Below are 65,053 nucleotides of genomic sequence, written 5' to 3'. Positions count from 1 at the left end.
TTCCAATTATGCTTTTCTTCTTAAATTCATCAATTTCTTTAAATTCTTCTTACCAACCATGACTATGACCACATTATCCCTGTGGCAGGGTCATAATACCGCGTATCTGCTTGCGGTGGACTGCGAATCATCTGGCAGCCAAGTCCTTTGGAACCGCTGGTCTAACTGGCGGTTTTGTCGCTGGTCTATCTGGCGACAAGTCGCTGGTCTCACTGGCGACATAAATCCTCAGGACAGTCAATTGCCAACGTATATGCCCCCATTGGCGGGGTCCTCAACACAGTCAAGTTGTCAATTTCATATTGTCTTCCAATTCATATATTATTTTCAGATAATAAAATTAATTGATATTCGAGTCAAATTAATTATAACATTCTTTGAGATCATATATAATAATTGCTCAGCAAATAACATCAATCATAAATAATTTTCTACAATTAACTTTCATCATAAATAATTTCAACAATTATTTCAATAAATAATTTCAATCACAAGCATGCATAAATTTATTTAATTCATAATTTATCAGATAAATTCAGTAAAAGTAAAACACTACTTACCTCGAACGCATTCCAATAAATCCATAAAATTCTATAAATTTTCTTCCAAAAATTCTGTTCGTAGATCATATCGCGATATCCCATGATCAAACATCCACAATCCTATACAGAATCAATTTGAATAATTAGAAAGAATATGAATACTATATTTCAACGGTTTAGATTGGGTCCGATCATCTAATTTCATCTAATCAAAATCTAATTAGGACCTAAACGATCCAAAGTTTGACTATCAGATCAAATCGGATTCGAAGTGATAGGACCAAGGTTTCTTCATCGATTTCATAAAATCAAGTGGAGAGAGAAAATCAGAGGAGAGAGAATTCATGAGGTACAATTCGAATTGATCAGGTGACACAATCCAACATTACGATGGGTCCAATATCTCGATTGGTGAAATCAATGTGATCAAATCAAGTCATGGCTAGATCAGAATCATGGATGATCAATCTAAAGATTCATGGTCTGATTAGGGTGGGTGCCAATAGTTGTCTGACAATCATGGATCAGGGTTCTTCATTAGAATCAGATCAGACTTATTAAAAGAAATTTCTTCATTCACTAACCTTTTTTTAGAGAGAGAATCAATCAAGAGAGAGAATATTTTAGAGAGAGAAATTCTAGAGAGAGAAAATTCTAGAGAGAGAAACTCATCTTGAATTCTTTAGACAATATGATTCAATAAATTCGATCGTCAGATCAAATCATGCTAAGATTATCATGTGGACAATTCAATAAGATCATGAGAAATAAAATCTAAAAATACTTGATCTGATCAAAGTGGATGTCGGTGTACCGTCCGACGATCACGGATCAAAATCCATCACGAGGATCATTTAAATTCATCATCATTCTTTTCAAAATTCTAAAAATCTTAGGGAGAGAAATAATCTAGAGAGAGAATTCTAGAGAGAGAAAGTAGAGAGAGAAAGTCTGATTCTAGAGAGAGAAAGTCAGGGTTCAGACTGAAGTGAAGAGAGAGAAGAGAGAGAAACTCTCTCTCTCATCAATTTCAATTTTTATTTATTTATTTATTTATTTATTTACTTACTTATTTGTTCATATATATATATATATATATATATTATATATATATATATATATATATATATATATATATTTTATTATTATTATTATTATTTTTTTCTTATCTTTTCTTTTCTTTTCTTTTCTTTTTTCTTTTCTTTTTCTTTTTTTCTCTTTTTCCTTCTTTCTCTTTCTTTTTCTTCTTTTTCTTCTTTTCTTCTTTTTTTTTTTTTCCTGGTTCTTCCCACGCCGGAACAGAGGACCGGCGTGGCCCATGTTTTGCCGGGCCGTTCAGGCCACGGCCACCGCGGCGGAGGCCGGCGGCGGATGGGAACCACTCCCTCGATCACGGAGGAGCGGGGCCGGCGATCAATTCCGATCGCCGGTGCCGAAAAATCCAATGAAAAAGGCCCAAAAATAGGGCGTCTTTCCCGATCGAAAGATCGGCGACACTCGTCACCGGCAGCCGCGCACAGAAGCATGGGAGGAAGGGGAAGAAGGAAGGGAAGAAGAAGGAGACTTACCTCAGCCTCTGGAGACCTCGCCGGCGAGCAATTACGGCGAGAATCGAACGGTGTCCGCGGCTCTAATTCGAGGAAATCGGAGAGAAAGAGAGAGGGAGGAAGCCAATGATCGGTCTCAAGAGGGAGGATCTTCTTATAGAGCACCCTAGGACTCCGAGGGGTCCTAGGAGTCCTATTTTGCCCGAGAATCGCCGGAGAAGACTCCTACCGAGAGTCTTCTTCCCGGTTGCTCTGTTTTTTTTCTATTTTTTTTTTTTTTGGGGGCTTTGATCGACTGGCTGGGCTGGGCTTGGTTGGGCTATCACATTCTTCACCCCTAAAAAGAAATTTCGTCCTCAAAATTTTTCTTGCTTGAGTCCTCATACTTTCTTACTTGAATCTCATCCACAAATATTCTAATTCTTGATATAAATTCATTCTTAAATCATTTCATAAGAAAAAATTGGTACATCAAATATCTATCTGAAACGGAACCATTCATTTTCTTATTTATCAAGATCCACGTCTCAAAGATTTTCAATGTTTCAAGATTTCGAAATTATGATCTTATTTTCTGTAAAAATTAACATTCAATATCTCATGACTCAAATTAAAATCAAATCTATCTCTTGTGAATAGAAGAAGATCAATGTCTCTATTCTTGCATAAGAACTTCATTCATCATTTATTTTATTTCAAAATATTAACCACTCTTAATTTTAATCCATCATAAGATAGAAAAACATACTTCTATGAATCATTGACGATATCCCAATCAATCAAATTTAAAAATATTTTCTCTTATTCATACTTTCAAAGGTTGAAGATTTATCATTTCAATCTCATTCTCGAACTTTTGATATTTTATTTCTCGATGCAACTTCATCATTAAGTCATTTCATAATGAAAATCAATAACTCAAAAATTTGATCTAAATCAAAACTATATTTTTCTTATAATCAAAATCAATGTCTCTATTCTAAGTAAGTATATCAATTTGCTTTATCTAAACATTCACTACTCTTAATTAATCGATTCATTATCAAATTAATTTATAAATAACTCCAATCTATCTTTTGTAGAACAATCATCAATATCAATAGATAACCTCAATCTTTTCCATTCAGTCAGAGAAATAATAATGATCAAAAGAGTTCTAACTTCAAATTTCATTATACCCTGGAGATAATTATTTGAGTATAATAATCTAAGATCGAAATCATCATTCGATAAACAATCTCAAATTCTTCCTAATAACTAAAGAATTATAAAATTTAATTCTATGATAGAAAAAAATTTATCTCTAAATATTCTAAATCTAAAATCAAAAATCAAATGTCCACTCATCCTAGAATTAGGATGTTAATTATTTTTGTAGCATAGTAGGTGGAAGCACTACTTTTAAAAATCACATTAGGATATCTAAGATAATTCAAAATTTTAAAATATTATTCTTTCTAATATCAATAAATTTCTTGTATCAAACCATATCATTTATCATAATTTTTTTGACTCAAAGAATCAACATTCCTGACTTACTCAAAGTAATCCAGATTACCATGCTTCCGCTGCGCACTCTGATCTAACAATCAAAATTTTTTAGCTTCACCAAAAAATTTTGATCAAATTATTTCTTTATCTTATTAATAGAAAAGATCTAAAATTTTAAATTTCAATTGAATTCAAAGATTAACTTTCGATTCTCATTCATAATTTTACTGATGTACAATAATTTTGATTAACCCTTGAGTCCAATATCATATTTAAAACCATCATATAGATTTACTAAAATCAATATGAATCAAATCTTAATTCTTATATCAATTCAATTCGATAATTTTCAAACCAAAAATCCTTATAAGTCAAATCATAAATAAAAAAAAAATCCTTCGATGCTCCACCAAATTTGGACATAATCAGAATATATAAGAATTTCAAATCATTAATTTTTTTTTCTAAAATTTCTATCATCAGGATCTTCAATATCTATCAAATATCCTTTCATAACAATTATACAAGCTTCAAAAAAATCAAATCTCCATTTAATAGTAGATTCAATTAGGGACCTCGTTAACAAAAGCAAAGGAACTCCATATCAATTTCTAAATCCCAAATTTCTAAATTATAAAATTCACATGGATCCCTTAGTCTGAAATAAATATAAATCAGATCTTTTATCTTAATCTGAAGATATCAATTTTTTATTAACAACCTCAACATTAATATCAGAAAATCTCTTGATTAACTTAGATACGAAGTCTTTAAATTAAAATTTCATATACATCATGTAGTCTCCAAGAGACATAATAAGATCCATTATTTAGATCTAAGGATGATGATTAAAGCTTCCAGTATGATGAATATCCTATAATCTCAAAATCAATTTCATCAATAAGACATAGGTTTTTTTTTTGCAATATCCTCAAATATGTATTTCATCATAATATGCCACTTTATATATAATCCACATACCAAATTTAATTTCGATAAATATTCCAATCAAGCATCATAAAAGATTTTTCTTAGCCCATTCTGGAATAATATTTTATTATCAAATCTTTATCTTGTTAATAATAGTCAACTTCTCAACTAGAAGTAATATCATAGTATTATTCTCACATCGAATTTGAACTTACGATTCACTTGAATAACCAATAATCAAATTAATAACCATAATGCACAATAAAATTTTATGTCAATCCTTTTGTGATTACTTTCGATCAAGATCTAACTAATCATATTATGATCTATAGATCATCCATCATATTTCAAACTCCATATGTCATAATCTCTTATGATCCTTTTATACATAATCTTAATGTTTAATCAAAATTTATAAATATTTCTCCCACTACAATCATCAAAGATCTACACTATAATGTCCCTGGTGTCTATCCACTTACACCCATTCTATATCTGATTCTATGTTTCATAATTCATCCACTTATGCTCTGATACCATATTAATTGTCATGCCCCCGACCCGAGATTGTGAGTCGAGGGTCATGGCAACCGCCGCATACTTATAGAATACTTTTTCCATAAGCATGCAAGGCATCTCATCATGATATCTTCACAAATAGTTAAATATTTTTTTTTTCTTCATTCAATAATCAAACCTTGGTTCAAATAACAAATCAAAACTAAGTGTTCAAAAGAAAGTAACTGTCTCACAAGTCAATACTAAAACAAAACTAAAGGTCTTGAATCAATTCTGAGAAAATCCTAAATCAATGAGTTAACTCCATCTCTAATCGCTCTCCCAACCGAAATCCCGCATCATGCTAATTTTCTGGATCTGTAAGAAAAATATAAAACTTATCATGAGCTAAATAGCCCAGTAAGCAGTGTATACCTTTAACTGAATAATCAGGCAAATAATACCATGCATAACAAATCAATATGTAATTTCATGAAACCATATTCATACTGTCAATCATATATAAAAGTCAAGTCGTCATAATTTCCAATTATGCTTTTCTTCTTAAATTCATCAATTTCTTAAATTCTTCTTACCAACCATGACTATGACCACATTATCCCTGTGGCAGGGTCATAATACCGCGTATCTGCTTGCGGTGGGCTGCGAATCATCTGGCAGCCAAGTCCTTTGGAACCGCTGGTCTAACTGGCGGTTTTGTCGCTGGTCTATCTGGCGACAAGTCGCTGGTCTCACTGGCGACATAAATCCTCAGGACAGTCAATTGCCAACGTATATGCCCCCATTGGCGGGGTCCTCAATACAGTCAAGTTGTCAATTTCATATTGTCTTCCAATTCATATATTATTTTCAAGATAATAAAATTAATTGATATTCGAGTCAAATTAATTATAACATTCTTTGAGATCATATATAATAATTGCTCAGCAAATAACATCAATCATAAATAATTTTCTACAATTAACTTTCATCATAAATAATTCCAACAATTATTTTAATAAATAATTTCAATCACAAGCATGCATAAATTTATTTAATTCATAATTTACCAGATAAATTCAGTAAAAGTAAAACACTACTTACCTCGAACGCATTCCAATAAATCCATAAAATTCTATAAATTTTCTTCCAAAAATTTTGTTCGTAGATCATATCGCGATATCCCATGATCAAACATCCACAATCCTATACAGAATCAATTTGAATAATTAGAAAGAATACGAATACTATATTTCAACGGTTTAGATTGGGTCCGATCATCTAATTTCATCTAATCAAAATCTAATTAGGACCTAAACGATCCAAAGTTTGACCATCAGATCAAATCGGATTCGAAGTGATAGGACCAAGGTTTCTTCATCGATTTCATAAAATCAAGTGGAGAGAGAAAATCAGAGGAGAGAGAATTCATGAGGTACAATTCGAATTGATCAGGTGACACAATCCAACATTACGATGGGTCCAATATCTCGATTGATGAAATCAATGTGATCAAATCAAGTCATGGCTAGATCGGAATCATGGATGATCAAATCTAAAGATTCATGGTCTGATTAGGGTGGGTGCCAATACGTTGTCTGACAATCATGGATCAGGGTTCTTCATTAGAATCAGATCAGACTTATTAAAAAAAATTTCTTCATTCACTAATTTTTTTTAGAGAGAGAATCAATCAAGAGAGAGAATATTTTAGAGAGAGAAAATTCTAGAGAGAGAAAATTCTAGAGAGAGAAAACTCATCTTGAATTCTTTAGACAATATGATTCAACAAATTCGATCGATCAGATCAAATCATGCTAAGATTATCATGTGGACAATTCAATAAGATCATGAGAAATAAAATCTAAAAATACTTGATCTGATCAAAGTGGATGTCGGTGTACCGTCCGACGATCACGGATCAAAAATTCATCACGAGGATCATTTAAATTCATCATCATTCTTCTCAAAATTTTAAAAATCTTAGGAGAGAGAAATAATCTAGAGAGAGAATTCTAGAGAGAGAAAGTAGAGAGAGAAAGTCTGATTCTAGAGAGAGAAAGTCAGGGTTCAGACTGAAGTGAAGAGAGAGAAGAGAGAGAAACTCTCTCTCTCATCAATTTCAATTTTTATTTATTTATTTACTTACTTATTTGTTCATATATATATATATATATATATATAAATATATATATATATATATATATTTATTATTATTATTTTCTTTTTTTTCTTTTCTTTTCTTTTCTTTTCTTCTTTTTTTTTTCTTTTCTTTTTCTTTTTTCTCTTTTTCCTTCTTTCTCTTTTCTTTTTCTTCTTTTTCTTCTTTTCTTCTTTTTTTTTTTCCTGGTTCTTCCCACGCCGGAACAGAGGACCGGCGTGGCCCATGTTTTGCAGAGCCGTTCAGGCCACGGCCGCCGCGGCGGAGGCCGGCGGCGGACGGGAACCACTCCCCCGGTCACGGAGGAGCGGGGCCGGCGATCAATTCCGATCGCCGGTGCCGGAAAATCCAATGAAAAAGGCCCAAAAACAGGGCGTCTTTCCTGATCGAAAGATCGGCGACACTCGTCACCGGCAGCCGCGCACAGAAGCATGGGAGGAAGGGGAAGAAGGAAGGGAAGAAGAAGGAGACTTACCTCAGCCTCTGGAGACCTCGCCGGCGAGCAATTACGGCGAGAATCGAACGGTGTCCGCGGCTCTAATTCGAAGAAATCGGAGAGAAAGAGAGAGGGAGGAAGCCAATGATCGGTCTCAAGAGGGAGAGGATCTTCTTATAGAGCACCCTAGGACTCCGAGGGATCCTAGGAGTCCTATTTTGCCCGGGAATCGCCGGAGAAGAAGACTCCTACCGGGAGTCTTCTTCCCGGTTGCTCTGTTTTTTTTTTCTATTTTTTTTTTTTTTTGGGCTTTGATCGACTGGCTGGGCTGGGCTTGGTTGGGCTATCACAACAACTGTATGATAAATGATAAAAAATATATATAAAAAAAATTTAATCTAAAATTATTCAATAAAATTTTTTTTAATGCTTTAGTTAGAAAAAGAGAACAATCAGAAAGCTAAAAATCAGAACGAAAATTTTTGATAAAAAATCTTACCAAATCTTCCATTGCCTACCGATATTTATAAAATAGATAATATCGTTACTGTATAACTCTCATCTCTGAATATTCGGAATATAAGAGTTATGACATTTAGTGGATGATTATCTCATTAACTGCTATTAAGATCGAATAATGGATCGCTCATGAACGACTATCGCACTTCACATTCGTTTGTAGTTAATGCCCATGTCGAATAACCATCATCGATTTTTGAATTACGAGATTCAAGTAGTTGGCATGGCATTGAGAAAATAGTCGGCTATATACCGAATATCACCAGTTAATCGTAAGTTGCATGTCAAATCATGTCGGTCAAATACCAACTTGATCAGATCCGTTGCCTTTAGTTGGTGGTCAAGTCCCGTCGATCTTAATCGGTCGGATGCCCATTAGGTCCAGACTCATCGATCCAAATCGGATTGAATCATAGTAACTAATCCGGTGCGGAGACAAAAAAGAGTCAATCATTACGCACTTAGTCGGTTGAGAAGTGAGAAAAAGAATTAGTCGGCTAAGTGATAAGGATCTACCCCAACAAGGGGTATCAATATGCCTCACCAACTGTTGCAAAATGCAGATGGCCCGTGATACATATGAAGTGGATCTCTTCAATTAGTGCGCTGCCAAGCAAGAGGATCTGGATTGTTAGATGCTGATGCAAAACAATAGAGGCAGCAACACATCTAAAGTAGACCTGCCAAATAATTGTGGCCTTCTGCTTCATCGGCATCTGACAAGCTTTCCCGCTGACTATCCTTTTTGGTTTGTAGAAGGGGAGGTGCATCAAACTCACGGTGCAGTCTATTTGGAGGCCCTCGCCTTTGGTCGCACTTTGTTAGGACTTGTGATACCTCTTTAATTGAAGGCCTGTCTGAAGGCGTTTTTCGTGTGCAGAATAGCCCTAGCATGAAGACTACCTCCATCTCATCCAAGTAAAGCAGGGGATTTTGAATCTCCTCGTCTATGATATCAATCACCCTGCCACCCTCCTGGTCGCGGTGCCATGCCCAATCAGCCAGGCATCCATGCTCGCCCCCATCATTGGCTCCCCTTCCTGTTACCAGCTCCAAAAGAACCACTCCAAAACTGAATACATCCACTTTCTCGTCGACCTTCCTCAGATATCCGCACTCTGCAACCAAAACAAGCATTAATTACTCGTGCACACCATCATCATACGTTGGTTGGTTGGTTGGTTAGAAACAATCAAAGTACAACCTAAGATTACCTGGAGCCATATATCCGAAAGAGCCTGCTATAGTTGAGACACTTTCGGGCTCGCCGACTTTAACCAGCATCCGAGCCAGACCAAAATCTGCAATCTTGGCACCAAATTCTGAATTCAATAGTATGTTGCTGGACTTCACATCTCGATGCATGATCGGTGGAGAGCAATCGTGATGCATGTAGCTGAGCCCCCGTGCCGCTCCGATGGCAATCCCCAGCCTCGTTGGCCAATCCAATGGATTAGAACGGCCCGAACCAGTATCTCTTCTCTGCGCCTTGTGCAGCCACTGATCCAGGCTCCCGTTCTCCATGTACTCGTACACCAGCAACTTGGAGTCGCCTTTTGTGATGCAGCACAAAAGCTTCACAATATTGGCATGCCGAATGGAACCCAGGATTTCCACTTCCGCCTGGAACTCCTTTTCCAGCTTGGAGTCGAGTTTTCTGCTATTCCAAATCTTTTTAACGGCCACGATCTCCCCGGCACGATCGCCGGGAACGATCCGATAGACCTTTCCCGATCCACCGCTCCCGATGGAGTTGCTTTCGGTGAGCCCGCGGACGATGTCGTGCTCCGTGAAATCTAGAGCGTGGAACGACGTGAGGTTCCAAAAGGCGAGATCGTCACCGTCCATCCTCCTTCGGCGGTGTTCCATCACCATCAGGAAACCGATCGCGACCGTGGCGAGGAAGAAGACCGTACCAAGGAGCAGGAGGACGACGAGTCCCCTTGAGAGCTTATTCGAGCCGCCCGATTGGTATACACACGTGGGGAGATTCTTGATGGAGTTGGTGGACGAGCAGAGGCCGGGATTTGCTAGAAAACTAAGCTCGTCGGCTTGGTTCTGAAGCGAGCTCGGAATCTCGCCAGAAAGTTGGTTGGAGGAGAGGTTGAGGAAGGTGAGCTCGAGGTTGCCGATAGCCGGCGGGATCGTGCCGAAGAGCTGGTTGCCGGACAGGTCGAGGGATGTCAGACTCGGGAGGTATCCTAGCGCTGCCGGGATCTCGCCGGAGAGCCGGTTGTCTCTGAGGTCAAGAGTGGCGAGGGACGTCAACATCGAGACCGCCGACGGGATCAAGCCCGAGATCTGGTTACCACCAAGAGAGAGGATCTGGAGCCGGGACATGCCCGCTAGTGTCGCCGAGAACTCGCCGGAGAACAAATTGTTGCCCGCCTTGAACACCAACAGATTCTTCGCCAACGACGGAATCTTGCCGGAGAATCTATTGTTTTCCATCTCTAACCGTGTTAGATTGCACGGGAGCTCGTCAGGAAGAGTGCCGGAAAGGGAGTTGTCGTGGATGATGACGGTGGTCAGGTAAGTAGCCGACCAGATTCCAGAGGGGAAGTCGCCGGAGAATCCATTCCTGTAGAGCTGAATGTTATTTAGCGTCGAGCAATCCCCGAGAGAGGCTGGCACCTGACCGGTGAACTTGTTGTCGAAGACGTTCACCGAGGTCAGATTCATGCCGGCGCAGAGATGCTGGGGCAGCTCGCCGGAGATTCTGTTCCACTGGACTTCAAGATTCCTCAGCCCGGAGTGCTTCCCCAATTCTGACGGCAAAACTCCCGTGAGACTGTTGTTAAAGAGCCGGAGGTCATACAAGTTGGGCAGCAGTCCGATGCTGGCTGGGATCTCTCCAGATAAGCCATTGTAGTACATAAATAGAATAGAGAGATTTTTGAGCTTTCCGATATCCTCTGGTATGGACCCTGTCAGCTGGTTTATGGAGACGTCAAGCTCGACCAAGCCCAGGGCTCCGATCGTCCCATTGATCTCGCCGGAGAATTTGTTTGCAAATAGATACAGGTACTCTAGCTTCTCCAATTTCCAGATCCAGCCGGGAATTGTCCCATTCAGAGAATTCCACGCCAAGTCCAAATGCTCGAGCTCCGTCAATGTCCCCAGGGAATGGGGGATTTCACCAAAAAGATTCATTTTTGTCATCCAGAGGAAGCATAATCTCGTTAGATTGCCAAATTCTTGAGGAATTCTCGCAGGGGCGAAGGGATTATACGCGAGGGTGAGGGTCTCCAGAGTACGGAGGTTGCCCATCTCCGCTGGAAACGAGCCGTTGAAGAGATTGCTGTCCAGCCACAGTGACTGGATGGCCGGAAACCGGGCGATGGAGGCGGGAATGTTGCCGCTGAAATTATTAACAGAGAGGCAAAGATAGGTGAGACGGGGCGACAGTCGGTCGATGTCGGTGGGGAGTTCACCGACGAAGTGGTTCTGAGAGATGTCCAAGTGCATGAGATTGGAGCATTTGTAGAGAGCGGTGGGGAAGGGTCCGGTGAGATTGTTGCAAGAGAGATCGAGATAAGAGAGGTTTTTGAGGTCACAAACGGCCGGAGGAATCGGTTCTGCCAGTCCTTGATATCCAAGGGATATCTCAGTAACGAAGCCATCGGCGCAGCGGATTCCAGGCCAGTTGCAATAATTGGCGGCAGAGTTATTCCAGGAGCTGAGATTGGAAGGGTTTCCCCAGTCGGCCTTTATCTTAAGGAGAGTTCGTTTCTCGTCTTCCTGGGATGTACTTTGGGACGTGGATCTTGGAAGGAGAGAGGAGGAAAGGAGGAGGAAGGGAAGTACGTGGAGGAGAAGGGGGATGGAGTGAGGAGTGGGGGTGCATGGACAGCTGGACTTCGCCGCCATTGATGTTCCCACTTTGGGGTTGCCTGAAAAACAACCGGTTGTCGGTGCTTTATATAGAGCCCGGGTTCCCTGCCGTACTCGCGACGCACCGCACGTTGCGGTGCATCGCGCGTACCGTCCATCACATGATGGATGGTCGGTGATCTTTATATAGTGGTTCGTGGAAGTGAAAGTAGCGGTAATTATGACGGGGATTGGTGGGGGGTAAAAAGGGTTTTAAGGGTCGATTTAGTGGATCCAGGCGGCAGAGTGGCACTTGTCAATCGTTACTTTCTGGGTCCTAAGCCATACGGCACGGTCGATGAGTTGGATAACATCCCATTACACTGGTGGCCATGGTAGGCGTCTACGTGTCTACCAATTTGTACCGAGAGACAATGGTGTCCTCTTCTTTTTGGTAAATAAAATGGGAGTCGAAAGAGAGCAATCCGGTGCAGCTACTTTTCTTGAATGCGATCATAAAATCTTATTTTTTATTAAAAAATATTTAATTTGAAATCGAATTTGAATGAGTGGCTGTTTCTTTCTCATTATATGGGCGAATTCAACGATGAATACGCCATTCTAACATCATCGACGGTCAGAAGACTCACTTTCAGATCTCGTATTCAGGCCATCAAGATGCACTCTTCTCAATTATTCACGTTCTAATATTTAATCGAAATCCGGCATCTACCATGACGCGAATCTGGGTCATTTGGAGACAACGGTGTCCTTTGAAATAACGGTAGCTACACTGTTAGCAGAAGTCCTGTAATGATTTTGAAGGTTCTCGTTGTGCCGCATGTCTAAATTGGCTTTTTCTTGTTTCACCGGGTGCTGTATAATCTAAACAGCAACAGCTATTGGATGATATTTTATTGCTAATTTTCAGTTAATGTGAAATATTATTTTATTTTGTAAACAATGATGAAACCAAAAAAAACAAATCTTTTCATCATAACAGGCTACAGCATTAGTAACATGTCGTAACAATCATCATTTTATTTCATAACTAATGTCGAATGCTTGATGGAGAATTGATTGACATTATTTTTATTAAAACTAAATGATATTCACATTGGGTCTAATTGGAGGATGTCATTGTTAATAAAATGTTGGATTAATTATATTTTTAGTCCATAAAATTTAGCACAGTTGTGCAAAATGATCTCTGAAGTTCAAAAAGCTAGACTTTGGTTTTCCAAATTTCTGAACCATTTTAATATGATCATTCCTCCAGATTTTGACAATTTTTTATGGAAACAACTGACGATAATTAGTACTTATATTGTAAAAATTATCGGAATAGAGATGTTATGACATTAGTCAAAGTTACATCGCATAGATGATGTGGCATAACAAATAAAAATTTTTATTTTTATGATATGATGTATAAATGATGACTTGGTATGTGCTATATAATTCTTTATCCAAAAGTCTCTAATCACCAAGTATTATGTGATCATCCATATATCATGGCATCACTTATATGCCACATCATTATTTATGTATCATAAATTATATTTTTGATCTTGTAAATTTTATAAATATTTTTATATGATCCTTATAATTTAAAAAAATTTATTAGGTCATTTGATTTTCATGTGTGATTTAATTTAGTCTTTCTAACCTAGCAGTAGGGCAGATGATGATTTTGATGCTGAGTGAGTCAATAGATGCATTTAAAAAGTTAGAGATGGCAGCGGTGTTCAAAATAAAGAGGTTAAGTTTCGACTTAAAAATTGTTCGAAATAGATCAAATTTAGGGATTTGAATTCTATCATCATGGCTATGACAGTGATGATAGAGAGTTATGCAGGTTTGATATTTCACGATTTTAGATCTCAACCAAAAAAAATTAGTCGGAAGATATTATTTAAGTTCCTTAGTCCTATATAAATATCTAAGCTCTTTTCAGTGAATAACTAATGTAAAACTAAATAAATGCTTCTTAGCATCTTTGCTATACTAAGGGTTCAAATTCATATAAATCTATTCATAAACACCACGATGGACCGTGGTCAATTCTAATAAACTCATGCTATAATGTTTCTAGTGCATATGGGCTATGAGCTAGGTCAACTCCAATACCATTTATCATAGTATAGGATCTCATCTACAAATATTAACTGGAAGATATTATTTGATTTTTTTATTTTGTAAGTACCTAAGATCTTTCCATCGAATAACTGATGTCAAATTAAATACACACGGATATAGATCCTTACATGGCTTTCACAATTTCATCGTTGTCAAGCCCACTACCATTATCAAGTTTCTTCTTGACAAAGAATGGGTCAACAATCGTGGTGTGTGCAACTAAAGATCTCAAACATTTGCTTCGATCGAAGTATAATGGATTAGCTAAGAGAACAAATGAATTAAAAGTAGAAATATTTTTTTATTTTATTTATCCTCTTTTACTTTTTATTCTTTTTGAGTTCAGATCGATGGTGTTTTAGCAAAAATTACTTTTGTATTCTAGCAAAAAATAGGATCAAGAAATGGAATAGAAGGTTAGATGAATAACGTGTGATGGGGTATTATACACGAGTCATGATGATGTAGTTTTTTTTCTTTGTTAGTTACGCATGTAAAAGAGAAGATTAAAGATATGATTGATAATGAAATAGAATCAACAATATTGTAATATATTATTAATATTTTTTAATTTTTAATATATATTTTATCTCTTCATATTAGTTTAATTGTCCAAATCATATTAGTTTAAATTAAATCATGATTGAAAATTAAATGACTTAATTAGAGTTTTTTTTTTAAAATGATAGGGACTATAAAAAATATGTGTGAAATTTGAAGGATTAAAAATATAATTTATGATGCATAAATAATGATGTGGTACTCCAGCAATTGGATATGTTTGGATAAAAAATTTTCACAATATATGCCACATTACCAGTAATATGCTACATCATTATCTAATACTACGTTATCATCTATATGCTACATCATCATCTATATGATATAGATGATGATAAGCACTCGGTGATTAGATATTTTTTTAAAAAAATTATAATGTAGTAATATCATCGTCTATATATCACATCATTATATATATGGTATATCAAAATAAAAATTTTTATCTATTATGTCGCATCTTAGCTATATGCACATCATCTTGATCAATGCCATGTCATCTCTATTTATATAATTTTTATCATATAAGCATCTATTTTTATCACGTAAGTATTGATTATCCTAGAATTTGAAGAAAAGATCATATTAAAATGATTCAAAAATTAAAAAAAATAAATTTTAAATTTTTGAACTTCAAAAATTATTTTAAAAAATATGCTAATTTTGATAAACTAAAAATATAATTAATTTTAAAAACTTAATGATATGAAAATAAGACATTAAGGCCCATCTTTTTACTCACTAACCTATTTTAATCTTTTGATTTGAAATTGAAGCTCACAAAATTTTTGGCTTTCAAAGGAGATGAGAACTTACACGAGTAAATCGATACCCATGGATATGGATCAAGGGAGGTTTAAAGTATGATTTTTTTTTTTATGGATAAAAAATTTATAAAAAAAATATATTTTTAAATAAATATATTTTAAATAATATTTAAATAAAAAATAATTTATTTATATTTTTTTATATATTAAAAAATGATTCAAAAATTTGTTATCCATATTTTTTTATATTACTAATTTCATGAATAAGCTACTATCATCTATTCATATTTACTATAGTACTTTTTATTATATAAATACTATTATATATTATATTATATTAATATATTATTATTTGGTTAAAAATATATTAGGAATGAATTAAAAAAATATTTTTTTGATTGATGAAAAAATAATTTAATCATCATCTAAATAAATATTTTTTTATTTTATAAATAAATATTACCTATAAAATATAATTTATTATTTTAAAAAATATAAAAATATAAATAAATTGATTAATAAAAAAATTAAATAATTTTTTATAATATTTATTCATAAAATAACAGATCTTTTCGCTGCCCGCTAAGGATAATCATTGCAGCTATTTCTCAAGATGGTGTGGTGCATATCAAGTATCACTCTGTCAGATCGATCTCCCAGGTCTATTTTTCTCACGGTCTCCGGTCAATGCATGCACAGCAGCGCATGATCCCCGATATGACGTGTTAGCATTTACTGCATGGACTAACAATTGCCTCAGTTCCATGACTACACATGACGCGCAATCTATTAATGCCATGACATCCAAGTCCAAGTCTCCCGCATTTCTCTGCTCGCTTGGCGACCTCGAGTTGAGGGAAAATAGGTGTTTGCTGTGAGGAGTAACCTCCCAGCCTCACGTAAGCAGACTTCACGTGGGTCGTTGGATGCGGACCCGACGTCACAGGGTGCCCTTTAGTCAAGTCAAGCCGCCTTCATTGACGGGGGAAAAACATAAAAAACAAGGAACGAGTCGTTGGGACGACTTGAGTCAATAGGCCGTCCTCGTCTAGCAATTGCCGGACATGTTCTGTGCTGTCCCTCTCTATTAATTCCGCATCTTTGTATATTTTTTTGGTAAGAAATCTCTCTGTATTCAGCAGCATCTTCTTGCGATATTCCGCTATCTCATACTCTTATTTTGTCCTTCCGGTTCTTTATTACTGCATTATAAATAATCTTTTATCTTAACAATAAGGGAAGCTCCTTGCGTCCTGGATCTGTTTTCCATCGAAAGCTACAAAGTCACTAGCTAATTAATTAGTTGTACAACCTGTGATGCACGCCGTGATAAAGAAAGGAAAAGGGAGGTGTTTGGCATCAAAAGAACAATCCGTCGAAGGACCACGGGTCGTCTTAGAAAACCACAGCATTCACATTCTGCTTGGCGGGTGATAGGGTTCCTTCATTAGGTAAAGCGACCTCTAGCTAGTGGTGATACTGATTGGTGGTTGACTAAGGTCTCCTATTACGTCCACTGAACTCTATCTATCTAAGCTAGCTGCTAGTGCTCAATCTAGCGATTCCAAATTCTTGGTCTCATGGATGAAGTCTTGGATTCAAGTTTGAGTTGTGAACACAGTTTGTAGCTGTATTTATTTATCCATTTTTAATTGTTAGAAAAATGGTGCATGTAAGAAAGCTGACTAAGGCTGGTTGTAAGAAGTAACAAAATTTGAAATATTGTAGAAAATGTAGGAGATGATTGAGGCTGAGATGATGCCTAGGGCTGTCCACAAGTGAATCGTCTATGAGCAGCTTGTGTTATATTCAAAATTTGGCTTGTATTTGACCAATTCAGTTAGTAAATAAGTACTGGAATCAAAATTCAGCTTGGCTTGCTCAAACTCATTTTGATTAAGCTCAAGATAATATTAATTAATCAAATAGCATGTCACATATTATTTTGTTATCCATTATAAATAGAGAGATTTTTAAATTTGTTTATTAGAGGCTAATATAATTTGCACCAGAAAATATATTCCATACATATATATATAAAGATACAATTCTAAATTTTTTTGGGGGAAAATTAACTCGGAAGGTGTGTACGGGATCTTCAAGACCTCAGGATCTAACCATATCTAATATAAGGGCCATTGGGCTTGAAAAAGAAATGAGTTAGCTCGGGTTTGGCCAATTTACTCCCCTAATTGAGTAGCCAACAGAATTAGTCAAGGTGGAGCAGTTATCTGTATTTCGTGGTAAGCCAATTTTTCATGTACATGTACTCATTAGGTCATGAAAGGAACGAACGGCTCGTTGGTCCCATGGATTGCAATTGCTCGGACATTAGGGCCTAATATTAATGCCCTGCAACATCAAAAAGGAAAAGGGTGTCCATTCCAAGCGTTATCAGTTCAGCTGTCACTTCTTGTGGTGCATAATGGAAGCCCACCATTGACAAATGTGAAGACTACCAAAATGCCCTAAATCTCACAATTTACCAAAGCTTTAGCCGACGTCGCCTGCAAAGCATGTTAAATATTATTTCATCATTTCCAACATATATTCGTTCACTTTAGCGAGCCATGGATGTGTCTCATCTCCAACGTATCCATACAACATGTGCCAACTAAGGGTGAGAATAACATGCTTACCAAATGAAAGAAAGGTAAGGGACTAGATGACATCGATAATATCAATGTAATAACAACTTTTTGCGTCAAAAGAAGGTGCTTAATACATGCACGACACCAAATCCGCCTCTTTTATTTTTTTTGGTAAAAGAAATCCGCCTCCTATTGTTGAGATTCCGAGAAGATGGTCTCAAACTGGATGGCAATACCCAACCAATGTTGGACTGGCCCATGAATGGCCAGACTTAAAAAACAAGTCGTAGGTACAGCTGATGGCCTGATATCTATTTTTGATGGTAATGAAGGCAGAAAAAGCCACCAAATTTATTTAAGCATTAGAAAATTACAGATGTGAAGAGAATTATAGGTCTGAACGCAAAATTACAGGTGCCAAGGGGAAAACAGGTCTGAACAGAATTTTAAGTGGCGAAAAGGTCAAAAAAACAGATCCGAAAACAGAAGATGATAAGAAGAACCAAATTAAACATAACACCAATGAAAAAAACAAAAAGGTAGTCCAGAACTAAGAGAGGATTTACAAGCCCGTTTCAAATCTTTTAACAACTTTCCAAACTCTTCCAAACTCCGGCAATACAGATTGCTTGCAAAGTACTGACCGTTCATTGAATAGATTCATGGCATTTGAGGCTATTTTAGAAACAGACGAGCATTTATGTCTAAACAAACAGTCTGTTGGGTGGATGTCTGGTCAGGACACCACCTCCAAGATCCTTTCAGTACCACGCGATGCAGCAGGAAGAAAGAAGAAACAAAACAAAAGGAAAAATAATCAAAATACGTGGATCAGCACAAAAGGGCTCGCCTCCACGGGGCATGCAAACTTCACTATGAAAAAAAATTTTACAAGAGGAGACTCACCCTCAACCCTTGTACACCCAATTCTCTCTCATCTGAATTTCCCTCACAAAAGCTCTCTCTCTCTTGGAGACCCCCCTGAACCCCTGAAGAGCCTGGCGACCGCTGTCAGGAGCCTCCTGCTCCTCTCTCACAGCGCTCTCGCCCCTCTCTCTCTCTTCTCGGGTTCGTACGGCGGCGAGAAAACGAACCACACTCTCCTCTGTTTCGTCACAGGCCTTTTTAAAAGGCTTAAACAGAGTTTAAACTTAATCTAATTAGGTTTAAGAGTCCTAAACAAGTCAAATCAGCGTCCCAGGCCGTTGGACCGGGAGCCATTGGGCCGTTGGATCGCGCTCCGGTCCACGGAATAGTGCCGTGGACCGCGAGAAACGCGTGGGAAACGCCCATGGCCAGGCCGCGCCATGGACCACCCGATCCACGGTGGACCGGGGCAAGGGGGCCAGCAGGCCGCTGGCCTGGGCCGGCCCGCGCGCCTGGGCCGCCGCGGGCCTGCGCGCGCCTGGGCCGCGCGCCCGCTGGGCCGCGGGCCTGGGACGCGTGTCCCGCACGGGCTTGGGTCCCGCGTCCACGCGCCGCCGCCTGCGGCCGCGCTGCTGCCGCCCGCCGCCGGTCGCCGGGGTCCTCCGCCGCTCGATTCTTGTGCCGACTTCAAAAGCTCGTATCTCCTCCATCCGAGCTCCGTTTCAGGTGATCTTGGTCTCGTTGGACTCCGTTTTTCGCCGCGAACCTCGCTGTGGGCTCAATGTGGGCTGAATCTCGAGGCGTCAAATCCTAACACAGTCTTATATTCCTTCCAGCAAGACCAGGCCACCACAGCAAGGAGCATCAAAATTATAGGCTGAGATTTTTTGCGAAGTTCCTTAGAGTCCAATCCAAACAAAGATACTTGAATGATGCTTGAGGATAAAGAATCTGAAGTCTAAAGCAAACAGCCTTCCAGATTTCCGAGAAGAGGCTGCAATTTGAGAAGTGATGATCACGAACTTAGGAGTGCAATTGCAGATTACACAACCTCCTAAATTTATTCCAAGCTTCTTAACAAGGACATCTCGAGTGTTTAATTTATTTCTCCAGCAAAGCCAGATGAAATATTTAATCTGCAAGGGAGTGAACAGAGCCCAAAGAGGAGCTGAATTTGTATTTCATGCCAGTAGAATTGAGGAAAAGATGAGTAGAGAAAGTAGTAAAGCAATCTGAGTTTTGTGCCTTCCAGCAGATCTTGTCGTGTTCAAAGTTGAAGGTGACCGAATTTAGTAGGTGGGTCTGTTGATTTAATTCTTCTCGAGTGTGAGAGTTGAGGTTTTAGGAGGCAATAAATTTTCATCTTTGAGTTCTTCAATTGAAGAGCTGTGCTACTGAGCTATTTTTGAATCTGATGAGGGAATAGAGTGAGGAAAATAGAACATAGAAAGGTGCCTCACACAACCAGTTGTCTTTCCAAAAGAGTGTATCTTAACCACTACCAACCATATGCTGAATTCTGTTCCAGAAAGCAGGTACATCACGCCATAAGCTCAAGCATCAGCGAATCGACTGCCAATTACAAGCCTCACCTTTTGGTGGTAGAAAGCTGAATCTGTCTTTTCCCAAGGCCAGACCCATTTGACAGCATCCTCCAGCCCACTTAGCCAGGCCGTCCTGATATTTTTAGGCTGGAGTCAAATAAAAAAAAATTATTAAAATGATATATTTTAAATATTAATTATTCATAGCAGATTGAAGAGGAGGATTGAAGAGATTTACTTGACTTTGACGGATTTTGATCTAATTTTTGACGTCCAAATAAGGAAGAATCACGATGGACAGCAGAATAAGATGAAAGATCGGAGACGGAGGAGGAGGCGGGGAGAGGAGCTACAGGGAGAAGACGTTTGGTTTATCCAAAAAACCATTGGGTGCTGGGACTCGGGAGGAAGAAGGCGTTTGATTTACCACAAAAAAAAAATAGGGGCTGGGCGGTCGCCGCTTGACCGCCCAGGGCGGCCGTGCTTAGCTAGAAGGGAGGTGTTGGGCTTTGTTAAATCCTTCACACCTAAACCATCTTCACCCTTTTGCAAACACATGATTTTCCGGTTTACTTTACAATTGAGACCATTAGCAAAGGGAGTACCGCTCCAAAGAAAAGATCGACGAAGGAAGTCAATCTTCTTGGAGACTCAGACAGGTAATCTGAACAAAGACAAGTAATGTAATGGGAGAGAGATAAGAACAGAGTTTACTAAAGTTAGCCGCCTACCAAAGGAAAGAAATTTTGATTTCCAAGATGCCAACTTGATTCAATCTGCTGTATCAAAATAGTCCGATAAGTTTTGGATGGTCTTCGACTGCCCAAAGGAAGACCAAGATACTTGATTGGAAAACAAGAAATTTTACAATTAAGCCAGCTGTGCACTCTTCAAGCAAGAGGAAGGAGGTGCCAACAAATGATATCGAGCTCTTCTCGAAGTCGATAGCAAGTTCCGAAGCTTGTTCAAAGCTGAAGAGGATGATCTTGGGAATGGCAGTATGTTCTTTCTTAGCTTTGGTGAATATAAGAATATCGTCTGCATACTGAAGTATTCTAGTACCCCCTCTTACCCAAGGGACCCCAAGACCTTCAGAAACACCATCAAAGACAGCCTTCTCAACCATCTTACAAAAGGGGTCAACACCAATATTATTGGCCCATGGTGATATCTGCTCGCTGAACTCGATCAAGTATGAATGTGTCTGACAATGGGCCATGACAAACTTGAAAGTCCACATAGTCTCCACTATATTGGGAAGAGCAAGTTAACTTGTTTGGATATTACAAATTTGTTGATAGATAGAAATAATCGCTGTATTCATGACAAATTTATATTATATAGATTATTTTTATGGATAAGTTGTTGAAACTCAGATCAGGAACATTTGAAAGTTAGTTCAAAACTCCCAATTTGACCCCTCTTAAATGTGATTGGATATTGTTTTACAACCATAGAAGCTCGATGGCGTAATTTTACTCATGTCAAGAGAAAAAAAATGGAACCCATTCTACCATCAGCCCAATGCCCACGTTGGCTAAACATCGGATATGGCCATAAGGAAATTAAAACTTTCATCCTTTATATATTTTCGTTCAACATGCTATTTTGGAAGAAACCACGCCCATTATTCACCTGCCAAAGGCATGGAAGCGAGAGGCGGAGGCCTCGGTTTTTTTTTTTTTTTGAGTAAAGAAATGAAGGAAGTAAGAGATTTTCATATATATATATATTAGTAAATAAGGTTATGTACGAGTAAAAAAAAAAAGATTCAGTATTGGGATTTGCAACAAGTGGTCAAAACTTAGAGGTACACTAAGCTCTCTAGAGAGCTAAGTATAGCAACTTTAGTGATGCAAGGCCCGTCAGATGAAAGCGAATTAAAAATTTCATCCTGCCACGTCCGCTGAGTGGGAGCTCAATCGGTAGGGACTCACGCCTCATGAGACAGCCTTCATTGCGAGGATAAAAAATTAGGCCCACGTCCAGGACAACGTGCATGCATGAACGCCCCTTCTCACCTTATCAGAGGCAATGAAGCCGCTCACTGTTTACGTAATCACCAAGTGAACAATCATCCTTCTATCGGAAGAGGTCGAAGGCTTAATTCTTAGAAAAACTCTAGAATGCTCGTAGGCTCAGAATGAAGGCGAGTCAGTGTGAAGCGAGAGGCAGAGGGCTCGATTACAAACTGAGATTGAACTCAATAAGAGAAATTGGCTCGAGCATGGCTAGAATTGAACTTTAAGCTAATTGAATCAGATTCTGAAAATTAAGCAGATATTCCGGTTGCTAACGGTGCTTATGCAACAATCTTGATAGAACTTGTCCTGAAATCATGGGATACGAGGGAATCGACATGCTAGTTTGGATTCATTGGATCAATGCTGAACTTAGATTGAAATTTAACTAAGAATTCAACCATCATGTTCCAACGAATCATAGAAAAGTTTTGTGTGACTGACATCAACATTTAAGTATCTAGTGGCATAAAATACAGCAAGCCTTTTCTTTTTTCTTTTTCTTTTCTAAGAAATGCGATGGTAATGTACTGCTACTCTCAGGAAAAAAAAGCAGCAAATTGAGGGAGAGGCTCTGATTATAGCACCAAGATGCTAGCTTGAAACAGCAACATCTCAAGCAACAACATCTTGTGTTTGGTTTTTGGCCTCAACATGCCATATGTGCTTATGAAGATTCAACTGATTATGAGCTACCACATTGAGACGTACAATGCATCATGAAGTTGATGGTTTGTGAATTCACCACCAACCCTAGGATCTTCCAAAGACGCAATGGCCATTTATGAGACGGTAATCACACAAACATACGTCAAATTGTAGAATCATGCTAAGTACTATCTAAAGATTCTGCATGCTAGTACTACTAAAGATTCTGCTTCCTATTTTTAATCGTTGCGTAAAAAGATGCTAGATTAGGAGAAATTATTAGATGGATCAAGTCCTCTGGACCTATTTAAAGTCTGGAGCACATGTTCAGTGGATCATAGGATGCATTTTTACCTCTGTTTTGATTTTGAATAGTTTAAATAGAGGAAAGGAGGGGTGGATAATGTGGCGAGAGATTAGTGGACTGATCCGCTAACCAAATTTCCCAATCATTTCTCCAACATTAGCCCAATCCAACCACAGAAGCAATCGTTTTCAAGAACTCGCCTGGTGCTCGAGTACTCTTGATTCGATTTGTGCCTCACGGTCTTCTCAAAAGAATCCAAAAGACAGCACGTGGAATCCTGAACCAGACTCTAAATGAAGCCTTGTACCTCAGCCTTCCAAGCGCAACCACCAGGCACGGATGACCGTTACCAGACCTTCAGATCACAACCCTCACGGCTGCAGAGCAAACAACAAATATGCGGGAGGCCACGTCACATCTCCTCCTCCCCACCCCTTGTTCCAGTCCTGCTACACTTAGATGGAGACGACCCATCTCGCATGCATGCAATTATATCGCCAGCTTCTTTGTCGCAGAATTTTGCAAGCTTCTTTCGCCTCCGCAAACTCCAACAAAAAGGCCCGATCGTGGCTCTTCTTACTCCTATCTCTTTTGTTTGGTCTTCTGCGATCGTGGAGTGACAGCTTCAGCGAGGGGAGAGATGATTTGCTGGGTTTTTTTTTACCGATTTATAGTTAATTTTAAAAAAATTATCAAAATAATTTTTTAAAAAATTATTTATTAAAATATTATTCAGAAAAAAATTTTTTTTGATAGAACGACTTTCTATGCCAACTCACCAATCCGACTGCCAATTGGAGGACAAATGGATCACAGAATGAGACACCCTTTGATAGGATGACTTTATGAGATGCCCTACGGTATGGTAACTTTATAAATCACCGTACCGTACGATATGACGCTCTATAAGTCGCTCTATCATAAGATGACTTTATATATTATTTAACATTATATATTATTATATTATTATATTATATATATTATAATATAATATATATTATATTATATTATATTAATATATATAATATAAGAATATATTATGTTATTATAATATATTATTTAATTATTATTTTTTATTACTTATATTATATTATTATTCTATATTATATTATTATATTATTATTTATAATATTAAATTATAAAATATTAGTATCTTATATTATTTTATTGTTATACATTAGTATAATATGTAAAATATAATATTATACTATTATATATTATAATATATTATAAATATTAATATATAATATATTATACTCTATTATTATATTATTATAGTATTATATCAATATGTAATATAATATATTTTATTATTATATATTATTTTATTTATTATAATATAATATAATATATATAATATATTATTATTTATAATATTATATTATAAAATATTAATATATGATATTATTTTTTGTTATACATTATTATAATATAATATATATGATATTATAGTATTATATTATATCAATATCTTGTATTAATATAATATAATATATATTATATACTATAATTATGTATAATAATATAGTATATATTATTATATTATTATATTATTATAATATATTAGATAAATATTATATTATATTATGGTTAAGATATATTAGGAATTAACTAGTTATCTTAGAAATGATGGACAATCCCAAACTCCAACCATATAATCTATATCAAGATCAATAATTAATTTTTTATGTAACTAGTAAAAATTGTAACATATGCTTTCAGATGAAAAAAGATTATAATATTAATTTTAAAATAATATAATCTAATAGTTGATTACAAAATTTTTTTAGCAAAAAAATGTATAAGTATCATAACTATCGAGAGCGTATATATCAAGATATTGAGGCTTCCTCCACATCCGCCTCTCATAAATGCCTGTCATCTCTGGCTACTGGTGTGATGGCTCAGGCACGGTATCGACCAGTGGAGAGGGAGGTGGGGGCGTGCTCGACCTATCGACATATGTCTGACGTCTACCTCGAGAAACTCTCAGTTGATCTCTACCTCTGGTCCTCCCATGCTGATCGACGTGCTGCTCATCGGGTCGGTACGACATATCTCCCGACTCATCCTCTGTGATATAGATGCATCATTTACGAGTAGGTCGAAGACCAAGAAGTCAGGGTATGAGATGTGCTGGGCATATGAAGAGGTACTCGGATCATCCGTCAATGGCACAGTCTGAAATTATCTATTCTCTAAGATGACTCGCATAGTATCGATAATGCTGTCCATAATATCGATAGGTGCTCGATCCTTACACCCAACAGTGACCGAATGGAAGCCACTCCTTACCGTATGGTATAGCGACGTGATCCTTTGAAACTGTCAGTATGAAAAAAAAATAAATATTATTCATAAGTATACTAATAACAACATAACAAAATGAGGTCAAAGTAAAATGTACTTACGACAATGTCCATCATGCTGTCCGAAGGACGGAACCTCATCTCGAGCCGCTCACTCATCAATGACGAGATGAATCACCTAGTGATGCTCCTATATCATTATAGATATGGATCATAATAATTCATCATGGAAGTATGGATGGACCAACTATAATCAAATCCTCCTGCCACTCCCATGCATTAATATGCTCTCGAACTCAATCATGGCGATGCCGCCCTCGTCGATCCAAATGATGGAGAGCAACATGAGTGTCGCATGGTGGGGGAATGTCCTAATGCATGCCAAACTGTCGCATCACGTACTCTAGATAATAGATCTCCATGATGTCGAAGCAAATGAGAGGTACGCATATCCTCCATACATGCTGATCTGATTGGCATACCTCAAGCAATGCGGTCAAATTTCTGATATGTAAGGCACCCACAGTATCTGATCGTCGCATTGCGATCTAGTTGATCCCTATAATATATGATTGTGTGCGGCACCAGATTGCTAGCACCAATCAATCGAGTCCTCCACCTGTTCAAAACAAAATCACTATGTTATTGTGTGAAAATATGCAGTCATTTATCATATAAAATCAATGTTACTGGTTACATATCTACATCCTAGTGGATCAGTCTGGTCATGCTATATGCCATCAAATGGATCTTCAAAACCAGCATCATCCATATCTAACAGGACATGTCTTACTACATCACCTCCTACTATCGACTGGTGGGCTTCTATCCTGGAAAGCACTCGATCTGGCCATTTGATATGTAAATGCTCTCAGATTTAAAGCTAAAGCAACACCAACGGCCTTGCTATCTCACGTGCATCTAGTCTGATGGCTCTGCAGAGCTCGTGATAATAAAAGGCTAAGATAGCACCGCCCCATCTCCACGGCCCACATGCGTCGAGATCACATAGTAGAGGTAAGTACAATAACTTCACATGTAAATCGGATTTACCAGTGAACAGATGGCCACCGATAAGGCAAAGAATAAATACTCGTACATGCCTCCGTATGGTCTCATCATCTACATCATTCGATAAGTGGTGGAATGTATCACGAAGACAGTGAAATCTCAATGAAGATCCCGTCAGATGCACGTCGGAGTTTGAACCAGCCATGTCTGAGGTGCAAAATATAAAGACGAGTGTACGACAAAGATAGTAAGAAACATCAAAGATGGTAAAAAATATCAAAGATGATAAATAGCCAACATTAACAACAGGATCATTTCATATATTTTTCTAAGCGTTTACATGATATGATTATATAACCAAAATAGTTTAAAAAGAACACAAACATTATATAAAGATAGTTCATACAAAAAAAGATAAATCAGCACCGTTGGGGATATCTACATCGATTGTGCCTATCTCCTTGCACAATCCACACTGTACAACATTTTGATGCTCCATTGTGTCCATATCATTTCGAATCTTCCTTGACTGTGGATGCTCCTTTCCTTGTCTTTTTGTGGATGGGTGCGGTATGAGTCTTGATGCAATCCACTCAGACCAATAACATGGACTCTCTGGAGGATGGAAGGTAAGTACATATAATTGTTCATAATGTGTAATAATATAATAATCATCAACGAACTGTTTTCAGTCTAAGTTCTCGCTGGCACAAACAGCAAACAAGTAGGAGTATGGATAATGCAGTAACTGCCACTTCCTATATGTGCATGTGCATATCCCTAAGTCGAGTGTCTATGTATAATCAGGTTCATCAAAACTATAATGCCTTCGTCTCAACCGAATCTCATACAAATCCAGTTGGTTATTGTACTTAACCACACAATGCTCCATAAACTTCAGCTGCCATCCATTTAACTTTCGTTTAATTTTATCTGTGAATATCCTGCTGGTCTTCGTTCTCCGTGCTGTAATTGCACATTTGATGCTGAACCACTGTCATGCATCACGTACATAAGTCTGACCGCTGATATAGATATGGATATCTCAGCTCTAATTGATCCTCTAATGATATCGACAATGATGTGTGCATCAAGCTGTAGATGATCTCACATCATATCTGTATTCAAGTATGTGTGTGGCTCTTTATATACCGTAATCTCTCATCACTGCATCTTGGTCTGAAAAAATACATGAAGATACCAACTGCAAGTATCAGACTGTTTACATACGATGCTCCATTTAACTCTATCTGACTCGACATTTTAAAAAGATAATAGGTGTGAATGGCATATTGTTTCATGGCACATTAGATTTGTTCTTTCAACTCAAATACCATTCTCTTTCTTAATCTTCATTCCCACTAAAGAATCGATATTCTGGCAATGTTCCATGGGATGCAGCCTCATCGTCATCGGATGCATCAACTAGTCTGAATTCAAGAACAAGGGGTGCCTCATATGGTGGGACATCTTCTTCTACACTAAACTCTTCACTATTACTGCCATCAGACTCTGCATTATTTTTCTCATCTTCGTCATCAGTAGGATTAGGATCATAACTAATAATGATTTTATTTTCAAATAAAGTTGTATCAGCCATTGCAGTTCTCAAACCTCCAAGTCCGATCTGTATTGTATGTGGCTGATTAAGCAATACAAGATCGTAAGGTTTGTGCTCCATGGTAGCTACCACATAACTAGGACCGACCTCCATATCATCAAATACGATGTTATATAGATATTGATATGCAGATTCTGCACCTACTATATATTGAGGACTATCAGTCATGGATGCTGCCAGTCCACCAATGATATAAACGGGGATGCCTCCGTACTTGTATCCAGCTTCATCGGCCATTGAAACTACATCAGGTAGACAATCACCCATCTCCGACTATGCAAGTGGGGTAGATACAGCCTGAGACACACTAACATGCTATTCGCCACCATCCAAAATCCTATCACTACCGGCTCAATAAAAATTTCAATCGCTCGAAAAACTCCATTGATAGGATACCTAAGATGGTGTTCGTATTCTGATCATCTTTAATAGATACAGTCAAATACTATCTAACAGTATGCGTCGAAAATCTACACAGTAAGAAAACTCCACGGTGATGGGGGTTCCATCCTGTGATAGCATAATAGACTCGTACAAGTTCTAGGTATATTATATTACAGTCCATCATGATCATCCAGATCCTTCCACCATTATAATATATATTGTTAACGTTCTGACTGATCCTCCCATCCTAATGGAAGATAACAGTGACAAGATTTGGATCTATTTTATTAAAAATTATTATGAGAAAAACTACATCAACATATAAACTGATGTTCACTAGGAGAAACTACTTAATATTTAAAATAACTTACATAATAAATGTATCTTATTATCATCTAATAGGTAAAGTTAGGTCCTATCCCATTTAAAAATTACATTAATTCTATAAGTAATTATAGTAATCAAATGATATGCAATAGGAGCCAAAAAAAATTGATAGTATTTTTTTAATTCTCCCCACACGGCTAAAAATGTATGGAGAGAATTAAAAAAAATACTGTTCAAAAGTTTTATCGAATCCTATGCATATCGTTTGATTACTATAATTTTCTATAGAATTAATTGTAATTTTCAAACTGTCGAAACTGAACAATCAATTGACCAATGTACATAATTCTACCATCCGTACCAAAATATATAAATATACGGATGCTGTAAAATATGTATATTAATTAAAAGATGGCTCTATGATTCTATGCAATATAAATTTTTAATATAAATAATATTTATTTATAAATAAATTATCAAAATAATTTTTTACTTAGGGCTTGTTTGGTTGGTTGGACCTAAAATTCTATAGGATTCGTAGCCCAACCACCATAAGTATTGGATTACAAACCAGCTAAGCCTATGTTTTCAAGCATTCAGGGCCACCTTTTGAGTGAACTGGCCTGAATCCCATAGGAGAAAAAAATGACCTGCTGAGGTTTATAAACATAAAAATATAATAAACATAAATTTATGTTTATAAATATAAATTTATAAACATAAAAAAATAAACATAAATTTATGTGTATAAATATAAAAATATAATAAACATAAATTTATATTTATAAACATAAATTTATAAACATAAAAATATAAAAATATAAATAAATATTATAAAAATAAATTTATAATTCATATAAAAATTAAATCATAAAAATAAAAAAAATATCTTACGCCTCTCTTTGGATGGGGGTGGGGCGGTGCATCGAGGACCACTGAGGACTGCCGGCAATGGTACATCGAGGAGGAGGAGGGGGCGGGCTGAGAGGAGGGAGGGGCACGGGGATCGAGGGGGGAGAGAGGGGAGGTTTCACGTCGGGAACCGCTGAGAGGATGAGGGAGGGGCGGTGGTACGTCGGAGAGGAGGAGGGGACGGGCCGAGAGGTGGAGGGAGGGTCGTCGGAGACCGAGAGGGAGAGGGAGGGGGGTTCTCGCACCAAGAGGAGGGAGGGCTGTCGGGGACCGACAGAGAGGGGGGTTCGTCTGCGTCGGAGATCGAGAGGGAGAAGGGGGTTCTAGCACCGAGAGGGAGCGGGGGGTGTCTACGCCAGGGATCGAAAGGAAGAGGCGAGGATCACGTGGGAGGGAATAGGGGACGGCAAATCAATTAGGTTTTTTTTTTCCCCTAAGTCACGGAGGGAGGAGGGGAGGGCGGGAGGAAGTTATGTAGGCGACTCATGGAGTCACCTTTCAGTAAGGTGAATTTATAAGTCGCTCTATAGAAGGGCGATTCATATAGTCGCTCTTCCATAAGGCGACTCTATGAATCTCCCTTTGGTAAGGTGGCTCTCTTTTACTGACTCACTTTTCCACATAGTGTAGAAAGTGGTGAGTTAGCATCTAAATGATAGGACGACTTTCTTTTGGACAGTATTTTAATAAATACTTTTCAATGAATATTATTTTAGTAATTTTTTTTAAAATAACCCTATTTCAGCAAAAAATCCATTTATTGGTCCGCAAAAAGGGTGAGATGGCTTATGTGGATCGTTTGATCTACTGGTCCACGGAATAAAAAAGAGACAAGTGGCACCTAGAAATTATGCCTTGGCTTCGTTTCACCTGGTGGCGGTGTGGTGCTTGGTTTGCGATCGAAAATGGAATAAAAAACTGAATGAATTAAAATGAAAATTGAATGGCTCTCAAAGTATTTGGTTTGTAATCAGAATTGAATAGTAATTTGAATCTTTAAAAGAGAGTTGGGATGGGATGTTAGGAGGATTTGACCATTTCTATTCTACTCTAAAATTGGAATCAAAATGAGATTTTTCCCAATCAAGCAGTTGGAGTAGGAGTCGACTTATATTTATACCGGAGGCATGAGATCATTGGAAAGGAGCTAGCACATTTTTCCTCCTCTCGTTGGCTGGATGGCTGACCGAAGTAATGCCGATGCCTCGATGAAACATAACTAGGCAACCTCAGAGATAAGATTGAATCTATGGGCCTTAGGCCCATGGCCTTTATGATGTATGCGTGTAATTTGGTTGGCAGTTGGCACCGAGTTTTTCATTCGGGCGAATGCAATGAATAATGGATTTTGAAATCCACATTCAACCAATGGATATCTTTGCATGCAACTGCAAATCTTATAGTTAATTGTGCTTTGAGTCATTTTAATTAATGGAAATATACTATTTCTATTATAAAATAGACCTTAAATTGCATCACATTTTATAGTAGGTTAACTAGATTGTAATGTGATTTTAATGGAGTTGAGTATTTTGCGTTATTATATGCTGTGACATTATTATCCTATATAATTTCTATTATAAAGTCAAGATTGTATAGAGTTTTTTTTTTAAAAAAATTATTGTCGAAAAAATAAATGATGTGGTATTTCATTAGTCTTTGAGATTTAGTTTGGTAATGTTTATTCTCAACATTGCTATGCTTATTTGAGAGATGCCATGTCACAGTCGAAGTATGCTGGCTTGTTTTTAGGCTGATGAACGCACTTATCTCAAAGTCTCAGTATAACTATTTAGACGAAATCAATGACTCTTTTTTTCTCTAGAGAAAGTCTTTGTGCATCACGTGTGCAGTGCAATAAATTTAACATGGAGCACACCATCCAATTATCTTAGAGCACGTAGCATACTTAAATGATGGGACATACATTTAATACCATCCAGCTTTTTCTTCCTCCAATTTTCAATGATAAAAATATATTTTTTTTTATTTAATAAAAAAATAATATTATTATTTTCTAATATCTTGTATGACATCTCATAAATATATATGACGTTCTAAACCATACATATGACTTCCTATATATTTATGACATTCTGAATAATATATATGACTTTCTAATATCTTTTATGACTTTCTATGAATATATGTGACATCTTGAACAATATATATGACATCCTATGAATATATATGATATCCTGAACAATATATATGGCTTTCTAACATCTTATATGACTTCTGGTAAGTATATATGACATTCCAACAATATATATGACTTTTGTTAATATATATGACATCCTGAACAACATATATAGCTTCCTAACGCCTTATATGACTTCTGTGAATATATATAACATTCCAAAAAATATATATGACTTCCTGTGAATATATATCACGTCCCAAATAATATATATATATATATATATATTACTTCTTGATGTCATATAAGACGTTAGGAAGTTATATATATATATGACATCTTGAATAATATGTACGACTTTCTAATGTCTTATATGATATTAGCAAATCATATATATTATTCGAGATGTCATATATATTTATAAAAAATTATAGAAACTATATTATTTAAAATTCATAAATATTCATAAGAAGTTATATATTATTCAGAATATCATATATACTCATAGGAAGTCATATAAGATGTTAGGAAGCCGTATATGTTATTCAGAATGTTATATATATTTAAAGATATCATATATATTATTCGAGATGTAATATATACTCACAGAAAGTTATATAAAACGTTAGAAAGTCATATATATTATTCTGGATATCATATATATTATCCAAAATATTATATATATTAATAGAAAGTCATATAAAGAATAAAAAAATTATATATATAGTTCAGGATGCCATGTATATTCACGAAAAATTATATAATATATTAAAAAATAATAATATTTTTTATTATATAAAAAATATTTTTTATTAAAAATTTTAAAAAATAAATAATATTAAATATTTATTTTATTTAAATATATTATATATTTTAATATTATTAGATGGTGTGCACCGCACAATTGGGCCGTGGCCAGATCTTTTTGACTAATTATTTATGAGAACGTTTAAAAAAAAATATCGAGGAATTTAAAGCCTTTGGCTTGTTAGTAAAATGAAGCGGCAACCGGGGTCTACGCAAAACCCTCGTGCGTCTTTAAAGCCTCGCTTTCTCCACCCGAGAGAGCGGGAACGACAACCAAAGAAAATAATAAAACTGGCTTCCAAAGCCGTCCGATCTCCCCGGTGCTCCATCTCTCCACGTCTTTTCCCCTTCCCCTACCTCCCCCACCCCCCCCCGGTCTCCCGATGACCACCGAGGGTTTCCTCCTCGGCTCGCCGGAGCTCGGCCCCCTTCGGCGTCTCCGCCGCCCCTCGGCGCCTCCATTCCCGTCCTCCGACTTAGATCTATGACCCGGCGTCCGGATCTCCCCCATTCCTTCTTCTACGGTGTACATATACGGCAGACAGGGTGAAGCCAGGCAGCAGCAGTCTTTATATCGGCCGCTAACATATGTACCTTTTTGGGTTCGCTTCTCGTTCCCCTCTCACACATAGATTTCGTCGCTTTCTGGGAAATGTGATGCTTCTTAGCTTATTTTATTTGATCCTCTCTATTTACTTTCACAAATATGATTAGGTTTGTTGTGGATGTATCTTTTTTCTGCTCGTCTTGTATGAATCTTGAGGTTCTTTCCTCCGTTTGATCCCCAAACGTACATTCTTTGGGTTTTTAGTTAAATATCTGGGGCTGCTTCTCTCTATATCTATGGAAGATGTTTGATCATGCTTGATGGTAGCGGTCGGATGTTTTTCACCTTGATATTTTTCTACCTGTACGAGATTTCCTTTTCTGGTTGGAGCTTTTGGTTGAGTTTCTTTTGTATGCGCGATAGGATTTTGGAATTGAACGAAAATTTAGTTGCGGAATATATTAGCAATATATAACTGTGTGATGGCACTTTCCATGATATGGACCTAAAAAATAAACTTCTTGTTTCTAATGCTTTATATGGATGGTTAAGTACTAATCTTCTATTCGTGTCTTTTTTTTTCCTAATTCGCGATCTTTAACATTTGGGTGAAACATAGTTGTTTCTTTATAACGCATATGGTTAAGTCCACTCTATGTTTGTTTTGGGATTTGAGAATCCAGTTATCAAGGTTGCCATCTGATCAGTCAGAGATCAATTCAAAGGTGTGTACAATGTATGTTGGGGAGCAGAGTATATCGTTCTCAAAAGGTTGGATTGGTAGTGCAAGTGAGAAGGAGTGACGGAAGAAGATACTGCCTTACTTTGTTTTTTTTTTTCCTTGTAATTTGAACCATGCTGATGGTTTGGAGAGGATGTCATCCTTGGGATTCTTCTTTCAGTGTTTTAATTCGTGCTCTAATGAATTAGTTTGGACCTAGTCCCTATCTTCATATGGTGTTGCAGTACTAGTTTCTAATACTATTGGAGTGGCTTCGTCCCATACCACTGAATTAAGATTCTGCACCAACTTATTGGGGTCACTAACAATGGATTTTGGGTTTGACAATTAGTTGTTCAGATTCCAGGTTTCAAGGGAATTGCTTTGTTTCCAATCTAAAAGAACCTGAAAGTAACTGGGACTAATTTTGACAGAATCATTTGAATCAAACTAGGGTCCAAAATTCAAGGCTGTTAGGACCTGACCTCTCCTTTTTTTCAATTTTTTTCTATACTTTATCTCTTAGCTAGGCAAGAAGGTTCTTAACTTTATAGTTGAGATAATGCTCTGCATTTTTTAATTTATTAATTTTTCTCTTTGTTGAGAACGAAAACTCGGACTAGTATGGGCATAGAACCTACTAATAGTCTGTATCCTGAGCTGTCAGCTCACTATATCACAAAATGCTAGCTGTTTCTCTCTCTGCTGTCCAGTCTGTGTGTTGAATGGTTTCGTTTGCAATTATTTGGGTGAAGTTTGGGGCCTACAATTTTCATGTCCGGTGCCTAATCATCCAACTTCAAGCATAAAGTTTGATTCATCCTACCAATGTTTTAAACGTTTTTTTATTATGCTAGAGAAAATAAGGTTATAATGACATCAGCTTCTTTTTTGCTTCCTTACTATAGTAAATAAGTTATAAATCTATGCTCATATTGGATTCATTTAGTACTGGAAGGGAAACAGGTCGTAAAGCACTTTGTGTTTTGATAATGTCAAAATAGATACAGAATGCTTACATCAACTTTGCTGAGGCCGGTCATGATTATATAAACATTGCTTGACCTTCATATTGCAACATTGTCATCTTTTGAGAATTAGTTGTTCAGATTCCAGGTTTCAAAGGAATTGCTTTGTTTCCAATCTGAAAAAACCTGAAAGTAACTGGGACTAATTTTGACAGAATCATTTGAATCAAACAAGGGTCCAAAATTCAAGTCTATTAGGACCTGACCTTTCCTTTTTTTTCAATTTTTTTCTATACTTTATCTCTTAGCTAGGCAAGAAGGTTCTTAACTTTATAGTTGAGATAATACTCCGCATTTTTTAATTTATTAATTTTTCTCTTTGTTGAGAATGAAAACTCGGACTAGTATGGGCATAGAACCTACTAATAGTCTGTATCCTAAGCTGTCAGCTCACTATATCACAAAATGCTAGCTGTTTCTCTCTCTGCTGTCCAGTCTGTGTATTGAATGGTTTCATTTGCAATTATTCGGGTGAAGTTTGGGGCCTACAATTTTCATGTCCGGTGCCTAATCATCCAACTTCAAGCATAAAGTTTGATTCATCCTACCAATTATTTAAACATTTTTTTTATTATGCTATAGAAAATAAGGTTTCAATGACATCAGCTTCTTTTTTGCTTCCTTACTATAGTAAATAAGTCATAAATCTATGCTCATATTGGATTCATTTAGTACCGGAAGGGAAACTGGTCGTAAAGCACTTTGTGTTTTGATAATGTCAAAATAGATACAAAATGCTTACATCAACTTCGCTGAGGCCGGTCATGATTATATCAACATTGCTTGACACTTCATATTGCAACATTGTCATCTTTAGTTTATCTAAGTTACATGATCATTGCTGGTTTTGACACTTTTGCCAGTTAGATCTGATGAAGCATCAGCTACAATAATAATCTGAAAGCGACATTAGACCTTTGCTAAAAATTTTGGATCCTTGACTCAACTTCTTGTGGCATAGAAGTTTTCTCCTGACTTTTTCAGCTTAATTTGCATCTGAATATGTATTCTTGATACTAGAAGCTTCTTGACATTGATCACAAGTCACTTTTTTTTTTTTTTTGATGTAAAGGGAGGGAAAACCACCCAAATTTAACAAGTCACTTTAGGATCCTAGATGGTATTGTTTTTTAGTGGATGCTTTTGATTTCACCATCTCTTACCCGAGCACAGTGCAAATATTATCATCTGATTCATCAGTAGTTCTTGCTGAAACCTTTGCGTTGCTTGGTTGCCCATCTGCTTAGATCTCCAAGTGACCATTTCTTGCTCCCCTTCCTCTTCCATCCTTTCATTGAGACTTGAAACCTGTATAATGTGCTGAAGGCTGCATTGTGCAATCTTTCTCCCGTCTAACCCTATTCCATATGTTGTTTAGGTTGTCTTTGATGCTCCAACATTGCTGTGTTGTGATGTATTGGATATGCTTTATGCATATAGTTGAATTACAAATTTTCCTTTTTCTAATAGTAGAACAAAGACCAAGTATTTAAATTTTGCTTCCAATTGTTTGTAAACAGGAAATATATCCACTATTTAAAATTCTTTTATATAACAAAAGCAATCAGGATTAGAGAGTTGTCATACTGCATCTTGAGCATTTGACAGTTAAAATGATATGGTCATTTAACCGTGGGCGGGCTTCTCAATATCAATATTGGCACTGGTGTTCTCCAAAACCTAATGTGATGGAGCTGCCTTCCTGATGATGTCACCTGTGTTCCTGGTGGGGCCAAAGATTCTGAATAGTGTTTCAGCAGAGAAGGCTTTAGCAGTTAAAGCAGGGATTTGAAGGGGGCCATGGTAGATGCATGGTGCTGCAGTAACCTAGAATTAAGTGAGAGAAAACACGGCCAGGAGGAGGAGAAGAGAAACAGCTGCACCTGTACCTGTAGAAGTAGAGCCTTGATAACCTAGATTGCAGTCTCTTTTTCACTTGCATTGATGAGCTTAATTCGTGGTCATGAAGTCTTCCTTTGCATGGTATCTAGGAGACTCAAACTTGTCTGCGATAGGTTTCTCTTTTACATTTAAAGCCTACATTTTCATTTTTGTTTTAAATTATAAAAAGGCTACCATAATTTTCCAAGCTATTGGAGACAATTTCCAACAACCTACAACAAAAGTTTATAAACATTCTGTTCATTCATTATTATTCCAGTCTTTAAATAAAATAGTATGAAGATCAACAATCACACCATTTCTCAATTCTGTCTTCGTGGTTTTGCTTTGCAATAATGTTCTCAAGTAGCTTTTGGACTTTTGACAAAGACTCATAGTACTAAGCTCCTTTAAAATATATTGGTTAAACTCAGCCTAATATATGCTGTTAATTCGAGAATAGATTTTTGAAATTACAGAAAGTTTGTAGTTCTACTGGGTCAGTTGCATACAATGATGTGTATCGGAGGGTTTTTTTCCCCCCCTTGATTAACTAAATCCAATTTCTCCATACATGTATAACTCCAAGATGTTTGAAATCCATTGCATTGTTGTGGTGATCTCTTTATGTTCATGAAGAATCGTGAACTTTCAGGGTTGGTCTAACAATAGGCATGAAGTGCCTAAAGATTTTTATTAGTAAGAATGCATTACAGAAGAAGGGGAAGGGAAGAGAAGAAGGAAAGAGTGTAAGCAAGGAGGGAGGAAAAATAAAAGAAAGTTAAAAAGCAGTCTTTGCTCTAATCTAATCTTCGTGAAGAAGCCTTCACAGCACTTGAATCTTTCTCCTTAACAAGTGATGTGAATGAAGCCAACTTCCTCTTAATATTCCTGTTCAGTTCTATAGTTGGGCTGCTGGAGTTCTAAAGACTCTTCTATTCCTTGCAGCCAACTTTGCCAACAACCTGCAGCAACTAACATTTCACATCCTCTCCTCCAGGCTTTCCTGATCATTTTAGATCTCCAAATGAACGTAGAGATCCTCAGCCTCCTTGGGTGTATGTTGTATCCTTAGGGACCTCCAGAAATGTTTCCAAATGCTCAAAACCACCTTGCCCAAAAACTTCAAACCCTTCCCATCCAACAAACATGCTCTGTTATTTAGTAGTTCTTAGTTAGTACAATCAGATTGCATGCATGAACTACAGTTTTAGTAGATTTATATACGATGGTGCTGTCATAGTGACTCCAGATTAATTCAAATCGGCTGACATGAGCTAATAATAAAGCACATGCAAACATTGTGTCTGCCATATGGTACAAAGGATTAGGTAGATGGAAGAGGAGGTTTTCAGTAAGGCAGCAAGGATGATGTAGAAAATGTGCCTAGAGCTGTTCTTATTCTTGCATCTCTATATGATATAAGGGGATAAGTAAATTGAAAAGATGAGAAATGTATTTGAGGAGTGAAGAAGGATCAGAAACGATGAGCATATTGGATAAAAATGGATTTCTGGGGTGGGTGTCTCCTGAAATATAAGAAAGACAGTTATGAGTATATAGGAGGATTTTTATTAGAGAAAATATGATTGGAAATGAATTGACTATGTATGTCAAAGAACAAAATTATAACTTGGTCAAGATTGGGGTTCATGTTGAGCTTAAAAGTATGTCCAGCAGATAGGGACTAAGAAACTGTTGATGAAAGTGATGAGAAATAGTGTCATGAAGTTTGCTATGGAACATAGTCTTCTCTAGGGACAAATGGATGGGAAGGATTCAGATGGTTCGAAAGTTTTCAGATTATCATTAAATAAATACCTGAAGCTGATGCTGAGCCTGTAGTTTTGCTAGCATTCATCATTGTTTTATGTTTTTATGTACCATATATATGATCCTACTCTATACTTTCTGACATTGATAGGTGGCATTTTATTAGGCCATTCATGTAGCCCTTGTATCTATGATGTTGTACACTGTCATTTCCTATCTTAGCTTTGATGTCAAATAGTGTTTTTGGTAGTCAGGTGCATTGTGACCCGGTGCTTGGCCGGTTGGCAGCTGGTAGGCATCCCTCTCCTCTTAGGGAGGTCCAGGGTTCAAACCCTGGTGGGGGCATCCACCACATCTCAAGAAAAAAGGTCAGGTGTGTCAAAAAACTCTGCACCTTGACATGCTAGATTGGTAATTGATCCAGCCCTCTTATCTATAGACATATCATATTCATCTGAATCTGGAAGATTATTATAGTATCTACAACTTCCATATTTGTGTGTCAGATATCTTTTTTTGAGGAAGTGTGTCAGACATCTTGATTACTCATCTGGATCAGTTTCCACTTCTGGACTGGTAAGCTTCTGGTTTCTCTCAACCATAGAGCTCTTATATGGCTGTTGTCTGCTGAGCTAAAGCAGGACATGCATCATGGAAAATCTCTTAGATATTCTGGCTGGCATTATGCTTTGAAAAAAAAAAGTCATTTTAGCTCTTTGTTTGGGCGTAAAAGTATTTGAAATATTTTGGTGTTATCTTCTGCTACCCTGTTAACACATTAGTACCGTCTGTCATTTAAGATTGTCTGCCTGCCATATCTCAGGAACCATCGCATCATGGAGAATATGGAGAATGTTTTGGCTGGAATCATGCTTTGAAAACAGTTGTTTTAGCTCTTCGTTTGGGTGTATATTTTGGCATCATCTTCTGCGACCTTGTTAACACATTAAAGTGACTGTTGTTTAAGATTGTCTGCCTGCCATATCTCAGAAATTACTGTGAGCTTCATTTTCCGTTTTCCCTCTGTATTGCTTAGTTTTGCACAGCCATCATTCAACATCTTGTCCAAATACTTTAGACATATCACCAACAAGCAACTCAGTTATTGCTTCATGAACAAAGTAAATATTTTGTGATCTTGCAGTGTTGAATGCCCATTATTGTCTGAAGGCTCCAAGATATAATACTGATCTATTCAAAGTAACCATGAGATATGCTCGAAGAAAATTTAAGAAACAATAACAAAAGCTGAACAATCTGATAAGTTGGCCATAACGATGTCTTTATCACTCCCAGTCTCCCAACAGGCTTTCAAAGTGTAAGGTATCTTTATAATGTTGTGAAGTAACCTGATCTGATACTCATTAGCAAAATGGTGTGAAGCACTGATTTTTCTTTACCAGGAAAAGTATATTTTCTGAAATGTGTATTGAAAATTCAAAAGACAATGCGTTGGATGTGTGGAATTATCTGATGCTACCTTGGTTATTACAACTAAGTGCATGACATTGTTCACAAAAGAACCAAAAGCTCTGCTTTATTTTTAAGTTATGGATGAGGTTTGTTTTTGATTGTTTATCCAGCGTCTTGTTTTGATTATCTACAAAGATATTATGGCAACTTCTGTATTTCCTGTCCTCATAACACTTCAATTTGGAGTAGCTGGCAATGCTGATTAGCTGAATATAGGTTTGGAATTAATTTGGCTGCATTATTGTGGCACCTACCTGGTGTTCCCTTTCAAGTAGATTGTCAAGGCTTCGAACAAATATCATGATGTAATGATATGATATGCACTACTGTAGAGGTTTAGCTGCATTTTAGGATCTTTGTAATCTACTATCCTTAGAAGCAGCTTACGGGCATTTGATGATTACATTTGAGAACAACAAAGACCTCTCCTTTTGCCCGTGCAACAACAAAAAGCTTAACCTTACCCTCCATCTTCTCTTCTTTTGGTGGTATGCGTTCCCCCCCGCTCCTTTTGTACTTATTTCATTGGTGTAATGAAGTAGGATAGGTTTTCCATCATTTCTCGAAAAAAAAGAAGAGAAAACTGTAAATGGAAACAACACAAAAAACAGAGCACAGCTGTGGCTGCATGAGGGAGCTGTGCTTCCAAAGTCCGTTAAGGTTTTGTAGAATCAATTGCTTATGATCTACTCTAAACTTTCTATCCAATAATTGAAAAGTTGAAAATGGAAAACAAATCTATACTCCAAGCTTTCTACATTGCATGTCCTCATCATACCAAAACGAAAATAGAGATGTTATTTTTCAAGCATAAGAAATCCTTGAGAAATTGTTTCCTCCTGTGCACCACGTCATCATCTTGGCTCCTTCTAGTGGATCTCATTCATCATATCCTCATCTGAATGATTGGCCAATAGAAATGAGTCAGGTTGCTTAGCGTCGTGTACGGCTATGTTAGTGCACATGGGGCAGGATATGGTTGCTTAAAACATAAAGATGCTGCTCTGAGTGGTCAAAATGGAGGAACTGTTGGCTGGACTAGATGCAGTGGATCAGTCCAATCATCACTCGCGACCATAATTTAAACAATTCATTAGATCAAAGATCAAAAGAGGTGAGAATTTATCCCCTTATCCACCTTCACGTGCCCCGGTGGTTGGACTGGTCCCCCTGGTCCATCTAATAATTTTCGTCAAGGTGTGTGTTTGTCCGAATGCGGCCCATGGGTGAGATGACGCGGCCGTGGTCTACCTCGGTCCCGCCCCATTTGGAGCACCGACGACACAGCGTCCGTCGCAATCCAACGCAAGCCCCCGATCGATGTACGACAAAAACGTCGTCCTTGGTGGCCCTTGAGAAGCCAAACGGACGACCTAAGACATGTGAGGCACGAGTCCTGTCATCAGCCTCCCATTTTCTTTTCTTCTGTTTGAGAAGACCGTGCAGGTAGGAAAAACAGTGCGGTGGAACCACAATGTTTTCGAGGAAAGATATTAGATCAAATATAGTAGTTAAAAGACTTGGGAATCCCCTTTCTTCCTTCTTGGATTAACTCTTAATCCGAAAGAACGGAAAGCTATAGCTATTGACATAGCGAACACAAAAAAGAAAGCCATCTATTAGTTTAAAATCTAATACAATGGATTGCGACGGTAACGGGAAAATGCCAGAGGGTACCTGGGAGTTGGAACGTAGAGGACGGGAGGGAAGAAAAACAGAACAAGTAAATACGTGAGTGGCTGCATGCAGAACAATGGCGTGCAAATGTCTCTGATCACCTTGGGAGAGGCGGCGAAAGAGAGAGGAACAAGAAGGGAGGTAGTTTGGGTTCGCCAATAACACCGTTCTCTTTGGTCGCCCATCATCATCCAGCTCCTCTCCAATGTGGCCTTCAATGTCCCATGCTGAACCCCCTCTCCTTTCCATCTCCAACTCTGATCCTTCTGCCATTTCTATCTCTCCATCAATCTATGAAGCAGAAGTTCAGGTAAAGCTGTTTTCTGGGATTTGAAGAAGTAAAGAAAAAAAAAAGAGAGTTGAAAAAGTATCAAACGGACGAAAAAAAAGTATTAAAATTTTAGTGGTTGAAGGATGGGAAATCCCTTCTTGTCTGCTTTTATATCAATTGTCATTTTGTCCGTGCATGGCAAACTTATCTGTTTGGAATCTCCACAATTCTCTATCCTTTCTCCATCTTTTGTGTCCTACGAAGCATCTGTTTGATGGACTCATCTTGAGAATATTAGATCTGGAAGAGATGGAAGGAGGGGAAAAAGGTTGCCCTATAAATTCTTCATCGAAAGCTGCAAAAAAACAGGTCCAATGGCGAACCAGTTACGTCAGCATAGGCACACCCCCTTTCCCACCCAACCCTACACATACACGCAAAAGGCAAAACAAAAGGACACTTGGACTCATCCACAGTGTTCAACTTTGGCTGCATTTCCTCAAACCGTAGCACGTAACAGTCAGTGATAATCATAAACTAAATATTGAAGAGTGATCTCCCTCCCTCCCTCTCTCTCCCTCCCTCTCTAAGAAAATAAGAAAAAGATCCCTATCACTTCCAATAGTCTCATCAGCAGGATGGTGAAGCACCTTGTTCTTGCTAGAAAAGTTCATCCCACCTACTGTGCATTTTATAAAATTCAACCCAAAAAAAAAAAAAAAGGATGCTTGCAACCAGCAAAAGTTTCATCGGTTTCTGCTTCCCGCATACATGATGTGGTTCAATTAATAAAGGGAACAGAAAACTTTTCCTATCTTTTTAAAGTTCAGATTCTAAGCCGTCGTATAGTTTGAATTTTTCATCAACGTCTCCTTTGCCTATCTGAGATACACCAATATATATGCAATTTCCGGCAATTACAATAGTTCCAACAATTCATGGTGGAGCATCAAGCATGTGTACAGCGCCTATGATAGACTTGCACTGCACCAATGGTTGATATAAGTTCGACGTACATCACTCTATGTGGTACCTCGCTACACTTCCCTTTCAAGTACGTTGTTAGTGTTTGTGACCAGAGTCACCAGACGGTAATGTAACAATACGATATACAATGTTGCCAGACACAAGAATCTCAAGCACAATTTGGGAGCTACATAAACTACAAACCACAGGTCAAAAGCTTGAAGAGTTTTGATGATTATTGAGAACAAGAAAACATATGCAGGGCCCATGCCTGCTCTGCGGAAAATGCTATTACAAACATATTGCAAGAAAAATTTGAACATATAGCTACTACAATGGAGCACAACCATGGCTGCTCGCAAGTCTCTACTCAAAAACATTGCCGAGCTTTTATTTGAGTAACAACTTATGACCTAGTATGAAATGGTGTATAGTGGCGGAGTGATTTAATTACCCCTTCAATGGAAGCACAAGCTGCAGCTAGCGCGACAACAAAGCAGAGGAAGCTTATGCTCTGCAAGACTATCCACTTGGGTGTGAACCTTGCGATGTTCTTTTGTGAAATGTACATCGTGATAGGAAAATATACTGTAAGAGGCCAGAATCCAGCAGCTCCCAGGAATGAAAGCACATCATTGAAGAAAGGCATCATGCTTGCTAGAAGGGTGCTTATCACGACAAAAACTGTTCTCCAAATCAGTCGAAACATATTGACACTGCATCCAAAATGTCCATTACTTGTCACACGATGCTCGTAAGTCAACATTTTGTTGTTCGGGCACCTTTCGGCAATCCATTTCTCAACTGCAGCAAATATTGGCTGGCTGAATACCTAATAAGATTGAGAATTAAGAAATTAAGACGCTTGTTGTTTTCTTTGGGATTATATATATTTGAGATAGGAAAGAAGCTTTCAGGATCGATCGTTGTGGCTTATCCAATATGATATTACCTGATATGCACCAACTAAATGCACTACGATGCAAACATTGGCAACGTCAATAAGCCAGTAGGGCTCGAAAATCCAAACCCAGTGAGTAAGTTCCCCGGAGCACGGTTTCCAAATGCAGCATATCCAAGGCAGCCACACAGTAGTAGAAAACTGTCGTTGTGGAGACGCCCATGAAGAAGCCTTTTTCATCACCTTGACCTCTGCCGGAGGGCTTCTCAGAGTATCCTAAAAGATCATGGGAGATTGATGACTGGAGAATGGCTATCTGAAACATGAATAGAAGAACGCGAAGTCAAAAAAAGGATTTTGCAAAGGCTAGCAGTTGTTTTACCTGGATTTCTATTAGAATCACGGAATATGAATAGGCAAATGCGATATCTCCAAGTGCCTGGCATGCCTTCCAAACCTTCTGCGATGAATCAACATCTACCCCAACCTCTGTTCCTGTTATGGATGTCTTTGCGGTATTACCTGTCGAAACAGCAGACTTGATTCGAGTTCTTTTATCAAATAATTGATAGTTGAAAAGTTTGCCCTTCATCTTGTTCAGATAAAGAATAGTATACCTGAGATTATACTGGCTGTTGAGAGACCAACAGCTATGAAGGAGTAAGCCAGAGACATGACTGCAGCAACTATGGATAACCACCATAACTTATGAAAGTTGGGCAGTTGGGAGAGGAAAATTTGGACAATCCCAAATACAACCGTGTAGAGACTGTCTGAAACACTGCAATCAGCTTCGTGGCCCTTCGCATGAAAACAATTGGACTTGTGCACCGCCCTTTCCGATAAATCAAAAAACAGAGGTGTTAGAAGTGTAATAATGCTAATGCTCCTAGGAAATGGATCAGCAAAGTATATCAGGCTAATAACTTGTGACTTGGTCTCTAGCCTGGAGATTTTGGCCTTTCATAGAATTTATTTCATCTTGCAAGGATGCAAAACCTTGTTGGATGCATGCTCCTTAAAGAGGAATAAATGAGTTTAGACATGAGATGAGTCTATACCAAAAGAGAGAAATTTTTATATAACTGGCTTGGAAGAGTTTCGAACACATGATTTCCTAGAAACCGTAGTTCTCATACTAATTCCGTGGATCACAAGAACTCAAAAATGATTTTGGTTTGGAATATCGGAAAGTTATATATGGAATGCTGTGACGTTGGCAAAGGAGATGGCATGCGAACTTACGCCGCACTTATGGATGCAGTGATGGTGTAGCCGATGCCAACTCCAAATAAGTTGACATATTGACAGAGTCCGCAGAGCCAAACCTGTGTTCCACCTGCAAGCAAAGATATCAGTCTCTCTACACTTGTTTCAGGGTACCTGCGTTGCAACACCAAAAATGAGCTTGGAGAATCAAGCACCTAAGTTGGATTTCACCGCCTGCATGTAGGTGTAGTTTCTCTTCCCAGAGATGGGATCTGAAGTCCTGTAGCAATCTGCTAGGAGACAGGAGGTGTAGAAGGTGATGAAGGAGAAGAGCAACAGCGTTACAGGTCCAGCAATCCACCCAAGTTGAGCCGTGGCCCATGCCAACGATAGGACACCTGAGCCTATGACTGCTGTGATGATATGCGCACTTGCCGTCCAAACCGTTCCTAAAAATCAAGTCGGCAGGTCTTTCATTATATCACATACATCTATGTTATTATATCACCGAACACAGAGCATCTTCTACAGGCATTCATAGGCCGTGGTATAGGCATCGTGGTACTGTGTACAGATAAATTATAAGCTCATTTCACCTTCCCTGTTTTGATGTCAAAGAAAGAGTCCTCATTGGAAATTGCTGTACGTAAGAGAAATAAAAAAGTCCTAATAAGGAAGCTCGCCTAGCTCAGGAAAAGGCATACGGATTCACTAATGAGTGCATTTACGAGGCGAAAGATAACGGAACAGTGGAACAGCATTGGTACATGCACTGTGTAAGAAAATCACACATCATGTCTATTTTTTTTTTTTTTTTTTTTTCATACGTGTGATTTCTGTATTACTGATTTACTGTGTCCTGCCAATCGTCCATGTGTCTCCCGCTGACCAACAGAAGGTGGATGACGAACAATAAATGGACGATTTAATTCAAAGGATCCAACCAAAATAGAGGATAGAGAAGATCCAAACTCAATAAATGGTTGGTGATAGGACATGAGGTAAGCAAGCCAGGCTAATCATCAACCTGATTACCCCCCCACCTTCAATTGTGGATCCACTTAAACGGACGGTGGATAGTCACTGGATAAAATGAAACCATACACAAACATAAAATGAAACCGGACACAAACATGAAGCTAGAAGCCAAGATCCTGCTGAAAGACCAAACAAAATTAAGGTGGAGCGCCAGTGCCCGGTTTTCTCCCATTGCAAGTTGGCTCGAACAAGATTTTTACCACGGTAACAGGAGAAGAAGCTGTGACTGGGCGGTTTAAAAACAAGGATTTTTATCCGGATTCCGCTCGCTAAGGAGGTAGGAGAGGCGAAGATTGCGTCTCACCTCCGCCCCATCGGAGCACGGGGGACACCCGTCCCTCCCGCGCTCATCGTTATCCAATGGGCGACGGAAACGTCGGCTCGCGTGGTCGTGCGACGCCAAGCCAGCGACGTAAGATTCGCCGCACATGTCCATCATTAGTCGTATTTTTTTGCTTTTGAGAAGACCAAAGGCGCAGAAATAATGGATTTAAAGAGTCACAGATCTTCTCCCATAATAAAATAATAATAGACGAAACAATAAAAAAAGTGGTTGGTAGCTATGAATTCGAAGGAAGAAAGATCGAGTAGTTTTTCAATAGCGTGTACTGTAGAGCTTGGCAGTCTGGAACGGGAAAGGATAACAAAGTGGCGGAGGGGAGAGAGGGAAGAAAATAATTGAACAAAAAAATGGGAAATTCCTTCTTGGGTTCTATGATTGATGGCGCGTTGATGACTAGGCGGTGGCACTCCAAAAGTATAAGAAAACAGAGGAGGAAGGGAATTGGGATGGGCTCGCCAACATTACCACTTCTCTTTGGCCGGCCATCATCGTCAAGTTCCTCCCGGTTGAGTCCTCCGACGTCCCGTGCTGAACTCCGTTTCTCTCCCATCTCCAACTCTTTTATCATCTCTCCCTCTCCCATCCTTTCTTTCTCTCCCTTTCTCTGTAACCGTGTTGCTCTGAGCGAAGACGGCCACACCTGATGCAAATATATACACACACTCCTAAGAAGCGCCGCAGCACAGAGAGAAGGCATCCATCACTATTTTAATATTGAGGATAAAAAAATAATAAATAAATAAAGTTGGAAGGATATGACTTTTTTTTCCACTTTTATACGGTCTAATTGAGAGTCCGAGTCAAACAGTGAAGCTAAAAGGGTTTTAAAGATGCCATAATACTTGCTTATGTCCCTTTGGATACGGCAATACAAAGGATATTACGTTTTTGGAAACTTAACGACGGAACCTTATGTGGATAGGACTATAACAAACATCCCTATCGACCAACATTTTAGCCGGGGGTTGATTTATTGATTACAAATTACCGTTTTTTTTTTTTTTCATTTCTGATCCCTCTAAAAACATATACATCTAGTATGATAATGGATGAGGAAAGGATGGGCATTAAAAAGCTAGCCTACAGTTCACATCATTATACATGGGTCAAAAAAATAGATTGCATTCTAAAATTATATATATTTTTTTAGCTTTCATGTCTGATTTTATAATACATATATACATATATATATGCATGCGTGCATATATATACACACACATATGTATACACATGTATATACATATGTATATATATATACATATATATATATATATAATATATGTATGTATGTATAAATATATGTATATATGTATGTATGTATAAATACATGTATATATGCATATATATCATTATAAGAAAATAGGGATTTAGCAATCGAAAAATCGATCGCTGAATAGGCAAAACCGGTCGCTAATATTTTTTGTGACCAATTAAAGTTGGTTACAAAAATCCTGATCGCAAATATATTGCAATCGATTTTTTCGGATACAACATTTTGTGACAGATTTAATGATCAAAAAATAAAAAAATAATTAAAATTTTGCAACATCGATCTCAAAAGGAATCGTAACTTAATCTTTATAATATTTTAATTCTCAAAATCGATTGTAAAATCGATCACTAAATTTATTAAAATATATCAACTTAAAATCGATCTCAAAATCGATCGTTAATTTTATTAAAATATTTTTTATTAATAAAATCTATCGTAAAATCAGTCACTAATTATTTTTAAATTTTTTAATTAAATTATCGATCATAAAATTGATCGCTAAACTTTATTAAAAATTATTAAATTAAAATCAGCTAGAAAATCGATCACAAAATTGATTGCTAATTTTTTAAAAATATTTTTTTATTAACAAAATTGATCGTAAAATCGATCGCTAATTATTTTTAAATTTTTAATTAAAAATCGATTACTAAAGTTTATTAAAAATTATTAAATTAAAATCAACAGGAATATCGATTGTAATATTGATCGCTCATTTTATTAAAATATTTTTTATTAAAAAATTGATCATAAAATTGATTGCTAATTATTTTTATTTTTTTAATTAAAATATCGATCATAAAATCGATCACTAAAGTTGAATCAATAAAAAATAAATAAATCTAAAGTTATTAATTTTTTTGTTACAATATTTATAAATTTATTGAAAGATAACAGAGCCAAACAACGTCATCAAGCATCCATCATATAAAATCAAGCAACATATCTTAAATAACAAGTCCAATATGAAAAAGATCAAAATATACTCAAATTCCATCGTGATGAATGTAAAATACAAGAGCAACATTCACACAGCCTACAAATGCTAAAGATAAATAAAATAGATTTGAAACAGAAAGCAACAAAAGCATAATAGACCAAAGTGTGGATCATCCTCATGGAAAATAAGAAGATAATTATAAGAATATAGCAATTAAAACCCATCAGCACCCATCAGTTTTAAGACATCGTATGGAAAGGAAAAAAGAGACCATAGCAATCAGTGGAGTCAGTTCTATCAATATCCATTTAGTTTGGATCATCATCAGAAAAAATAAAAAGGCAATCATAAGAATATAGCAATCAAAATTCATCGGCACCTATCAGCTTTTAGACATCAAATGAGAGTAAGAAAAAGAACCCATAGCAATCTTTGGAGCCATTCCCTTCAATGTCCATTAATTAAGTTTAAATCATCATTAGAAAAAATAAGAAGCTAATCATAAGAATATAGCAAGCAAAATCCATCAATATCCATCAGTTTTAAGGCATCATATGGAAATAAGAAAAAAAGCCCATAGCATACCTCATACCAAATATATCACTCGTTTAGCATATCTCGTGCCAAATATATCATAATCATGGACTGCCTTCAAATTTATTAGGCAACTCAGCCGACATATCTTTTAAAGTATTACCTGTAGCAAACAGAGTGGTATAAACATAATATATAGAGCCAGTAAGGTAATAAGAGAGTGCCATTTTTGCTTTCGATTATAAAGAACTCTACTACTGTAAGCTAAAAGCAAATCCCAACAGTACCCATCAGCTTTAATATATCATATAGAAATAAAAAAGAGACCATAGTAATCCATGAAGCCACTCCTTTCAATATCTATTAATTAAGTTTGGATTATCATTAGAGAAAATAAGAAGGCAAACATAAGAATGTAGCAAGCAAAATCCATCGATACCCATTGGCTTTAAGACATTACATGAGAATAAAAAAAAGAGTCCACAGCAATCTTTGGAGCCATTATGTGTAACCCCATATCCATCACATCTACATGAATCCTCCTTATTTACCTTTGGAAGAGAAGACACAACTTTCCATAGTTCATCCCCAGTCAACCTAAGGGGAGGTTGATCTTTTTCAATTTGATTTTTATAGAATGCATCCCTATTTCTTCTGAATACATGATCCATAGGCAAAAATTGATGATGACAATCAAATTAAAAATTTTTACCACCATGTTTCAAAGTGAATGTCTTTAATCGCTTCATACAATATGGACATACCAATTTTTCTGCTGTACTCTACCTGGACAACATATCATATGCAGGCAAGTCATTGATCGTCCACATTAATGCAATCTTCATCATAAAATTTTATTTTTTTTGAAATATCATATGTTAGGATACCTTCTTTCCATAATAATTTCAACTTATCTATCAAAGATTGTAAATACATATCTATCCTACTCTTTGGATTATGTGGACCAGGAATAATCAAAGTCAAGAACATATAAGGAGTAGTCATGCATAGTTCTGGAAGACGATTGTAAGGAGTAACAATTATTAGCCAGCAAGAATATGGTGCAGCTGATTGACTATATAAGGTAAAACCATCGGTACATAAGCCTAATCTGACATTTCATGGTTCACTTGCAAAATCAAGATACGTTTGATCAAAGTGTTTCGAAACTTCTCCATCTGATGGGTGACATAACACTCCTGACTCCCATCTATTTTCATAGTGCTATCTCATGTGTAGAGCAGAACTCGTAGAAGCATACAATCTCTTTAACCTAGGAATGTGAGATAAATAATGCATTCTTTTCATGGGATATCTTTATATTATTTGTTAACAATTCTCTGCATTTTATAATGAGTTGTACCACAAAATTTATATTCCTTATCTTCTTTATTTTCACCATAATATAACATACAACTATTTATGCAATAATCTATTTTTTGAGTAGTGAGGCTAAGTTTGGACACTAATTTCTTCGTTCTATAAAAAGCTTGGGAGATTACATTATTAAGAGGATGTATCTCTTTCATAAGTCCTATTATTTGATCAAAAGATTTTTGAAAAAGATTTTTGAAAATAATTTTCTTCTGATTTGACACTTAATAATCTAACAGCAACAAATAACTCAGAGTGATCATTACATCCCGATGACAATGGTTGTTGAACTACATGTAACATATCATAAACCTTTTAAACATCCATATTCGGAGGCTCCTCCATATTTTGTTCATAATGAAACCCAAACACTGGGCCAATAGCATCAAAAATTATGTCTCAATATCTATTGTGCTATTCATTATTACCTAATTGTGAATTATTAGAAGTACTTGAATGTATATCAAATATCCCACCCACACGAGGATCACTCTCTCCATGTGAAGTCCAATACCAATAATTAGATGCAAACCTTTTTTTATAAAGATCAACTTCCACTTTATCAGGACTTAAGTACTTTTGGTTTTTGCACTTGGAATAAAAACATCTAATTTTTTCATGACTCAAAAACTATGGTTGTTAGCAAGCAAAAAAAATAAATTCTTCCATCCCTCTTAAAAAATATCAATATATCCCTTTCGACCCGATAAAAGTCTAATATATATTCAACTATGATGATGACGGATATCCATATTCTATGACATAACAAAATGCAATCATATAATTACAACAATGTTAAATCATCTATAATCTATATAAATGTTAAAATCAATCTATATCATGTAATCAACATGCAATAACCCCAACTCAATTGAGATGAACATAGCTTAGATTTTAATTAATATAGTACTATATTTTTAGATTTAATATAATATAACATAAGAAGTTTTTTTATTAAATAACAGTTTATAAAAATAAAAGAAAAAAACATCATTAGCTAATTTAGGATTTAGGATTTTAGGGTTTAAGTTTTAGGATTTAGGGATTTGAATTGAAAAATAGTTACAGTGGATCAAATAGGCAAAAATAAATAAGTATGCAAGCAATTTATTAATAAAAATGATATAGAACTAGTACTGACAAAGTTTGCACGCAAAATATTCTCAATTGGAGCTGCTATCCAATAGATAACTAGCCACAAATCTAGTTAGTATATTATATATGATAGAAAAAACATGTCTATATATAAAAGAACATCAAAAAATATAAAAATATATCAAAAAAGAAACTAATTCATTAACCACTTAAAATATTGGGAGGAGCAAAAATAGCTCTTGCAGAAAACATAGTAAATTCTAAGATAGGAGCATATATAAAAAGAATGCAGCATAAATATTTTAGACAATGAAAAAACATCCATCACTACCTTAGGGGACACCAAAAATAAATTTTTTTTCTCATAATCTAACAACGTAATCAGAGACAGTTACTTCAAACACAGTAAGCTAGGAGACCCACCTGAGCTCAGATGAATGGCTTTAAACGTCGGTGTCGCAGAGAGGGAGGGGGGCAGCTGTCGTTGAGGAGGGGAGGCAGTCACGGGCGAGCAAGCCAGGGGAGAGGGGGTGGCACAATGAGACAGCGTGGTGTGTGGGGCTTAGGGCCACGGGAGGTGGGAGGGGTGAATGCGGTCGCTGGAGAGGGGAGGGGGCATCACGAGTGGGCGGGCCAAAAAGGGGACAAAGGCTAAGGTTTGGGTGCGGTAGTTAGGGTTGGCGAGGAGAAGAGGGTTTTGGTGGGGGGGAGGCAGCTGCGAGCGAGCAGGTCAGGGGGGAGGGGGCAGCACGATGAGGCGGATAGGCGATACCGAGGAGGGGGTGGGGAGTGGAGGCGGTGCTGTGCTTAAGACCGCGGGAGCGGAAAGTAGAGGAGGGAATGCGGTCACCAAAGAGGGGATGGGGGGCTGTTATGGGTGGACAGGCCAGAGAGAGGACGACTGCTTGGGTTCGAGCACAACAGCTAAGGTTGGTGAGGAGAAATGGAGTTTCGGGCATGGCGGCTAGGGTTGGAGAGGAGAAGAGAGGGTCTTGGGGTGGTTTTATTAGTAAGATTTAGCAACCGATATATCGATTGTTAAATCAATTACTAAAAAAAATATAATTTAAAATTAATTTTTAAAATTTAAAATATTTTTTAAAATTATTTTTAATTAATTTCATTTAGAATCAATAAAGGCATCAATTTTTTTTTTAGAATTCAAATTTGCAACCGATATTTCAGTTGTAATTTTTTTTAAAAAAATTTTATAACCAAAAAATTGATCGTAAATTTATTTATAGATTAAAAAATAATTTAAAAATTTTTCTATCAATTTTTTGATCATAAATTTTTTTAACATTTTACAACTGAAAAATTGATTACAAATATTTTTAAATTAAAAAATAAATAAATTTTTATAATTGATTTATCAGTTGTAAATTATAAAAAAATTACAACAAAAAAATTGATTGCAAATTTATTTATAGATTTAAAAAATAGTTCAAAAATATAGCAACCAATTTTTTGATCATAATTTTTTTTAAAATTTTATAACCAAAAAATTGATCGTAAATATATTTAAATTAAAAAGATAATTAAAAGTCTTTATAATTGATTTATCGATTGTAAATTTTTTAAAAAAAATTATGATCAAAAAATTGATTGTAAAATTTATTTATAATTTAAAAAAAATAAAATATATTGCAAATTAATAACCCATTTTGCAACCAAAAAATTGGCTGTAAAATTTTTTAAACAGTAAAAAATATTGCAACTGAAAAATTGGTTGCAAAATTATTTAAAAATAAAAATAAATAATTAAAATATTTTATGATTAATTTTTTGATTGTAAAAATAATAAAAAATAATTTTTTATAAATTTATTTTTATTCAATAAATCAATTATAAAATCGATCGCAAAATATTCGCATGACTTTCAATGAAAAATTTGGCAATCGATTTTTTATCAGTTATGTTAATATTTATCCAAGAATCGATCGCAAGATCGATCACAAATTTGATCAAAAAAATCGATCATAAAAATACTATTTTTCTGTAATATATATTTATATATGTATATATATGTGTGTGTGTGTATATGTATGCATGCATGCGTGCATGTATGTATGTATATATGTATATATACACACACAACACTTGATATAAGTAAGATGTGCTTTAATTAAAGCATGCTGAAAAGAAAATTATTTTAGATATGAAAGGTTAGCTTCCAAAAAAATGGTTGATATTTTTGAGGTTATGAGAAAAAGTAGGAGAAAAATCACATGTGAATGAGAGATACAATAACATTTCTAGGCTATTTTTCTTTTTGATTTCCATCTTTCAGGTTTTTTTCTTAGTATTTATTGTAATTTATACTAATTAGAAGAATGTTTTGCTAAACAAATATTTACTTCTCCTCAATTTTGCTTAATTAAAATAAAAAATTTTCTATTTCAACTTATGAACAAGAAGAATATATAGAAAAAGAAATATTATGAAAAATTTTTCTACCTTATATGAGGAGGTCATCTATATTTATAGTTGAAAATATATAAAAAATTTACAGTCATGATTATGTAAAGATAAAAAAAATAATAAACGGATCTTGATCATACAAAGATAAAAAAATAACAAACAGATCATAATCATACCAAGATAGAAAGAAATAACTAGAGGTGAAAGTGGTGTGGATAATATCTATCTGAATTTATTTTCATATTCGAATAACTCTGGTTGTGGATATAAATTTGAGGATCTGACTAATATCCATATTTATCAAAAAAAATAGATATGAATAGATAACTATCTAATCCGTATCTGAATAACCAAATTTATTTATAACTCCATATAATTTTATATAGCACTTATTAATTTTTTAAAAAAAATATAAAATCATATAAATATACTATTAACTTGATTTATCATCTATTTAATAATATCTTTGATTTTATAGTCATAAAATTTAATTATCCAATTTATATCTATAATTATATCTATACTTTCAGTGTTTGAATAATATCCATATCCGTTTAAAATAAATATGGATACAGATATACTGATAGTCGATTTGTATCTGATCTGATTTCAGTCCTAGAAATAACAAATGGATCTCTAAAATTTTTTTGATATTCAAAATTTAAATTTTAAATTCTTTAAATTAAGGATCCTTGATATAAGACTAAAATGAAGATAGTGCCAACAACCTCTTGCAAGCTAATACGGATACCACCAAAAGCTTAGATCGCAATTGTTGAAAGCATTGGGAGGCAAGCTCTTTGATGAATATATCAGTAAATTGGCTGTTAGAGAAGATGAATCGGATTTGAAGTTGATGACGAGCCACTCTTTATCAAATAAAATAAAAATCAATTTCAATATACTTTGTCCGATTATGAAATATAGGATTGTCAGTTAGATATATAGCGGATAAGTTGTCACACCAAAGTATAGGAAGTTAAGAGAGTGAGATATTCAATTCTTATAATAAAGATTGAATCTAAATTAGCTCAGCAGTAGCATTGGCAAGTCCTTTATATTCGGATTCGATACTTGAGCGCGCTATAGTGTGTTGCTTTTTAGCACTTCAAGATATAAGATTAGGATCAAGAAAGATATTGAAGGCACTTACAAAACGTCAATCATCAGGATCACGAGCACAATTGGCATCATAATAGGCATAGAGAGAAAATGATGGACTCTTAGTTAAAATATTAGGACGAGTAAGAGTAAGATATCGAAGCACACCCATCATTCTTCAATATTGAGTCAGATTAGAAAGTGGCAAACCATCAGAATGAGAGTTGGGATCCAATAAATATAGGTGTCGAGACCAGCTTAGAACCATCCATGTTGGTTCTAAGAAGAAGATCAAAAATATATTTTGATTGGGTTAGATGAAGTCCAGAAATGATGGTCTTTGCCTTAATATCTAAAAAGTAGTGAAGAGGGCCTAGATTCTTCATGGTGAATTTAGTTTGTAAAGAAGTAATAAGATCATCCAATAGAGCAATATCAGTAAGAATAATATTATCAACATAAATCAGAAAAAGTGCTATGTATTATTTGGTGTGCTTGATAAAGAATGAGATATTAGCCTTCGATCCATGAAAGCCAGTAATATGTAAGTAAGAGTTCAACTATTGAAACCAAACATGTGGTGCCTATTTAAGATTATAAAGAGATTGGTGTAGCTTGCAAACATAAGCGAGATGGTCCGGATCAATGAAATCAGGAGATTGTCTCATATAAATATCTTCGATGAGATATCCATGGAGAAATATATTTTTGACATCCAATTGCCAAATGGGCCAACCTTCAAAAATGGCTACAGAAAAAATAATATGAACTATGACAGGTTTGATAATTGGGCCAAATGCCTTATCATAAGTAACACCCCCTTATTGATTAAAGTCCTTAGTAACCAGACGAGCTTTATATCGCTCGATGGAATCATTAGATTATCTTGTGGGGGTGTTTGATGACCCAACTTGGATCACTATGGTGATCTAAGATCACTGATGATTCAAATCCTAGGATGATCTAATCTCTAGGGATCTAAGATCACTATGTTTGGTTTGCCATAGTGCAGTGATTAAAGATCCCTAGATATACACAAGTTATTTGTTTGGTATACTATGAAAATTCAAGATCATGGATCATATAATATCAAAAATATCTCTGACAACTTGTTTGGGAGTTGGGATTGAGGATTGGGATAGTATAAATTTTAGAATAAAATCAAATAGATTTTTTTTCTTTCTAATCAGCACGACGAGAGAAGGAAAGATTTTCTTCTCTTCTATAGAGATGACGCCCCAAGTATCCATGCACATTCCTTCTCTTCCGTGAAGAAGACGCCTCAACTACCCACCCCATGCATGTGAAAAAAATATCATGGCAAAAAAAAATAATTTTTTTTTTCGAAAGTCTCTCAATCGTGAAAGTATTTTGGTTAATATATTTTAATATAAGATCATCATAATAGAGTGATGTTGGATATCCGTCTCCAAAAGTGAATTTTTTATCATCACATTGGATAATGATTTGAGAAGTGAAGATGATTTAAAATCACTATGGTTTAACCAAACATGGTGATCTCATCACCTCCATCTATATCATCCTTGATCCTGTGTGGATCATCCCATACCAAACATCTCCTTTGATTTTGAATACCCACTTACAACCAATAACATGTTGTGATGGAAATTGTGGAACTAAAAGTCAAGTACCATTAGAAAGCAAAGCATGATACTCATTTGCTATCGCTTCACGTCATTGAAGGTCACATTGGGCTTGAGTGAAGCAAGTGGGCTTGACAAGAATAGTGAATTGAAAGCCACAAATGTCATTAGATATTTTGGCTTGAGCATGCTATCCTTGGAGCGTGTGATCATATGATGATCATCGATGTGAGAAGTCATCAGTTTAGGAGCAGTAAGTTCGATAGTGCTTATAGAATATTGGTCACATATAATGGTTGGGTTATTGTCATGTATTTGTAAGGAACTAGATTGAGTTTAAGAACTTGGGACTAGGGATATGGATGGATTGATATGGATTGATATTAACTGATCATTGGGCTCGAGTAAAAGCTATAGAAACGAAGAGATCTTAAAAGGGCATCTGATTTGCTCGGGAGTGTCACTAGAAAAATTTTATGCATAAAAAAATACTGTCCTATCGAAAATAATATCTCGAGATATGAAAATGCACCCAGAAGAAGGATGGTGGCATCGGTACCCATGAAAATATGTAGGATAATCAAGAAAGACATATGGAAGAGAATGATATTATAATTTATCTTTATTATAGAAATGAAGTTAGGAAAAGCATAAGGAGCCAAAAATATGAAGAAAATTATAATTTAGCTTTTTATTAAATTTTTTTTCAATGTGATGTAAAATGGAGTGCCCATGTGGGTAAACGATTAAGAAAAAAATTAGCTGTTTCAAAGGTAGTATCTCAAAATTTAGAAAGAAGATTAGATTGTGCAAAGAGAGCAAGGTCTACTGGTACGATATGGTGGTGTTTGCATTCTATAGCCCCATTTTGTTGGAAGGTGTGGGGGCATGAGAAGCGATGACTAATTTCATAATCATTCAATTTTGTTGAAAAGATTATGATTGAAATTTACAAGCACAATTAGTTTGAAGAAATTTAATTTTACGTTGTAAGATATTTTCAACATGCAACTAAAAATTATGGAAGATATGACAAATATCATCATGATTTTTCAATGGATAAAATTGAAAGAAACAACTATAATCATCTAAAATATATATATGTTACCAATACCTAAAATGCGATAAAATAGGAGAAGGTCCCTAATTATCAGTATGCACGAGCTCAAAAGGAGAGAAAAATGTGAAAAGATAAAAAATATCTCTTACTTAATTGATATGCAGAGTAAATTGAAACTTTATCATTATTATGAAAATTCAAACATGAATTTTTAAAAATTTTAGAAACAAGTGGCATAGAAGCATGCCCAAAATGTGGATCTCAAATAGATTGAGAAATACTAGTTGAAGTAGTACATATAATAAAAGCCCTTCTTGGTGACAATCCCAAATGAGAAATAGTAAACTCCATCATTAAATATGCCCTTGAGGAGGGTTTGAATGGAGGTGAGGTCCTTCACATAAAAACAGTAAGGGTGAAACTCAAAATAATAGAAATTATCATGTGTAAATTGAGATATAGATAAAAGATTTTTAGTCATTTGAGGGATATATAAAATATTATTAAATTAGAAAGGATAAGTGAAAGTGTGTAAAAGAGAGTGATCAATGATTTTTATAGCCAAACCTGAATCATCTCCTATGGTAACTTGATCAGAATCATTGTAATCGGAGCCGAGATAAAGATTGGATAAATTTAAAGTCATGCATGTGACGAGAGGCACATATATCTGTATATCATGGGGATCATTTATGATAGCAAGATTTACTTGTGGAGAAGTAGCTTCTACTTGATATGATTGATCAAAGCAATAGTAATACTTCAATATTGTGTGGCCATATTTACGGCAAGCTTGACAACATACCCTATTTTGAGTTTGTCCATGAATACTATTTGGAGATCTAATAGTAAGATCCATGTGGAGAAAAGGTACATGCCACATTATTAAAGAAATTACATGCTGATTATTGGGCATATTATGGTGGACCTCGTTGGTTGCCTTTTTATACATAATTTATGATGGGTGGAATCCCATCTATAGCCAAGTTCTGAAACTTTGGAGTCTCAATCTGGTATCATGTTGGAGAAGAATGCTATATAGTTTTTCAAAACTAGCAGCGATCCCCTTGGTAAGGAGTGTAGAGATAAGATATTTGTACTCTAGACCAAGGTTGAGCAAGATTTATAGACATAAATTAGTAGGCAACATCAATCTATTAATGACAGTCAGGTTGTTTGATATCCTCTACCTCTTGCAAATAATCCTCCGTAGAGAGCTCACTCTTGTTAAGAGCATGAAAATTCATTATAAGAATACTGTAACATGCTTCACTCTGAATGGCATAAAGCCATTCGAGAGCAAGCCAAACATCTCGTGCATGTGGCAACCCAATGATATAAATTTTCATTGCATCAGATATGTTGTTAAGAAGCTACACCAAAATGATTTGATCACAGAGAAGCAATGATTCATAAGTTAGAATAGAGATTGACTTCTCTGTTCTTCCATTATCTGAAGTTATGATAATTGTTGGAGGTGGAGGCGAGGTCGTGCCATCTACAAGATCCTATCATCAATTGACTATCAAGAGAGATTGAATACCTGCCTTTCAGAAAATAAAATTATCTCGATTAAGTTGAATAGCAATTGAAGGCAAAATGGTTCGTATAGGTACCAAGTTAGAGGAGGATGCCATAAAGATAGGCTCTGATATCATGTGAAAAAGAAGAATATATGGAAAAAAATATTGTGAAAATTTTTTCCTACCTTAATTATGTGAGGAGGTCATCTATTTATAGTTGAAAATATACAAAAAGACTTACAATCATGATCATATAAGGATAGAAAGAAATAACAAATGGATCCTTCGAATATCTTCAATATTCAAAATTCAAATTCTTAAAACTATGGATCCTTGATATAAGACCAAGATGAAGATACTGGTAACACAAATTATATGTATATAAATTATTTGCTTCCATTTTTTCTTTCTTTCTGTACTAAAAGCTAAAGTCAGATATTATTTTTTATTGAAATATGTCATTTAATTTGTGTAGTGATTCACCTTTAGGTATCATCTAAATTATCCATCTATTTATTTATTCATCATCTTATATATGTTTGATTTTTCTCTTCTTCCTTGAGTTATATATTCCTTTGATTTTATCTTTGTTTATAGCTATTATATTATTCTGTTATTTGATCTAGTGTATATTTATTTTCTTACTATTGGTTTACTTTGTCAAGATCTATTTTATGATTTCAAAATTGTAAAATATACCTTAGCCAATTTTAAATAATATTATATTATTATTATTATTTATTAATGATATATGATAAATTTATATAATATATAGTAAATGATATATTATATTATTAATTATCATATATATGTTATAATATCAAATATTGTACTAAATAAGAATTATCGTAGTATTTTACTAATGAATTGTATTAAATATATTGTAATTTCATATATCAAAATATTCATTATAATATAGAAGTATATAATATAATATGGAAATTACATTATTAACATCTTACCTTAACATGGAGATATACCTCTTCACATTAATAATTTGCTTTGAATGCGAGAACATAGTATTAACTATTTTAGAAAAATAGTGAGAATGACGCACGTACTTCTTTCTCTCAATGGTTTGCTTTGAATAGGCAATCTTTTACGTCATTATTATACATGACCACCATCAATGATGCTTTAATTTCTCTTCCTCTTATTAGTAATCCCAAACCATAGTCGAGTATCCAAGCATCTTGTAGCTCTGAATAGAAAAATGACAAAGTAGTATGAGTTAACAGCTAAGTAAAAAACCACACACACATTAACATAAATAAATTTTTAAAATAAAAATTAGTGAATAATCATTTTGAAATAAATGCAAATACCGTGAAATCATATACCAACTATCTAGCACTTTAATTACTACTCAAACAAACCAATATTCATAAATACATCATAATCATCAAAATAATCATTTTACTTAAAAGTGATTCATGTATTATCAAAATAATTGTCCTATTCAACAATAGCTTTAAATAATTTATTGGTCAATTTTTAATTAGCACCATTAGAATATAATGATAGTTATTTTTTTTAACTTTTGGCTATCCATGATTATGCTTTGGACTATGAATGGCAATTTATACTATCATGTTTCAAATGTTGGTTGGCAAACCATAGTATCATGCTTCCTATTTAATCGTACTAGAATCATGACTAAATAACAATCATTATTTACATATTAGTTAGGAAGGAGCACATATTGTTTATAGTATATGGGCGGCATTGTAGAATATTGTGTAGTCTTAAATAGCTGCTATCAAGAGATAGACAACCATTTAAAAAGATGGTTGATAAGTATGTACTATGTATAGTGTATATTATTTGATGGCCGTCCATCTCTGTCCATCTCTTGACGATGACTACGTAGGAATGCACAATAATGGATCCTGATTGTCAGGGAATTGGGTGGTATCTCTGTCCTTGAACGAAGAGAGAAAGTAATTAATGCTGGGTTAGGAAATTGGGTGGCTTCTCCATCCTTGAATAAAGAAAGAAATAAACAAATGTTGGGTTATATGCAGTATGACATATTTGAAGTGCCTTCAACTTGGTATTATTACCGGTATATAACATCATAACAACTGTTATTTAATATTACTATTAATAATAATGAATTAAAGCAACAATATCAGCATGATTTGAATTTGGAACCTCTATCTATTTGGGAGAGGGGAAATAAGCAAAACGTGAGTTCGCATCCAGAGATTGACCCTTAGTTTTACTTTTTCACTAATTTGGATTGCCTCAAATCACCAAATCAGTTATTTATTTAGATGTACGAAGAAGGAGAGCTACTTGGCATAAAGAAAACAAGTTAACGAGCACATCCACACATGAAGACTTAAGCCCAATTAAGCATTTGATTGCACGACCATGCAAGTCATACATGATAACCAGAGATCCCTCAGCCTAATAATTTTGATCTTTCTCCAGCAAACAATAACTCACTTGAAGAGCATCTTCTAAGATCTTGCCCTTGAAAGAGATCAAGATGAGTATACGGAGTAATGCTTTTAGAAAGGGGAAAAAAAAAGAGAAAAAATATCGACATGGTTGGCCTTTCAGATTCCATTGGGATGGATGGCTTTCCGGAACCATATCCACCACCCTATCATTATGATGTGACTGATTCCACATATATGGTGCAGATTAATGGTGCGCAAGAACAAGAGAAGCATCGTATGTTCACAAAAATATAAAGAAAGAAAAAAGAAAAAGAAAAAAAAAAAAAGGATGATGCACCTGAGATGTTGAGGTTAGCTGCAAGGTGTCACCTTTGAGCGGGGGGGGGAAAAAGCACTCCATATAATTGACCGGCGGACGGTGATAACACTTTCAGTCATTATTCAGATAGCAAATTATCACTGCGGACCGTCTTTTCTGTGGGACTCGTCTTAGGGTGATGGATTCCAAAGCCACGCTGGTGACATGAGACATACGCATTCGGGAACATTTTCATTTACTTGCTTTTGCTTTCGGTGCTATTGATGGATAGCAACGTACGTAGATAGCAAATAATATGGTAAAATAAGAGTTACATATGAAGGAATGGCACTAGGAAGGAGATCGAGGTGAACGTTTGGCTCCACAAAGAAGGCCAAGAAGATCGGATCATACTGGCCTCATGCAATCTAAACAATAATAACCGTAAGCAGCGAGACGGCAAAGGACGACCGCAGGCAAGACCTACACTGACCGGAGAAGTGGGATCCACTTCTTAAACAAAAAATCTACTTCCAACGGCTTGTTATTGCGCTTTCTTTTGTAAATTTTAATTTGAAAAAATTTAAATTTTAAATAGAAATTTATTCACTTTTTTAAAGTTAGTTTATGAAACGCCCCTGTTTAATGCCACATTAGATATGTGAAAGCAAGATCTCTTGCTTTTATAGAAATCCTATCCTTTGTGGGGCTTAAAAAGAATGGGTTGGCGACCACACGCACGGTATGGCCTAGCCTAGCCTAGCCATGCACGTAGAGCTCTGAATTCTCATTTTGCTTATTTTATGCATTATTTTTTTCATTCTATTTCTCTTCTTAACCGGTTAAAGAGTCGATCAAATCTAGCCTTCCAATAATCATGTTTGTTAGAAAGGATAGGACTGAATCGATTGTTGTACGTTAGAAATATCACTACAAACTCATATAAGAAAATGAATCATATTCTTAAAGTAGTGCTCTTTGACATGTCTCAATCCATATAAGCTTATCTATCAATATAATCTTTTAAAAGTTTCCGATATATAAATTTAAAAATCAAATATATTACTTCATGTAATATAGCGATTTATTGGTGCCATACTGCCAACACTTTCTCCCAGCTCTGGAAGCTGCAGACAATATTGGTTGCTTTAACAATGACACAAGTTATCTTGGCAATATCATTACAAACTCATACAAGAAGACAAATTATGTTCTTAGAGTATTATTCTTCGACATGTCTCAATCCATACAAACTTATCTATCAATTTGATCTTCTAAAAATTTCCTACATATAAATTTGAAAATCAAATATATTATTTCATTATAATATAGCAATTTATAGGTGCCATGCTGCCAACACTTTCCTTCAAGCCCTTGAAGTCGTAGAGAATATTGGTTGTTTTAACAATGACATAAGCATCACAATGTCAAGAGAAAGTAGAAATGACAGAAACACCAAATTGAATGGAATATTATGACTTCTTCCTCCGTTACTTTAAAGTTCCAAGAATATTAGCAGTTTTGAAAATGAAATAAGCATCAGGATCTTACTCGATCTGGAGATAAGCATCAGTTTATCAAGAAAAACAAAAATGCTATTGCTCACCGTCCACTCATCGCACCATTTTGAAATTATTGGTTGGACCTAGTCCAAAGGGGACCATAGATAATTTAGTACTTAGGACAAGGGAAAGTGGATTAAACATACGGTAACACGTGTTGTTAAGGAGGGGAAAGATATTAAATGCACGTTAAGATGTGTATTCGGGAGGAAAAATGGAGGAAAAAGAATCAAATAGTCTATAATCTACTATGGATCAGGTCCAACCAGTAATTGATCTTTCCATACCAGTATGGTGTAACTGGTGTTGGTGATTTGCCCGACTGTCAAGTTGCCTATTCCTGTTTCTTGCACTAATTCCTGACTGCCACTAATTAAGATGGGGAATCGGGAGAAGAGTTGAGCAAGGATCGCTAGCAGTATGTACTCCTAGAAAGAAAAAAAAAGGATAGTAGTAACATTAATTGTAAAAAAACTCCTAGAAAAAAAGGGATAGTGGTAACATTAATTATAAAAGAAGACATTATATTTAGCTTCACATGAGAATGTATTCAAAAAACATGCACAAAAACATCTTCCACATGTATGAATTATAAGCGAGAGTAATACACAAGACAGAGAACACCGAACACGGATCTAAGAGACGTCTCAGCAAACCAAGAATTGTCAGCTGGATATCGACAGAACACAGGAAGCCAATAATGATTACTTAGAAGTGCTTGCGGTGCCAAATGCCAATCAAACGTGTATCTTTACTCAAGCATGAGAGGCACTCGCACATTTTACCAATTTTGCTCACATAACCATCTAAAATTTTCAAATTCTTCAGCCACGGACTTCAATCGTCGAATCTTCTCCCATTATTGGTTTACCTCTTTTCAGCCGCGGGTCCCTTGTGTAATTGTGGAGTTTATGTTGTTTACGTTGTTGACGGGGCACCAAGATTCGTCATGTTTATATCGTAATGGTCGGCCATCATGCATCATCAATTCCCTTTTTTTTTTTTTCTTTTTTGAAAGCACATCACATCATGCATCAACTTGAAAGGCTGTTTCCATTTGGTTGGACCATCAAAGCATTAGAAGGCAGGAGTCTGTAGATACGAATAAAAAAGATTCCATATTCTCTCCTGCAGCAATTGTC

At 36.0% G+C, this 65,053-nt stretch overlaps 3 protein-coding genes across 6 annotated transcripts; 1 reads left to right on the top strand and 2 right to left on the bottom strand.

The window, feature by feature from the left end:
* Window positions 1-8,593: 8,593 nt before the first annotated feature.
* Window positions 8,594-12,029, bottom strand: LOC140856644 (uncharacterized). The gene is made up of 2 exons (XM_073254663.1): window positions 9,339-12,029; window positions 8,594-9,242 (listed from the first exon to the last, which is right to left on the bottom strand). The coding sequence occupies exons 1-2, from the start codon at window positions 11,992-11,994 to the stop codon at window positions 8,794-8,796; spliced, it is 3,105 nt and encodes a 1,034-aa protein (XP_073110764.1). The 5' UTR covers window positions 11,995-12,029; the 3' UTR covers window positions 8,594-8,793.
* Window positions 12,030-33,106: 21,077 nt separating this feature from the next.
* Window positions 33,107-40,195, top strand: LOC105040522 (uncharacterized). Of its 4 annotated transcripts, none has more exons than XR_002164263.3 (4): window positions 33,107-33,492; window positions 39,095-39,213; window positions 39,347-39,416; window positions 39,664-40,195. XR_002164263.3 is itself a non-coding variant. In XM_019849249.3 (4 exons), exons 1-4 carry the CDS (start codon window positions 33,479-33,481, stop codon window positions 39,793-39,795), a joined length of 339 nt encoding a protein of 112 aa, XP_019704808.1. In that variant the 5' UTR covers window positions 33,112-33,478; the 3' UTR covers window positions 39,796-40,194. The 4 variants fall into 4 exon arrangements, 1 of the variants encoding a protein (XP_019704808.1); XM_019849249.3 differs by having other exon boundaries at window positions 33,112-33,492; window positions 39,091-39,213; window positions 39,664-40,194; XR_002164261.3 differs by having other exon boundaries at window positions 33,117-33,492; window positions 39,095-39,251; window positions 39,664-40,172.
* Window positions 40,196-43,435: 3,240 nt separating this feature from the next.
* LOC105040523 (amino acid permease 3) lies at window positions 43,436-47,352 on the bottom strand. Its single transcript, XM_010917080.4, is given in 10 exon segments — window positions 43,436-44,059; window positions 44,180-44,247; window positions 44,250-44,321; window positions 44,324-44,356; window positions 44,359-44,404; window positions 44,511-44,650; window positions 44,746-44,963; window positions 45,374-45,467; window positions 45,553-45,786; window positions 47,184-47,352. Coding segments are annotated over 10 exon segments (1,449 nt in total). The 5' UTR covers window positions 47,302-47,352; the 3' UTR covers window positions 43,436-43,633.
* Window positions 47,353-65,053: the final 17,701 nt, after the last annotated feature.

The sequence above is a fragment of the Elaeis guineensis genome, chromosome 3 (assembly GCF_000442705.2).
Source record: "Elaeis guineensis isolate ETL-2024a chromosome 3, EG11, whole genome shotgun sequence".
Taxonomy (NCBI): Eukaryota; Viridiplantae; Streptophyta; class Magnoliopsida; order Arecales; family Arecaceae; genus Elaeis; species Elaeis guineensis.
Note: the sequence above shows the minus strand (reverse complement) of the source record. Positions and strands in the feature narration are given on the sequence as shown.

Coding starts and splice junctions, on each gene's coding strand:
- LOC140856644 (XM_073254663.1), bottom strand. CDS start 11,994: ATGGCGGCGAAGTCCAGCTGTCCATGCACCCCCACTCCTCACTCCATC. Junction 9,243..9,338: donor TTTCGGATATATGGCTCCAG/GTAATCTTAGGT, acceptor TTTTGGTTGCAG/AGTGCGGATATCTGAGGAAG.
- LOC105040522 (XM_019849249.3), top strand. Junction 39,214..39,346: donor ATCTCAAGAAAAAAGGTCAG/GTGTGTCAAAAA, acceptor TTTGTGTGTCAG/ATATCTTTTTTTGAGGAAGT. Junction 39,417..39,663: donor CAGTTTCCACTTCTGGACTG/GTAAGCTTCTGG, acceptor GCCATATCTCAG/GAACCATCGCATCATGGAGA.